The sequence below is a fragment of the Molothrus aeneus genome, chromosome 1, assembly GCF_037042795.1.
Source record: "Molothrus aeneus isolate 106 chromosome 1, BPBGC_Maene_1.0, whole genome shotgun sequence".
NCBI classification, from domain to species: Eukaryota; Metazoa; Chordata; class Aves; order Passeriformes; family Icteridae; genus Molothrus; species Molothrus aeneus.
In genome coordinates, this window is record NC_089646.1 from 20,684,166 (window position 1) to 20,753,277 (window position 69,112).

At 37.6% G+C, this 69,112-nt stretch overlaps 1 protein-coding gene across 3 annotated transcripts; it reads right to left on the reverse strand.

Moving 5' to 3' along the window:
* Window positions 1-485: 485 nt before the first annotated feature.
* Window positions 486-53,572, reverse strand: LOC136564136 (macrophage mannose receptor 1-like). Of its 3 annotated transcripts, none has more exons than XM_066562056.1 (30): window positions 53,509-53,572; window positions 49,395-49,796; window positions 47,749-47,922; window positions 43,801-43,962; window positions 40,647-40,760; window positions 38,112-38,258; window positions 33,529-33,711; window positions 30,315-30,472; window positions 27,308-27,421; window positions 25,596-25,711; window positions 23,960-24,108; window positions 22,375-22,574; window positions 21,689-21,813; window positions 20,514-20,601; window positions 19,455-19,599; window positions 18,248-18,289; window positions 17,968-18,131; window positions 16,978-17,045; window positions 15,906-16,006; window positions 15,260-15,402; window positions 14,441-14,555; window positions 12,389-12,558; window positions 10,273-10,375; window positions 9,178-9,407; window positions 7,948-8,113; window positions 7,449-7,601; window positions 6,486-6,602; window positions 4,841-5,008; window positions 2,292-2,345; window positions 486-1,904 (listed from the first exon to the last, which is right to left on the reverse strand). In XM_066562056.1, the coding sequence occupies exons 1-30, from the start codon at window positions 53,570-53,572 to the stop codon at window positions 1,654-1,656; spliced, it is 4,386 nt and encodes a 1,461-aa protein (XP_066418153.1). In that variant the 3' UTR covers window positions 486-1,653. The 3 variants fall into 3 exon arrangements, with proteins under 3 accessions (XP_066418153.1, XP_066418068.1, XP_066418231.1); XM_066561971.1 differs by having other exon boundaries at window positions 2,292-2,351; XM_066562134.1 differs by lacking the exon at window positions 53,509-53,572 and having other exon boundaries at window positions 49,682-49,700.
* Window positions 53,573-69,112: the final 15,540 nt, after the last annotated feature.

Here is a 69,112-nt window from a genome sequence, read left to right on the forward strand (position 1 = left end):
TTGTCTGCTTCACATAAATTTCTGCCTGGCACCACTCCTCCATAGAACTGAAACAACATGACCCTTAGTATCATTAATCAGTCAGAAGCCGCATCAGATGGCATAAAAAACCATTAGAGGTACTGATCCTTGAAAAAACATGCTTAAACAATTGCATATTAAAAATGGAAACAACAGTAGGAACAGTGCAAAGAAACAGCTGGGAGAAAGAGAGCAGAGCCAGAGAAAAGGAGTTCCTGGACAAATTTTCCCATCTTACCTACATATGTATGTAATTTAAGACTTTTACTAAATCCCTCAACTCACATTTTTGTTTTGTCTTTAAGCAGATTTAATCCTGGGACAGATTCAGGAAAATATGGTTAATATAATACTTGTTAACAACTTTTCCTGGAATGTCTCCCCTGAGGTATCATCTCTTTTTTCACTTTATCATGTTGCAGTGTCTTATATAGATGAGACTATAAAATACAAACCTATTTTAAAAATCAAAGATAGTTATTTTTTATTTCACGGAGCAAAATCTGAAACCACTAAATCAATTCTTGCAAACCTTTGCAAGCAAGTGAGGAATCACATATGATTTACATTTTACAGGATTTACAAAAATTAGGAATATAAACTCCTTGGGGAATAGAAGATGTCCATAAATAGTAGCCGATTTAACCATGTTTGAAAGCAAATAAAATCAGTAGTAATTATTATATTGGTAAAGCTAAATTGTTCTTTACTTGCAGCACACATCTCACAAACCTATGCTACTTACTGAGAAGCTGTAGAGAGCAGTACCAGCATGTGATCACCATAACAGCTCTGCAGAAACCTTCTGCTCCCAGAAGCCTCAGAACATACATAGGCAATCTTCCTCCCTCTCACCAGTAACTGCTGCCTGGTAAGAAGGAAGTTTTGCCTTCATCACCTTTACCTTCATCACCTTTTGCCTTCATCACCTCTCACCAAAAAAACCCACTTGTGGCCAGCCAAAACTGGCAGGTACTATGAACCACACTTTTCCACTCCAGAGGTCTGCCCCCAGATTTCACCTGGTAAAATCCTAGAATTCATAAACTGCAAGTACTTCATTCTTGATTTTCTGTATTGTACAAAGTTGTGGGACTGAAATATCACAAAGGTCTTTTTGCCCATGTGGTCCAAATGGGAAATGTGCCCAAATACAGACTTATTCTCTAGTGACCTCGCCTGTACTTCAGCCATGGGAATACTTGAAAGATGGTAAAATTAGAAGATGTTTACTGAATAGCTTCGAGTTCAATAGCATGGTTTGAAACAAATCTGGTGCAGAAATGTCAAATCTAATGTGTGTTCTTCAAGGGGCTCTTGGATTTTACTTTATTTTATCCATTTCTACTGTTCCATTTAATAATTAGTCAACATTACCACTTTTCTTAAGACCAACATTCACCAGGGTGATCATCAAATCCTGAGACCTGAAATCTTTCGCTTTATATAATGGCTACAAAATAAAAAAAACTGCAGCATATGACATTATACACAGAAACAGGCTAGTACAGTAATCGCACATGAGAAAATACCTTTGGCTTAATTCTAATTGCATAATTTTAAATAAAACAAGGCACATTTTATTACTTTACATTTTATATTACATATTACATTACATTTCCTTTTGTTACATTACAGTGTTGCATGTTCATTCTGCTCTATGTTGGTCACAAGATCCTTTGTGTCACTAATTCCAGGAACTGCATCACCATTAAAATACAAATTATTCTCAAAGCTGTCATTTGTTGGCAAGCAATTCTTCCTTCTTTTGTAGAAGAGATATCCTGCAAGGCCACTTCCAACCAGGATGATGATACCAACAATAACTATAACTGCTGTTTTGCTGTGGTTTAGGGTAGAAGCCTTCTCATCTTTTGTCATTACTGAAAACAAACAGGAAGAAATCAAGAGAATGCTACAGAAGTCTTTATCTGATTACTGGAAGCAAGTTCTTTAGAATGCATGATCTTCTGAGAAAAAGGGGTTAATTTGTTTTAATGTAATGAGAAGAAGAGGGAGCAACATAAAATAACTTGATTTTAAATCACTAATATTGCATGCCATATCACAAACTATTATTATGTTTTTAGTCTTCATTTGGAGATGCACCTAAATAGACTATATTGTGTACTTATTGGAAACAGTGTCATTCTAGGAAATAAGTACAGTACTTCGGTAAAGCAGAAAATTTGAGACATAGTACAAAATATTTTTGGTTTATGATCTTATGTGGGACTAGTTTTTTTCTACTTGAGAGACAATATTCTTACCCATTGTAGGTATTTCAGCTGGTGGCATTTCAGATGCTGGTGGCATTTCAGTTGCTGGAACTTGAAAATATAAAAAAAAATTATATTTTTGTATTATTATTTATTTCTACATTATTTATTTATATATCTTGGAATATACTGAAAATCATGCTCAGATAAATATATGGTAATACAAACCACTAAATACTGAAAACACTTGGGTTTAGTTCATACAAAATTATATATACCTAAGGCATAGCACAGCGCTCTAGTGTATTTTGGTCTCATATGTAGCTATTTATACAAACTAACAAAAAAATAATATCAAAAAGCTCCACAGAGACTGATCCAGACATCAGAATGAAACCAAAACAAAATCTATACAACATCTTGAGGACAGACATGGTCAAACACAGTCCTAAATATAAATAAAAATTATTCTAGTACCTGTTACATAAACACAGAAAATGTAATAAATTTGGTTTTCCAATAGACATTGATGGCTTACCTGCATAGACACTTGAAATCCCTCATGAATTTCACAGTGCCCTAGCATTTATCACATCTGAACTAAAAGGTTTGTAGCTCATTTAAATTTTAACATCAGGGCCATGAAATCTGGCTTGCTGGGTAAATGAACCATCATTTAAGATGAAGGTATTTATTTTGCCATGTGGATATAACATCAGTTTATTATTAAGTCTTGAATCAATGAATCATGTTTCATTCTGAAAAAGGTGAGCTCAGGAATTAAATAATTTTTCCAGTCCCCACTTACATCTTTTTGATAGTGCTGCCCAGTGGTGTGAGCACCACTGTGCAACACAAAGATGCTCCCTCTGAATATCAGGAAACACTTTTTCACTGTGAGGGTGACTGAGCACTGGCACAGGCTGCCCAGAGAGGTTGTGAATTTCCATCCTTGGATTGTCACTAGCCCTTATAAGAAGTTTCTCTCCAGCTGTCTCGTGAGCCCCCTTTAGGTGCTCTAAGGTCTCCCTAGAGTCTTGTCTTCCCCAGACTGAGCATCTCCTCACTGAAGAAATAAAGTTAGATACTTGTGGAACAGACCTGCTACAGAACTCTCAAATTACTGTGGTAAAAATTAGCTCAACAAATTAAACAGAAAACAGCATCTATTCTATGGGAAGACTTCCGTCATGTTTTTGTGTTTCAGTCTCTTCAGAAAACAGCAAACATAGCCAGCAATATCCAGTGCAACTTGGTAAAACCATGCTTCAAATGCTCCATTTATTGGTCTGTAGCTGTAACAGTTTGTTTAAATTCTGCACGTGGAGCATTGTCACAGTTCAGAAAAACTATGCCAAGAAAAGCTGCATGTCTATAACAATGTAGGACTAGATTGTGTCCTGATTTGGGGTGAGTGACTATATAATCCCTGCATTGACACTGGAATTAGGTTGAATCTGTGGCATTCCAGATTAGTAGATTAGACTGGCTAAAGCTAATCCTTGAAAAAAGTAACTAGATTTCATCTGCTTCAGCTCTTTGTCAATATCAAAACAGGTGAATGCCAGTAGCAGCAGAAATAATTGAACTGAATGGTCAAAAAGGAGCAGTGGCGATTTATTCTAACACTTGGTACCCATGTTTATGACTATTTGTCAATGACAATACAAAAAGATTGATAAATGGACTCGGAAAGGGTGGATATACTGAGATGTTGCAGTGCTTCCTGTAAAAGACACAGTCACCATTACAAGCATTTGAGTAAGTAAGAATAATTTTGCACGAGAACAAATTTACAGAAAGGATAGCAAAATTTCTCTCATTTCCAGTATTGTAGAGGAAGTCAGTATATTGCAGCTACACATCTCAACTTTCTTAGGAAGCATAAGTAAGAGATTTTGATTTTGCAGTATATGCTGAAAGAAATTATTATGATGACTTTTAGGAATATGTATACACTAGATGTCCCCACTGTCAAATTTGCACATTCAGTTTTTTCAGGGCACATTCAGTTTAGCATGTTCAAACTATGCTATTTGCTTTGCTTTTCATTCATTCATCTTTTCACAACAGGAGGACATAGAGACAAAAGATCCCAAGCTGTTAAATAAGTCACAATTTATAAATATTCAATTAATAGAAATAATTAATAAATATTCAATTAATAAAACTCAGAAAACACATGCAAATGAGACCAGCAGAGGGAAATAAACAATGGGCAGACCAGAGGGAATACCCTGAGGAATATGTTTGCATATAGATGAGGCAGATTTTTGTACACAAGGCATGGTCCTCACACTGTGATTTCTCAACAACTGTCAATAGAAAACACGCAAACTCGTCAAGTGTATACACCAGGTACAGCTAAAATATGAACACAGTCTTCTAAAAGCAATTCTTAAGGGACTTGACTACTGTCCAGAACTACTTTCTGAAGAGTCATTCTATCTTTTTGTTGTCATGGAAATGTGCATCCTTTGGCATATACAGAAACTCAGAACATCCAGCTGAAATGCATTGTGTGTAACAGCCATCTACTAGTACTAGCTTACAGAGAGCATATTCCATACATAAAACAAATTCATAAATGCAGCACTTACTTTTTGGCTTTTTACAAATATATCCTTTGTAGGAAGAGCAATAGAAATTATTCCAATACCCAGAGTCTGCATACATTTCAACACAGTGCTCATTTTCCTGAGAAGAAGGTTCTCCTACATTCCAGTTGACAAAATTCACTGCACTGCCATCTAGCCACAACCATAGTCCTAATAGAAAAAACATTGAATAGCGGAAAAAATATAGTCTTAATTTCCATACTTTCACATGCTCCATATTTATTGCCTTCCTGAGAAATTTACTTGTCACCACTTTTGGAGACAGACCACTAAACTATTTACTTCTGGCACAACATGTTGCCCCTAAGTTTTTATGTAAATGATATGATATCAATATTTGAAAAATGGCAGACAAATCTAGCTTATGGTGTTGCAAAGGCAAGTTCCAAGAAGAATCTCCCACAAGTGATAGCAATAGTGCAGTGTCAATTATTAATTCCATTTATAGAAATAAGTAATGTTAAAATATAACTTCAACAGAATACTTTATTTCAGTAATTTCTAGGAAGGTTTTGTGTTACTCTTTTCAAATCCCACACCAAAGTCTTTCTAGGCCCAATTTTATTTCATTTGTTTTCCAGTTTCTACTCCTTTCCACAAGCTTTACAGACGATCTTCCTTTTTATAGATCTCCTTCCCAAATCTTGTGATCACTGTTGCTCAGCTATGCTTTGGACTTTCTGCTTCTTCCTTCCTTTTTTTTTTTCTTTCTTTTAATAGTGCTATTTATTTAGAGTAAATGTACTCCTTGTGACTGTAAGCTGTACTCAAGCAAATTCTTACACTCAGCATGAAAATTGTATTTTGATTTTTATAAGATTCTATATATTTTGGGGTTTTTTTGGTTTTTTTTTTTTAAATAATTCCTGACACCCTTTCTGTGAGGACATGGCAACTGAATACAATCTGGATACACACATAAAGGTATGAAATTTAGCTATGCACTTATGCTGAAATTGCTATAATCACTATCTAGAGTGAATCACTATCTAGAATCACTATCTAGAAGGAGGAGCTGAAGAACTCTTGTGTTTATGATTACTGTGAGAAGTGTGCTGCTCTACACTGCTCTAGAGCCACTTTAAGAAACACTTCTTGTGTCAACTGATCGCATGAGTAAACCTCAGCTTTCCTCTGTGTGTCATGCATATAAATGACTACCCTTGAATTCTTGCCTTTACCAAAAATTTTTGCTATTCCTGGTTAAGATTCAAGCAATGTAATTGAAAAGTTGTCTTATCCCTAAGAAGTTTGTCATTTAAATGCTTGGGTAGACAGTTGCAAAAATAATCTTCCAAAACTCAAGAAAATCCCACTCAAGTCACCAGAACTATTTTGCAACCTTGCCACTGACAGTTATACTGGTATTTTTTTACCTGAACAGTATAAGACTGTACTTTAAAATCCATCATAATATTAGAAATATCTATCTAACTGAATATTAATTGCATTAATGTGAAAGCAATAATCATAAAATATAGGATTTAATTAAAGCAGCCTCTTGCCTATTCTATCTGGCTTTATCTTCTTTATTACAGAATTATAGCATGAAATTTTCAACACTCATGTCAAAAAGCTTGCAGTAATTAGTCACTAAAAAAAAAGACATTAAAAGTAGAGAAAGTACCATCCACATTTCTGTACATTCCTGTCCAAAATGTTGATGTTTTGCCTTCAAGTGGTTCAAGGTTGTAGGTCAGAAAGTTGGCTTCAGCTGAGTCTTCAACTGAGACCAAAGAGGCACCTGGAAGACGCAGGGAAAGAAAAATCTCTTAGAGATGCTTCACAAGGGAAAACATTCTCATTTCCCTGTCAACAAATTGCTTCAACAAAATGCTTCAACTTTCTGAGTATCAGAAAAGAGAGGGGGAATCTTCTCACCCAGTACCAGGTGTCTACATGTGCCGTGGGTTTCACTGGTAGGTTCTTATTGACTACATGAAAATATATATTTCCAGTGAAGATAAAGCTATAATATATTCTGCTGGAGAGTGAATGAGTGATCTCGGCATAATCTGATGGGAGACCAGGCACCTATGTCACATTGCCACCAATGCCATAAACAACAATGCTGCAGACATATGAAATCCATCAAAATCAATCTTCATCCGTTTCCAAAATAAGGAAGTTGAGAGAATGAAACTGCACAACAGCCCTAGTTTACTCATATATTATCCAGAGTAAACATTTTTCACTCCAGTGGTATAAAACTGCAATAATCAAGGGAGAAATTAGATCAAGAATACAAAAGATATAAATTCCATTAAGCTTTAGTGACTGCTGTGGATGAAGCTGTTTTATCTCCTGTCAAGGTAAAAGTACAAGATTTCTATTTTCATGATCTTCAGTCCAGGCCACACAGCTCCTCTCATGCCTGGTCCCACATGCATGAGGCAGTGCAGGCCATAGTTTTTCCATTACCTCTCCAATTAAGGCAATAATTGGATGCAACTGTCTTGTCCAACACTTGGACCATCCTTGAACTCACAAAAACACATAAAACATGTTCAGCTTTCCACAGTTAGGAAAACAAGTAGGTTTTGTTTCTTGATACTTTTGATACTTGTTTTAGGAAAAGTAGGATGCTCACCTAGTCGAAGGCATTCTAAAGATGCCTGGGCCCAGTTTCTTGAAGATGAAGATTCAATGTAGTAGCAATGACCTCGGAAAGGGATCCAAGATCTGTGTCCTTCTGACTCAGGACACTTTCCTGGAAGCTGAGGGGGCTCAGTGGGAGCTTGAACTGATTAAAAATAGTTAAAAAAAAAAAACATGTGACTACGTCCTTACATTCACTGCCTTTTGATTTTTGCAGGTTTTGACATTGCAAGTTTATTCAATAGGAAAATAAATAGCAGAGTAGTGTGAGTCTTAGCTTTGCAAAATTTGTCTAGAACTAGATATAAAATGATAACTAACACTTGATATAAAGTGATAGCTATTCACAGTCACAGTAGCTCTAACTTTAAAGTAGCCCAATTCAACCTAAGTAAATTCTAATGATTTCATCTATTTAGCTCTGAAAATAAACCCCAACATCTCTAATGAGATGTTTATTAAATTGCAACGATCAGATTTCAAGTTCTTACCATCAGATTTTTTGCAAACAGAGAAGTAACTTTCATTGCAGAATCCTGTCTTCCAGACTCCAGTAACATCAAGATAGACACAGCCTAGTTTTTGCTTTGGCTCCCCTTCAGCCCATTTCGTGTACTTCATTCTCCAGTTATCAATCCATTCATAATGCCCATTGGTCTAAGGAAAAGAAACATCAGCTGGAATGATTAAACTCTATCAATCTACTCTGTCTACGTAGTACTTTGTGCTAAAAGGACTGGGGCTTTTCCTAGAAACCAATAACAAATACAAATGGCTCAAACTTTGACATTTTTGTTGTGACAAACAGATATTTATTGAGAAATACAGCAGTGCAACAAGTACTTCTCAGCAAAATGAAATGCAAAGTGACATTGAGTTAATGTTGAACTTAACAATACCTTTAATTTGAGACTAATAACAATTTCATTTAAAATAAATTGTGGGAGTGAAATTCTGATGACTAATTTTTGTCCTACTTCTTTCCCCAGAAGTTTCAAGACATGTAGATTATTTTTACTTGAAATACATTTAAATCAGTAATCATTTCCCACCAAAGCTGGTTAACTCCTTTATCCTGCTGATTAATGTTAGAGGCATCTTCTGATTTTGGGAAGTGTTGTGCTATGTCCATATATTTGGGTTTTTTTTCATTTGCTCAGCCAAATTGAGTGTGTGGAACAAGTGTCTGTGCCAAGAAGAAAAAGATATCTTATTTAAATATGCAGAAAGTATTAAAATACCAAACTGAGAAAAGGGAGACAAATACAATTAAACTATGTAAACTAATTAATTATTTTGCTAAATATCCTCAAAAATGTTAAAATATTCATAGTAATAGCACCTTCTTATACTTCTCAAAATTAGGTATCGTTATTAAAATAGATGTTTTCTTCTGTAAATTCTAAAATATCAGGATTATATCACATATATATCACACTTATACCTGAAATATATAAAGAGATATTCCAAGATGCTAGACTAAAATGCCTTATTTGGAAGTGCACAGAGTGGAATATCATAGCAAAAGTGTGAAAAGCATGTGCAACATATACAATTTAATCAGATTAACAGAAGAGGATGGATTCCTCTGACAGCACAAAGTATTTAGGTCCAAGATGGAAGCAAATAAGCTACAGTAAAGAGAGATGATAAGACTTTTCAGTTCCTGACATGTTCCATGAGAAAAGCAGCATCATGTTCAATTAGTTTAATGTTCTTACCACATTGCTGTTAAGACCAATCCACACAGGCACCCCATACTTTAATATCTTCAGCCACAGGAATGAATGACTGTAGGTGTCTAAGACACTGGAAAGGTCAAATTGATTTTGTTTGCAGTTTTTCCGTGCATCCTCCCATGTCATTTTGGTGTGGATGAACAAGTAACTACTATTCCCATAACGGATAATGTTGGATGGGGATGAAGTTGTAGAAGGCAGAAATTCAGCATCTGTAAAATAAGGGATGAAAAAATACCCATACACTTGTTCAAAAGGGGAGTATGATTTCACTGTGGTTTCAAATGGAACTAAACAAAAGTCTTCCTTATTTCATATCCCTGGTTTACAATCAGCATTGGTAAGATGCACTATGCTTTAAGCCAGCAACAGTAGTAAAATTCAATTACAAAGCTGTAGAAAGGAAAAGAGCTGCTTAAAGCAACTTCTGATAAAGAGTAAAGGAACATTCTGTGTAATAATCAAGAATAGTATTACTGAAATTACTTAAGATTAGGTCATGATTTTTTTCATAAAATGAAATGGTTTGCAGAAGCTGTTTGGTTTCCCAAAGATTTTTTTTTCCAAGAAATAAAATGGTCACAACAGACCAGTCCTTAAAAATTATGCAGATACTTAAACAGAGGATAGATTTAAATATTTTTAATCTCTTTTTTAGAGGCAATTTTTCTCAAGTTCAGTGCAGATAGGTTACAGTCTCATTCCAGACAGTTTATGCTACATGTACAAACCAGTATTTTCCATAACATGTTTTGAAAGCCAATGTACTCAGAAAAATAAAAAACTATGGAACAAATGTCATATCAAGGGTCATGACACAAAGATGCAGATACAAATTCCAGCTCAGGAAAATAGCAACACAGCATTTTCTGGGAAGGGTCAGATGTGAGCAGTGACTAACTGGACTTCTGACACAAGTGACTATTTGACCCTTTTTTTCCTGCCGGAAGAACAATTCATGCATTTATCTTTATTGGAAGCAAAATCAGGTTTAAACCCACATACTTAAGCAATTTCCTGTGGAAAAAAAAAAAAAAAAGAAGAAAAGGGTTTGGTTTTAATTAGAAAGAGAATTACCTGCATTAATTTGGCATATATATCCTCTGCTGTTATCACAACTCTGATCAGCCCACTTCCCTGCTTCCTTAACAGATTTGTTTTTTATGGCAACACAATCAGCCTCAAGGCAAAGAGATACAACACCAGTTAAAAATAGCTAGAATAAGCAAATAAGAAACTTTTGACTCCCATTTGCATCTTCAGACACAAGTAATGCTGTAATTTTAGTCTCATATCTTTGTAACATTTAAGAGCACAAGCTTTAAGTTACACAAGTGATGTGGAAGTTCTATTCCTCTTACACTTCACAAGCTTCTTTGTTACTTTCTATTGCACTACACTGGGGTGAGTAAGAGGACCAGAGGAACTCTAGTATTCTCAATCCCCAGGCATACAGCATGGAGAGGAGCCACAGACAATTTAAAGAGAAATTAGATCAATCAGATCAATCATTGCAGAAAAGACTGGATAACTTTGCCCCAGAAATAAAACAGAACCCTTAAATTGCAATGCAACAATTTATTATTTCAGGCTGTAATAGTGCACACAGCAAAGTTAGAACAGCTCCTGCCCAAAGGCAGCCACTGCTCTGTCAGTTCCAGCCTTACTGTGACATTTCAACTTCTCTGACATGGACACAATAGCTAGAAATTAGATTAGCACATATTAAATAAACAGTGATTAGTGCAAAATCATGCAGGGTTACAAGTGGCTTTGTGCAATGAAACACCCATATTTATTTTATTGTTTACTTGGTTGGGTTTTTTTCTGTTTCATCTGAGAAGATGTTCAGATACTTACATCATTTCTGGGTGAAAACCATTTGGATTTAAATCTTTCCAGCTGAACAGTTGCATACTAATTTTTATTAACTATGATAATATTTTTTGGTAAGATCAAGTAGACTTAAAGCAAATATAAAATTTATGAAAAAGGGACTTTAAAAGTTGTCACATAAGACTTAATAAAATCCTATTACTTCACATAAAAAAGAGACAAACATATTTTTTTGAAAAGTAGCATTTTTGAAATATTTTCCTTTAGAACTCCAAATTCTACTTAATTTTCTTCCTCCTTTAGAGATAAGAAGTTCACAGGTGCTCCTTTCAAAGACACGGAAAAGGATATTACACATAAAAATCAAAATTCTACATTAAAAACGTCATTCAAGAGAAATAGAGTTAGCACTATAAAGTGCTGTACTTCCAGAGTACACACACATGATCAGAGAGAAAGGAACTCTATGACCTATCAGATCAGTTTGTTTGACAGAGAAATAGAGAAAGTGATTTTCTGGTGGTTCAGGGGTTTTTCCCTTGTAAAAATTGAATGGCTGTCTTTTTATAGACTTGTGTTCTTTCTGCAACTGTGACCAGCAGAATTTGCTTATTTGCTGTAAGACACCTGTGTCAGGGGAATGTTTGTGAATGCCTCCTTGCAAACTACATGCCAACTGGGAAGCCTGCCAAGTTCCAGCACAGCTGTCACCAGAGGACTGGGAGGATGTTCCCATTGTTGTGCTTTTGGGAAAAATGCCATGGGGCAGGAGAACCACTGCCCTCTTTACACAGCCCATGAGAGAACACAGGCTGAACACAAAAGCTGTGGAGTCCTCACAAACTGAAAACTGAAACAAGTCCGTGTATGAGCACTCCATGGATGCTGTCACCAGCTGATACAGAAACTGCACAAGGGCGCAAAAGCTTCACTCTACCTGGATTTAGATCCAACTTGTATACAAGTATGAAAGTAGTAAGTCAAGCAGTGACATACCTAAAATCACCACAAATGCATGAATTCAATCTTAGGGTATTGCTCTCTTTTCCCTAGTATAATAAGTGATAGGACAAGAGGAAATGGCCCAAAGTCAACTCAACAAGATTGGATATTATGAAAAATTTCATCATCAAAAGAGTTTTCAGGCATTGGAACAGGCTGCCCAGGGAAAAGTGTTTAAGTCACCATCCCTGGAGGTATTCAAAAGATATGTAGATGCAGCACTTAGGGACATGGTTTAGTGGTGGCCTTGGCAGTGCTGTATTAATGATTGAACTAAACAATCTTAGAAGCCTTTTCCAAACTAAATGATTCTATAAAATCAAATTTCAGTGAACAATTTGTGATTGCTATTTACCTGGCCGCTGTACGAATATATACCCATATGGCCTGATGGGAAGCCTTTGGCCCAGTTTGTAAAGTAAACCCCTGTTCCATCTGTCCAGAGGAACCTCATTTCATGATTTATATCATTTAATCCAATCCATGTCTCAGTGGCAAAATCTTTTAAATGGAAGGTAAGGAAAGCTAGAATAAAAAAAAATTAAAAGAAAAAGGCAAACAATTTTAATATAGGACAGTTGAAATATTTGGCCCCACAGAGATTGGTGATATTAAATACTCTTTCTGAAATACAGAACACTCCACTGCTGATAACACAAGCAGGTGAGATGAAAAGGAGATGAATGTTGAGTTTGATGAATGGGTAAGTAGATATACAACTGTGGCTTTGGGCAAAATACTTCATCTAAGCATATAAGCTGGTACTGGAATGAATCCCAAAAACATGATAGAAATTGTTTTTATAATGTCCCAAGAACACTTTTAAATCCTAGTTCAAGACATTAACAGCTGTGGGGATCCCACACGTTTTTGATAATCCCACAAGAGAGGTTGCTCTCCAGTGACACAACAGCACCACCGATCTCCTGCCATTTGTGTATCTGCATAAGCAGCGCTGCTCCAGAGCCAGAGCCTGCTCCTGAGCCTGCACTGCTTTGGCAGGGACCAAAATGCACAAGAAACATGCTCCAAATGAGACTGAACAGAACTATTAAACAAAAGCAAATAATTGTCACTGCTTTTCACAGGTGGGTGCTGATGTGTCTTAGCTAAGGGGGCAAGCTCACAAATAGAGCAGGCTAGGTCAGCTGATATTCATCTATCATGAACATTATTAATTGTATTAAATCTACTAATCCATGATACCTTGAATGTGGTGATAAAATGAATATACCATGGCTTTTGCCAACTGCTGCAGTCATGGTTATGAATATTTTTTTCCTCTGAAAAGAATAGATTCATTTCTGCTTGCTCAGTTAATCATTCACCTTCCTTCAGAATTTTAAATGTATGCAGCTTACTCCTCCAGGAATGAAATCTGTAGGTTTTTTTGTCAAACATTAGCATTGCCAAAAACTGTAACAGGAACTCAGGCCTTTATGCCTGCACTTCCTGCAATGATAAGAGTTTCGTGCTATTAGCTCCATTCCTCATTTCTCTTTTACCTGGAATTCAAGTCCTGTGCATGAATCAACCACTGCAGAAATTATGTAAAATAAGAATATAATTGTTTGAAAAATGGAAGTTTGATTCTTCAGCTCTTCACAAGTAGAAAACATAATTTGTGCTAAGTACTTATCAGCAGTTTAAATTAAAACTATTTAATTGCTCAGACTTCAATGCATTGTTTTACAATGGTTGAGTTTTCAATGTGCTCTCTTGAGTTCACAGACAGTATGTGTTTTGCAGCATTTTTTTTCATCACATTCACACTTAAGATAAAACAGTATGCCTAAGAAAAAGGTCTATCTGTCAAAGTCAGTCTAACATCTATCAAGGTCTTTCCCTGTTTTTAGTTTGGATGTGTGCCTTGTTTATTCAAGCATGGGGTAGCTTTCCCCCTCTCATCTCCCTGAGGCATGGATGCAGCTCTTGGGTTCATCACAATAAGCTCCTCCAGTGTAGAGAGTGGCACTTCTGTGTGGAGAGCTCTGGGTATGGGTGTGAGCACTCAAACCTGTTCCAAGTTGCCCACAGGCAGGCTCTCATCCTAAAAGTGTTCTACTTGATTTAATAGGAAAGCCATGCAGCAAGTTAATGCCACCTAGTGAAACCATATTGTTTGGACTGGAAATTGCAGGGTCCAGCTGGCATCATATGCAAGCAGGAAAAACCACTATTTTGGCTGCCAGAACAATATACACATATATATCTCTCTGAGCCAACTCTAAAATTCGGTAGATTCAAGTGAAGACCTCATTGTAGATTTCTAAAAATTATATGTTTTGGAACAAAAATCAAATATGCAATCATTATTCAAATCTGTTCATATTCAGACAAAAACCCCAGCTAGCCTGAAAGGATTAAATGTCATCTCATCTAGCTGCTACAAAACTGTGCACAGTACCTTGCACTTGCTCATTAGGGATCGAGGCCAGGTTTCCTCCTAAATTCATGCAAGCTGTTCGTGCAGCATGCCAAGTAACACGTTCCTCTTCTGTAGATCCAAATATTTTGTAACACTAAAATAGGAACAAATTCTCTATATATTATCTTCACTCCAATATCCCTCAATTGATAATCACTGTTTTAAACAGAGCAGGATGGAAAAAAAGGCAGTAAAATAATACATTTATCTGAAAAAATACATTCAACTTTCAATGAGCTTTTGTGTTGGACCTAGTTCTATATAAAATTACAAGTCCCACTAAAGTGTTTTGCTCAACAACTAGATTTGATCTGAAATCCATAGAAAACAAGTAAATCCTGACTTTTCTATAGACAGCTGACAGTGCTAAGTTATGCATGACTGATCTTAGTCTGCCTGATTATTAATTTTATTCTACAACACATACCATGTTAGTAAAGTTAAGGAAGACAAAATGTAGTCAGTAAAAAGGATTACGGTTTGGTTAAAAAACACCAAGATCAAGGTATCAATACTTTAGGAATTCTGACTAAATGTGTATCAAAACATTTGAAGAGCTGACTAGAGAATTTTCTTTCATCAACTGCAACTGAATTTGCTTCATTAGAAGCATCAGAAAAGCATTTTTCCTGCAAAACAATGGATAGGCAAACAAAGAAAAGCGTGCACGTGTCATAGCTCTCTGCATAAAAGTAACAACATTCTGTTTAAATAAGAAACAGTATGATTTAAAAATTCCCTTGTTTTCTATTTAATGCTTTTACAAACATCCAGCACAGACTGTATTTGTTATGGTACCTTGTTACGAAAAGAAAGCCAGGTTGGACGACATCCTCTTGGACTTGGAAATGTTGTTGGAGGAACAGTTGAATTAATGGAACTGTTGTGCCTTTCACATATGTAGGGATTTGGATAGCCACAGTTTATATCATTCCAAAATCCTGGGTGTAAGATAAATGGGGAACTGTATGACACCACATCTCAAGTTGGTTAATGGAAATCTGTTTCACACATTCTCACATACAGTGCTTTTAGTTGAAAGATAAGATCAAAGCTGTCTTCCAGTTTATTATTATTCAAAATGAGTGTCTAGGAAAAATATGCCACTTTTTAGCTGTAATTACATAACATTAAAAGCTTTGTAGAACCAGGTACTAGAAATTTCATAGTGACACATTAGGTCAATTTTAATAAAAAATATAAACCAGCAATCACAACCATACACCCCTGGCCACAGATCTCTAACATCCCCATGTTAGGCTTCAGGTAAGCACAAGAGTATGAAACTATTAAGTTCTGTAAGTAATACTATGGTCTACCTAAATAACTTTTTGTAAAAGAGGAAAAAAAAAAAAACCAGGAAGAAAGGATGCTTCGCAGAAGAAAAAAAGTTGTGACGCAAATGCACAAATAATGAAATTCATGAAAAACATACAAAACTCACCTAAATTCTTATACATAACAACACAGTTTTCATCATTATTTGCAAAGTTAGGTTCATGTGGTGCCCATGCCAAATAATTGACTGGAGTGCCATCCATCCAGCTTAAGAAAAACAATCCAACAAAATGCTTCTTTAACATAAAATAGAACTTCTTCCGTGTTAAAAAAGTAACTTTTTAATATGCTTAATATAACTGCTCACAGTAAAATGTACAAAGTTTTTTGACTAAATTGCCTCTTTACTAGTTGCATTAAACTTACTCTGCTCAAAGACATACAACATAAAATACAAACATTGTAAAAGCTGAACATCCATGTAGATTAGGCAATGAAAAACAAAATTGTAACCAGGAAAATTATTAGGACACGTCTTTCTAGTGGTCTGCAAGTGACAGAGGTGCCCAGGCTCATCCTTCAGACACATGCACAAGGTACTTAAAAGTATATTCATCTTAGGGTCCCTATAAAACCAGCAAGGCAGAAACACCTCATTTTCAGAGGCTCACCTAACATCCTAATTGTCCTATGTAGGTCCCTCATTGTTATTGTGAACTATAAGGAGACCTGAGAACTACTAGCCATCTATCCAGGCACTTCAAACACAGACTGAACTCAATCCAGGCTTAAATAAACATTACATGTCAAATCAATATGGTGCTGCATCCTGACATTCAGAAAGGCTTGCAGAAAACCTGCTTGACCTCACAGTGCCACTGCTATCATTGCTCTAGAAAAAGAAAATAAGTTTCATTTGTTCCTTTATTAGAGTCTGTTCTCAATGGTTAAGGATGGGGTAAAAGAACATTTTTACCTACAAAAGTTTTATATATTTACAGCTAGAACATCTACTTATATTTTCAGTATAGATCAAATAATAAAGGAAAGTAGAATTCCTGAATAAAAATTAAAAATACATTAGCTGCAGTGTAATTTTTTGTCTAGCTTTGAGTGAATTCTATTTAGGAAACATGCGGCATTTCTTCTGGATAATCTAGAGCTAAATTAAGATGTAATTAAACCACTTGAGAATACAATAATTTTTAAATTATGACTCAAAACTGGGTATGACCTACCTCGTACGTTGGTCAATACTCAGTTGTAAACCAATGAAATATGCATCCTCTTTGCCATTTTTCAATATCTAGAATGCAAAAATTAAAATTGTACAAATGCCCTCTATTGTCATATAAACCCACTGTGTTACTGATGAGTCATATAACACTAACTGACAGAGAATATGAACTGGATATATTCTCAAGCTTCAACATTTAAGTTAAAGCAGCTCACAGCTGACAGCCCACAGTCAAACTTCACCATTGGCCAAAAGGTGTGGTCACTGTATCAACACTTCTCACATTTTACTTGAAAGCCACTAAAATCAGCACCTATTGCACAGTCTCTGCAGTGGACATTATCTGACTAATTTCTTGCAATGACAAGCCCCTTCCTATATTTTGGATATAATTTGATACATGTCCTTGTGTCCTCTCACTATCACTCTTCAGCCAGCTCAGGAAATGTTCTATGTTGTTCAAATACAACTTTTAAGCACATTCCTGATTAAAAATTTGTTGACCTCAGCCAGCATAAAAAGCAAACAATTCCAATTATATAGGAAATAGGATTTCAAAGCTCTTTCCCATGGCATAATCTATGTCCCAGTTTCTTCTCTCTCCATAATTATATTCTCAGAAGAAGGAGGCAAAGGAGCAAACTTGAGGACCAAAAAGACACTAGGTAGACTATAGCTCAGCTAAACAGATAAGATTTAAATCCAGTGTTCTGAGCGTTGCATGTAAGTCAACTGCTGCTTTGATCCACACTACTTAAGATATCCTACACAATCATAACTCATCAGTGTAATCCATTTTGCTAAAATGAGGCCACAGATCCCTTAAAAGTTAGCATTAGTTTGTTCTTCATATTAATCTGGCTTAGTGCAACTGCAACTTCACTATCAAAACTTGTAGGGAGAGCACCATGGTGAAAAGGATCTGAGCCCATGCTCAGTTGTTTTGGATGGTTTATTCCATAGTATTAATGATATTAATGATTTTTCTTACATATCGCCAGAGGAACTTTCTTTCACTTTCACTCTCAATGACAGAAAGGTCTCCAAAGTTCTTTTTGCAGAACTCACGACCCTCTTCCATAGGGACAGTCTCCGTGCTGAAATAGTACTGTTTGTCTTCATGTATGACCCATCCATCCTCAGTAGTCCTGTATTCTGCAAGAGAATTGCCAAGCTAACTATTCTGCTCCTGAGATACAAGAGTCCTCCTTAATAAAATTTTAATGCTTTTGAACACAAACACACACAAAGTGTAAAGCAGTAACACCTACCGGGTGTAGGAGATTCTGTTGGTTCAGGCTTCACACTTGCCCCTGTGACAAAAAATATTTATTATGATTGTATACCTTCTATCTGAAGAAAAGATATTTACTGTGACTGACAGACATGTTTTAATATTGATATCGACTTTCACAGTTAGCAATGGATTTAACAGCAAAATGCAGAAGGAACTAAATAATCTAAATCTCTCATTTTTTATATAATATTCAATTTTAAATATGTAGTTTTGTTCCCTGAGGATAATCCTTACATGCAAAGTATTATAAATACCTTGAACTTTACCTGAATCAAGTAATTTTTTACTCATTGAAAGCAGTAAACCCTATGTCCCAAAGCATTAACTGTGTTAACACAATTGTCCTGGATCTCCATGTCTCTCTCTTCTCCTGGCCACAAATACTTAAATTCTGACTTAAACCAGAGGCAGCAGGAATGCAGGCTGGGTTATCATCTGATGGGGTGCCCTAACTACTACAGGGTGAGGTTCTTTCCACCTTTCTCTGGTTGAGAGTAACTTCTACCTTGATCTTACAAATTTCCCCAGATAAAATCTCACTGGAAACGATTCCCTATTTTTTTTGCTATGGCATCATGAAGATGGGATCTTGGATGTCATCATTAGTGTCCCAGGAAAGGAATTTATTATACAGAAAACCTCTGTCAGTTTAGGCTTAGCAATTAGTTTTTTACTAAAATCTCAGTAGTAATGACATTTATTAAGAAAATCAATGCCTAAGAAGTTATCTTACCAATAAAAGGCAGAGCTGATATTTATTGTCAATAATATAATGCAACATCTTTATTTTGCTCCTCTCTGTCCCACTATAAGAATGCAGTAAATCACTTAAATGTGCTGCACTTTCTAAAAAGCTCAAATGTAAATACATGCACTGCTAGTGAAACTCAAGTGCTCCCTAAATTATAGATATTGTCTTGATATCTTCAGTAAATAAAAAGCATCCAAACACATATTTCATGAGAATTCAGCAAGTAATCAACATGTGAATATAGATATAAAGTATCTTGAAATCAGGCTCCATCCTCAAACTACACATTCTTATCAAACAAAACAGCACCTAAAGCAAGTGAAGGAGGGAACTATTCTTAAAAGAGGCTTTGAAAATTTTTGTTTCTTACAAGATAAAAGTCAACCAAGAACATCTTCTTATTACACTAATACGCAGGAGTGAGCAATACCTTTTCTTATTTGGCAAATCCATCCATACATATAATCACAGTGCCTGTCATTCCAAAGCATGCTAGATTCACCATTGATCTCTGTACAAAGTTCAACTCCTTGATAATTATTTGGTTCTCCAAAGCCCCAGTTTTCATACCTCACCTATGACAGAAGAAGTTTTGTGAAGATTCTGTTATATGGAAATAAAGTAAGGGAGAGAGGGAGGAGACAGCATCAAAGTACAGACCTACAAATTGTTCCTATTGTCAGGTTAAAAACTGAGGGTGAAACGAGGATCCTCCTGTGCAAATGCTGACACTTCAAACTTTTTTCAGATGGCAAATGGATTGCAGTTTAGGTAACAGTTGTTTTCGTACACACTTGGAAGAATATAAACATTTTTTATGGGACCTAAATTCTTTAAAATACATTTAATAACAATGTTGGGGCATGCTGCATCTTGATATTAAACTAGTTAAATATACAATATGAGTAGAATAGGATGTTATTGAGATGCAATAAAAATGTTGGCATTTGCCTCAGAAGAAGTATTACTGTTATTCTAATTTTCCTATATAAAATCCAGTTTCAGGTTTCTGTAGTGACAATCCCCATCGATATACCTTGACCAACCTTGTATCAAGTACACCTACATCTCCAAAATCACTTTCATTTCTACGGTTTTATACCTTAGTTTAAAGTGCAGTAAATCAAACTGGCATTAAAAAAGTGTCTTCATCTCCATGGCATGTAAGCCATTGCAGATAATGAGCAAAGAAAATAACAACTAAAGAAAGACTATTTTACACAAAAAATCCTTGCATTCATAAGAATATCCTTTTAGTCTGCATGTATTTAGTTTCCTTGTTGATTCAATGTGTATCTTCCTATCAAAAATCAGTATGCTTTAGCCAAAAATATCAAGCCATGAAATTGCTATTCATTAGCTTTCCTAAAGAGTGCACAATACAGAGGGTCATGATTAAGCATAAAAATACACAGAAACACATACACTACACATAAATAAGAAGCACAGGGAATGCAAAATAACAGCTGCGGAAATTTAAATTACTCACTGGAGATCCATCACTCCAAGCAAAGCCATCATCAGGATTCAAGTAATATAAACCTATCCAGAAATTCTGGTGGTAATAGCCATTGTTTCTAAAAAAAAAAAAAGTACCAATACTAATAAGGGCACTACAATACTTTTAACAATCTATCATTTACTACAGTTTAGAGTTCTCTAAAGATAATGTAATGCTGTTAAAAAATAAAAACCAAGGTGGAAATAAATTAAAATGCAGCTGCTTCTAGCTGTTATCATTATGCGTTAACTCAGATTGAAATACAGATCAAGAAAATCACCAGATACAACTCCTGCACATAAAGTGGCTTAATGCCTTTGTATAATGGTTCACTGGCTACTGTTGCTCCATTTCTCAACTCCTCATTTTCTCTGTAAAGGCACTTAAAGCTTTCAAACAGAGAGTTACTTTCTGCAGTTGAATCACATTTTAAAAATATCACCTTCAACTAATCCTTGCCTGCAAGCAGGCACACTTTACTGATTAATCTGAATATATTCAGTTAATTTGTGGCAAAGATGCATCTAAGAATCTTCCTACTGTAAATACACAACTGGGATTTTAGTATGGTCATAGCTTTTTGCAGGGCCTTGATGCTTCAATCTTGCTTCTTGGTTAGCCAGGGATGTACAAGATCCTTGAGCCTGGTTTGTTCTGGTCGTATTGCAAGTGTTAGCTTTTCATCTTATTTAGAAATCTCACACCTGTTTTTTGCAGTTCAGGGACTTACTAACCTTATTTACCTTCCTTATGTAAAAAAAAAAAAATAACCTGAAGTTGCCTCTGCTTTTTTATTAGTTCATAAAAGTGACAAAAAATCAACATATTATCCAGATTTATTAAACTCTTACCATTTTTGTATACTTAGCTGAAAATGACTGGCATCTCTAGTAATTTTATGATATCAACAACTCCACAGTAAATAGCTTTACTTCAGATGATAAATGTTGCCTTAACTAGATATCTGGCCAATGCCATTTCAGCACCACCTTTTGAGGTTATTGCTGCTAGTCATGCAACTACTTCATCAGCCCTACGCTTTTGCTGTGCGTTTGACACAGACAGGGGCTGCAGACTGGCTCACACAGAAGCAAGCCCAACAACAGCTGTTTCAGGAAGCCCCGGCGGTGCTGAGGTGAGGCGCTGTCCCCGCGGACACTCACGCGATGGAGCGCCAGATCACGTACTGCTCCTCCTTGCCGTTAATGGAGGCCAGATCCCCCCCGATGGAGCGGCAAAACGCCTGCGATTCCAGCCACGTCTTCTTGTGCTCTGCTCTGGAAAAAGGCTACAGAGACCATTGTGCCATCAGAAAAAACAGACCACATAGAGCTCAAGATCAAGAAATATTAGCTACCCAAAAGCAGTTGATTTACAATTATATTCTGTGGGGGTTACAGAAACTTTGAGTACGGGGCTTAGGAGTGCTCTCTGTGAAACACAGCCTTGGAATGAGCTTTTTAAGTCAAGTTAGCACAGTGCATTGCTGATAGCAGTGTCTACTGCAAGACAACAACCAGACCACAAACTTACCAGAACTGTAATTTAAGAACAGAAGGTCAAACCTGTAGATTAGTCTTTAACAGAATAAAGAAAACTATGAGCATTTCAGTAGAAAGGAAGAAGACTTCTACATATAATCTGGAAAAAAGATTATGAAACAATAGGACGCACATGCCAATTTTTATTGGAAACACAGAATACTCTGAGTTGTAAGAGACCCACAGGGATCAAACCTGCAACCTTGGCATTATAAGCACTATGCTCTGGCAAACTGAGCTAATCACGTGTGTGTAAAGCAAACAGAAACTACCTTAATGACAACATTAGAAATAACCAACATACTTACTTTGAAACAGAAGCTGATACGATTGCTTGAGTCCCAGCCTTCTGGACACCGGGGAATAGGAGTGGTTGTGGGAATGGGTGGAAGTGTCACTCCTTCTGCCCACACTTTGCATATGAACTTTGCCTTTTCTTCACATTTTATTACATCCCATAATCCACCTGCTATTCCAGTCCTCATGGCAACACAGCCTGGCTTTCTTCCTGATTGTAAACAGGAATGCACAAAAATGCCATTTAGGGTGTTATAAGAAGTTAGAAAATTTTATATTCTATCTTGGCAGAAATAAAGTTGTTGTACAGAGTCAAAAATGTTTCTGTTAGAGCAGGTCCCTGGGAGGACCACAAAAATTATCAGAAGGCTGGAACATCTCTCCTACAAAGAGAGGCTTAGGGAGTGGGGCTGTTCAGCCTGGAGAATAGAAGACTCCAGGGAAATATTACCTTGACTACTCAGTATCTAAAGAGTGCTTATGAGGTGAAGACTTTTTACCAGAGATTATAGCAACAGAACAAGAAACAATAATTTTAAAATGAAAGAAGGTAGATTCAGACTGGGCATAAGGAATGCATTTTTTTTATTATGAATGTAGTGAATAGGTGGAACAGGTTCCCTGGAGAAGTTGTAGATGCCCCATTCATGAAAGATATCAAGGTCAGGTTGGACTTGAATTTGAGCAACCTGGTCTAGTGAAAGGTATCTATGGCAGTGGGTGGGGACTAGATACCACTCTGTGATTCTATGATTCTAATTCATGAAGGAAAAAAAAAAAAAAGACAAAAAAATCTGTAGTTCATCCACTCTGAAATACTGAATTATGCTTCACACCAAATCGCCTGCAGTGGCTGACTCTAGCCAGATCATAACCTTAGATCAAAGAAATTCTCCCCTAAAACTGAATGTGGTTAGAGCTAGTTTCTCAATTTTTTTCTATTTTGACTTAAAATTTTCAAGAACTAACTAGATATATATAAGCCTACATAGCCTTACCACTTCACCTGCCACATTCAAATCAGCAATTAGTTACTGAAAATAAACAGAATCAGAGGACCTCCTGAAAAGCACATGCAACATACTAGAACTTTGAACACTAATAACCACCCCCTTTCTGATGTGATCATCTCAGATTAAATTACCTCCCATTGTTATATTTTGGCCCTCTTTGGCCTTGCAATCCCATTTTCTCTAGGACTCAGAGATGCTTGATGCATGCTGATATCCCACACACTCAGAATGTGCAGTGAACGAGTGTGCTGAGATATGGCTGAACAAGCAGGACTTGCAAGGAGGGTCACTGGGCCTGCAGAGATTGCTCCTCCAGAGCGGTACAGGCACAGACTTCCCCAGAACAGTTGCAAATCAGAAACTTGATCTCAATGAAAAGTTTCTTCCAAAACCCGTACTAAAAGCTCATTTCAGCACTAGGCAGGAACTTTCCAGCCACGCTGGATTCTTGGGGAGAGCAGCCTGATGTATTTGAAAGCCATTGGCCATTATGTCATCAAGAGAGCACTAAGGAAAAATCTTCAAGCAGTGAGCGACTTATTTCAGGCCTTGGAGCAATTAAAGAGCACAGAGTCATACCTACCAGGCATTTCTGAATTCCAGTGTGTAAATAAGACAGATTCACCATTAGACCACTTGAATGTTCCCTTTTCTTCTACATCTGAAAGTCCAATCCAAAAGTATCTTTCTGTTTTCAGCCCAACCAGGCTGGTCAGATAAGCTTGTTCATATCTGTGAAAAAGAAATCAGCCAATAAATTAATACTGTTAAATTTATTTTTTAAAAGTTGGAAAAGGCTTATTTTCTCAGAATTAAAGCTGCACTTTCTTGAAAGTGTAGTTTGAATGGATTTTTTTTAGCAAAGAATTTAGCAAAACCATTAAATAATAGATATTTAGGTCGTGGAGTCACCATCCCTCGAAGAGTTTAAAAAAAGACTGGATGTGGCACTTGGTGCCATGATCTAGTTGAGGTATTAGAACATGGGTTGGACTCGATGATCTTAAAGGTCTCTTCCAACCTAGAATTTCTGTGTGTGATTCTGTGTGTGATATTTTGAAAGCTTCAATATCAGAGTATTTTGCTTTTTCTCAGATGCCCAGTGATTAAGATGGCCTAATCTTGGACTGACAGGAAATTGATGGTAAAGAAGAAACCTGACATGCCTTATGCTTTATATCACTTATTTTGTGAGTTTCTAGTACTCTTGTATTTTATTACTTCTTGCTTCAGAAAAATCCAAAACTGAAAAAGGAATCTCAGCATTACTGTAGTTACAAAAAGTTACAAAGAGGCTAAAGTAGTATGATACTAAATTATAGAACTAAGGAACACTGTAAATTAGATCCAATGATTGGCAAGAAAAGTTATATTTAGCAAAGAAACCTATGTAGAGGTAAAGCCTGTCATAGTTCACTATGGTGTTTAAACAAACAGCTATTAAGAAATCAGAGCAAATAAAAAAGTCTCCTCCTAACAAGGTGTAGTCCGAAGGCCACATTAATGTTAAAACATTTTTATGGCAGCTGCAGCGCTGTGTTTATAGAGCTACTATTCATGACAGCTGGAGCTTTCACAGTAGAATATACCAATTTGATTATATAGAAACAAATAAGAGATTTTATAAGGCATCAAGTCATCTGCAAGAAAAATATTTTGTTTCCTAAACTTTTTATTTTTCCTCTATTTCACATAGAGTAATGTGCACCGCTTCTCCAGAAATTTTGCACTCACTGAACCCTGGCTGCATTGTGACAGATTTTCAGGTACCAAGTTCTTTACATCATTTGATTTCTCACTTAATTTTTTTAAAGTACCTCAATTCAAAGACCAGATAATTGAAAATTATATCCTCTTGCTCATTTGTACTACCTTTTGAAAGGAATTCAGAGCCATATCTCTTCATTTAATACTCAAAATTGGATTCTGTATGCCTTACTCAAGTAAGTCACCACAATTAAGAAGATATAATTCTACTTTTTATTTGACAAAACCATCTATATCAATACTAATTTCGCAGCCATGAACTACTTTCAGTATAAACCAGATTCCTGGATTTGAATTTACATGTAAAAACTGTGAGAAGTTCTGTATTGACAGATAGCTGTCCTCTGAAGCTAGATGCTTTCCCAATCAGAGTCTTTATTCTGATATGCAGGTGATGGTAGAAGTTGAATCCTCATCCTCTGACCCCCTCAGACAAGCAGACATTTACATACCTGTCGTCAACTGTTGCTAAAAAAGCCTGATGACTTCCACAGGTTTGATTTGCTTGAAAAAATGTTACAAATGTATTTCCAATGAAGTAACAATAAAAACCATGTCTTTTCCAGCCCTGTCAAAATAAATATGAAGTGATCACAAAGGGAAAGGGAAAAGGAAAGGGAATCAACAAAACAGAAAACTGATTTATACCACCATTACCTAACCACTAGTCAAAGGGACAATGTAACTGAAAAAGTCAGAGTGGAAGCAGGCAGGATCAAAGCTTTTTAGAATTTTGTTTCACAAAACAATTTTTCAAATCTAATTAATTTTCAATCAATGTATTCCACTCACAAAGGGATGAGAGGTTTTGCTGTGCACCTTTTGTGCTCAGAACAGGATTATAACCAGCACATAGGCAACATGAAATCATGAGGACAGTCTTGAAAAGCAAACTCCAGCTTGAATTTTCAGAAAGGGAATGATGCCTCAAACAAGTTTGTTAATTCTTAGCTAACATTAAAATTCACTCCCAAAGTTTTGTCATTCAAATATCATTTACTCAGGAACATGCTCTCACAGAAGGTTAATATAGTAGATGAAATGTATTTCAATATCTGTATAGAGGCTTTGCCCCAGAGGTCCCGGGTGTCCTTGATGGGCTGCAGCTGTGACCAATGAACATAACTGGGATAAAAGGGGGAGGGTTAGCCAGTCAGGGAGAGTCTGGGAGGAGCCCTGAATTGAGAGAGAACAGCATGCAGAAGAAGGGGTCAGTGAAGATTTGCAGCTGTGAGAATACACCAAAGAGGTATGGACTTTGGAAATCTGATAACAACAACAATATGAGACTCTAGAAAAATAATAGAACAATAGGTTGCTGTGATCAGTCACAGTTCACAAAAATTTTCTTCTGATGGTTTTTAATTTCTCACTTTTGAGAGACTTTTTTTCCTACAAGCATGCACTTCATTTGGTAGGCAATATTAGCATCTGTAATAGGAGGAACACTTTATTTCCTCCAACACTTGTAAGGATTCCAGGTACTCTTTACAAATACTGGGAATAATCATCAAAGACTTTTTCTGCAGTTGTGTAAAGCAAACTCGGAAGAAAAGGCAATTTCTTCAAGGAAAACAAATACTCAATAAGATTTCCTGTGACATAATAAATTTCAGTAGTTTTTTTGTAATTACTGGGTGTTATGTCATTAGAAAGCAAGCAAGTAAAAAATAGATCTGCTGACAATTCAGAAGAAGCACAATAGATTTTTTTTCTTCAGTGGTAATAAGTTATTCAAAGTAGTGAGCACTGCCAGAGACCACAGCAAAGCCCTGAGAACAGTATTTAGACAGGGACACCCTTCCTGCTATGAACAATTTTGTAGAAAACTGTAGCCAGAGCTGAAGTGCAGCTGATGGCACAGGCAAACTCTTTAGGGAAGCTTGAATGCCAATCAAGGATAAATGGTCTGCTGCAGGGAAAAGAGGTTTGAGATTTGGTTTAAGTTCTGCAAAAAGAAAGTGAGTATTAAGAGCCAAATGACAGTAATAGATTAGATTTAGTCATGTTTAATCATTCTGCCATAGAAATGAGAAGGTAAACTCTTCTGATTATGATGAAACAGAAGCTATTTTTCATGTTTTTTCTGCAACCTAGGTGACAGTTTCTCTTTTTTATCATTCTTAGCAGCCTATTCAGATCAGACAGATTTTTCTTCACTTACTCTCTGGCAGCCCATGTCAATAGTTTCCTCTTCTGTAGGAGCATCTGACATAGGTTTCCTTTTACAGATGTAGCCAATTTTCTTTTCACAAGAATGGTCTGCCCAAAATCCATCCTGAACATACAAACAGAACCTCAGTCAACCAGGCTTTAATCTCCAAAAAAAACCTGGTTTATGCTTCTAAGTATTTAATAATTTTTTTGCTAGTTTTCAATGGAGAAAATCCTTCACCTAAGTTCAATACTTAATTGCAAAATCTTGTTCCTATCTCACTTCTTCTGGCGATGATTTACCATTGACTTACACTTTCTTTGATTATATGCCTTTCTGAAAAGCAATCCCTTGAGAATGACTGCAATATACCATCTTTACAAACACTGCTGATTTAATAATCATGTTGGAGGAAAGGGAGATATCAGCTACCCCCAGAGAAATTCAGCTCTAACAGCAAAAAAACAACACCAGAAGACTGCATTCCTTAGTTAATACTTACACAAAACTTTGAAGTTAAAAGTTCTTTGTCAAAGTTAGAATTAACATTCTTATTCCTCATACTGCAAGTTCTCAGAAGAAACAATGACATTCAGTGGGAGTTGTACTGAATGTAAGGAACGTGACACCATATTCCCAAAATATTTTATGTACATTTTGGCTGAACAGATGAACTAAGATATTAGGAGACAAAGGGAAACTTGTGCATCATTCACCTGTACCTTGAAGACTACACCTTTACAACTGTAATTTCATAGCAGTTGATGGCAATTTCTTTTTTTTTCTTTTTTCATTTGTTTTATTCTTTCAAACCCCCCTCCCCGCCAAAAATGTAAAATAATCATCATGTTAATACACAGACACTTGTGCCACAATATTCCAAGTTCTCAAGACACTCAAGAAACCCTGCTTCCAGCAAAAACTCTCCCAAAGCTCAACACATCTGCTTACAACAACACAGTCTTGGGTGTTCACCTGGAGCTTATGTCTGTCCTGTGCTTACTGCAGGGAAAGTCCATTGGTGGCTGTCACATCATTCCCTACCATGTTTTCTCATAAGGTTAGCAGACCCTTCAAATTATCCCCTAAATCCCTGACCTTCTCAGTCTGGGAGAAATTAGCTTTGCAAAACCTTCAGACTTCCTCAACACAGGAAAACCTGCTCTGAAGCTGTGGGTCTCTGTAGGCACAGAGTTTGTGGTAATTGGGAGTGGGGCTGCAGTGGAGCCCCATCCCCAGTGGGCACAGCTGTGAGGAGCAGGTGAGCAGCACTGACAGCAGTGGCACATGGAGTGCCCAGGGGCACTGAGCCCCATCCCCAGTGGGTACAGCTGTGAGAAGCAGGTGAGCAGCACTGACAGCAATGGCACATGGAGTGCCCAGGGGCACTGAGCCCCATCCCCAGTGGGCACAGCTGTGAGGAGCAGGTGAGCAGCACTGACAGCAATGGCACATGGAGTGCCCAGGGGCACTGAGCCCCATCCCCAGTGGGCACAGCTGTGGGGAGCAGGTGAGCAGCACTGACAGCAATGGCACATGGAGTGCCCAGGGGCACTGACCAACCAGCAAAGGGAAGAGAGGGCACACAGGTGCACTGCATCAACATGAGGGGTATAAAAGGGCTAAAGAACAAGAAGAGCAGATGCTTGAAGCCTTCTAATGTGGTAGGATGTTACTCTGTATGGGCAGATGCCTGGAGCCTCCAGATGAGGTGTGACGTTACTCTGTGGGTTGAAGCCTTCTGCTATTGTGTGTGATACTCTGTGTATTGTGGCCATCTCAACTGTGACACATGCTGCAACCTATGCTGTGACAGGTGTCTAGTTGTAGGAAGATCAGTTGCTGCCTTTCCATAACTATGTTTTCAGTGGGAAATTCATGCAGTAATTTCTAACTACTTCTTACCTTGTCTTATGAGCAGCCTTTTGTGACTATATCTCTGTTCTCTTACTTTCTCATTAACTAAACCCAAACACTTCCTTGAAAAAGGTGGTGTTACAGACAGGGCAAGGCTTTGTTCCATAAAAATAAGTCATAGATTCACATGGCTTCCACCAGGGACTGATCAACCCAAAAATATCAGCAATGGAAACATAAATATACTTAGGTAGGTAAATATCAGCAAACTGAGAAGGTCAATTTAGTTATGCATTGTTAATTTTGCAAAATAAGAAAATACCTTTGGTATGTGTACATGCTTTTTTCCCTCCTGATAAAATAGGCAAACTCTAAAGGAGGTGGTAAGTTTAATATTTTTAACTCATAAAAAGGAAAAATACAACAACAACACAGACTGACTTTTATGCCCAGTATTATCTCTGTTCCTGTAATACTCCTAGGTCACTGATCATTGCTAGATTCCAGCAGACAGCCCTTTCAAAGCAGCCTTTAAATTGTAGGTATAGAGTCACTTCAGGAAAGGCTTTCACTATTGCTACTGCTAAATACCTTACTACTTTTCTCACAGCTGTTCATGTGCAGTGTAGCTACAGCATAGCAAATAAACCATCTAGATCCAAGATTTATAACTTTGCTTAGAAAAATAAAATTAAGATTTTTATTTTCTTCTGAAGAGATTACTTCTCTCTAGCAACAATAAAAATTTGCTAGTGCAATTTTATAAGGCAAATCCCATATTCACTCAGAACGTAAAAACCCAAACATATCCCAAGGGTCTTTTTAGCTTCCTGAAGAAACACATTTACATGTTCGTCTGCTTCCTGGTGTAATTATGAGATTCTTTTAAAAGAAAGTCCACATTCACAAACTGAAATCCAGAGCTATGGATCTTAAGGGGCAGTTGCCGCTACTTTTCTGCTTCTCAGGGAAGACAGTGAAATTTTTGGGAAAACTCAGAGACCCTTTCTCAAAAAATTAATTTCTGACTCCAAAGTAGGCTTCCTCAAGCAGTAATATCCCCATTTTTAAAATTGAGTTTTTTCTATGCAAAAGCAAATAAAAAACAAAACTTAAAGGAAATCTTGAGACAATTTAGTCAATAGGTATGTGACTTTACCTTTCCTTTCATAACAACACAGTCCTCTTGCCTGTTGTTTGCATGGGTGGGTTCTCCACGAAGCCACTTAGTGTAGGTGACAGGTGTTCCATCACTCCATTCAAAATACATCTGAACCTTGAGGTCATTCAACCCAATCCACAGCTCATCAGATGGCTCTGAAACATACAATTAACAATCCTGTCACATAATGTGAAATTTCTTCTTTGTGGAAAAGAAAAAAATTTGTTCTCAGGAAGTTGAAAAGGCAGCCAGGAAATTAGGGCTCTCAGCCTCATAGAGGTCAGACTGATTCTCACATACCCACTCCAGTCATCAGGAAAGGCCAGTCACCAAAGTGGCAATAAAATAAGGGTGTTCAACTTCACAGAAAACAACCAAAATATTCCCTTTTCTGAATTATTTTGCAACACAACAAGGTTCATGTTTTTTTCTGATTCAAAACTCTTTTAACAAGGTATGAATAAACATCTAAATAAGATATCAGGTCCCCTTTTCCTCCTACTTTTAGTATAGTGAAGAAAGAAATGTCCTATTTTCTAATGCTAAGACACCCAGTGATGCCTTTTAGAGCTGGAAACCAGAGTACTTGCAAGTTTTTCCATTATATGTGTTCCTATATTTTATTTCATATCAGAGTAAAGCGAAATTAATGTGGTTGTTGGATTTTTTTTCACTTTACAGTTAAATGAGTTAGCTGTTGGCTTTTGGCTTGAAGGAAACTGCAGGATTAGTCAAGGAATTTACTTCACACTATCTGTTTCTGAGAGGTTTCCCATTCTGGCCAACTGAGATACTGCAAATATCACCCTCCCAGTCAGTCACTTGAATGACAGAGAGAGTCAGTTCTCTGTCCTTTCTCCTTCCCTCCTTTGACTCTCTTGCCCTTATTACACCTAAGTGTGATCAGCCCTCATAGCTCATCCATAATTTCTTACCATTTCTCACCATTTCTCCACCCCTAAGACTTCAAATTCTCAGGCTCCATTTTCAAACACACATCTTTACCCTTTCTTGCAGGCTGCATTTTATGTTCAGAAGTCTCCCAAAATTACAGTTCAGTACCCTTGTTGAAACACTTCTGCTATCACATTGAAAGCTGATCCAATTCTACTGCCCATCATGCTCTCATTCCCTCCTTTCTCACTGCCATCCATGATCTTTAATTTATTTTTGTTCAGTTACCTCTTAAATCTTTCTGTCTGTGTTTACTGAGCATTTAGCACAGCAGAGGCATTGTCCATGCTCAGAGTTCCTACAGTGGTGGGCTCACACCATGGTAATATGAGCAATAAACAACATTCTTCAACAAAACAACTACATCAAAGCCATCTAAATAAGCCATATAAATCTATAGAGTCTCTTCCTACATAACATCTTTTTCCTCACTAGAAGAACTGCTTCTTTTTTGCAATCATGTCTACAGCTGTATGACTAAATACCAAGAGAGGATTTTTTACAGCAATTTGTAAAGCTGCTTCCCATTCTCAGTCATGCTCTGGGCCACATTTGTGCCATGTCACATGCTGGACTTCCGTGTAAACATCCAGAATGCACTTCTTTATTCTTCATGTTCCTCTCTAAAGTTCTCCTTTGTGGGTGATGCCAACAAAAGCTCAGCTACCATGACAATATTCATCTCCTTTGTTTTATCATGGGACTGTGAATTGTTTGGCACAAACATAGATTTTTGTTCTTTCTGTACAGCAGTTCTCTGATGCAGACAAGATTTTTCTAGGCATTGCAATACATGGTGTTCTCCTCTCTCTCAGTGGTGAACAAGGGTAATCTGACTCAGTCATAAATTGTCGTAAAAGGCTTCTTTAGTTGTTCCAATTTCACTCCTCTGAAAAGAACGCTTTCAAAATAGTCTGTTGCTGCTAGTGTGTCATTTGTGAGAAGCCTGGTTTCCTTCATGATTATTTGCCTTTCAAAAACACCCAGTTTTACAGAAACAGAATAGCAGTCAGTTCAGGAAAGGTCTTTGGAGGAGGTATCAAACTATGAAACAACCTACTTTGTATATGTAAGGTGAAAATACAACTAGTTTCCTTTAGAATCTAACTTCTATCAAATGTCCTGATGTCTCATCAAGAGGTCCCATCTTTCCTAAGAATATCTTTTAAAAGAGTAAAAGTTTTGTGAGAGACCAAGTTACTCTTTCAGGAATGTGAAGTTAAGCACAAGTTGCATTGGAGGTAGCTAGGATACAAAAGTAAAGCATATCAGCTGTTTTGGGATTTCCACTCCAGGACTGTTGCTATGCTACGGCTCAAAGCACATGGCTGCACTTTAAGTGAAGGATAAACTAACTCATCTTTACCTGGCACTGAAAGCACACATAGGATCAGTCACTGCCCAGAAGCACACGTAGGTGGGAACCTGCTTCTTCCATCAAAAAGCAGTTAAGTGCTCCCTCGTGCAAGAGCAGGTTCATGCAAAGCAATAGCAACCATGAAATTGCCTCAGAGTCAGCATGGCTGCATTCTCCTAATGAACACATCTTGCACCTGCAGACTAACTTGCCTTGCAACAGCTCAAATATGTGCTCACAAACCAAGCACATAAACACTGTATTTGATATGGGACACATTTGATTTGTATTGAGATATGGATCTGAATCCACATACTGGGACAGATGGATTTGTGTTTCAGGAGAAACACAACCAGCATGACTTGAAAGATTAGGGATGTGGCAGTGTTAATAAGGACACAGATCTTCCCAAACTGTCTTGGACCAGCAGACCTCACTTCCCCCCATTTATTTTTGAACATTGATTGTAAAATCCTTTTATCTTATGAAAAAGTTTTAAATTGCTTTAACCTATATAGAAGGAGAAACGAAGGAGAAGCAGACCCTTAGAAATAGGAGTTTGAAGATAATGCAATTTGCATCACTGACCACAGCTTTTAGTGGCAGTAAAGCCTGTTTGGGTTTTGTGCTCCTATTCTGTGTTCTTGTTTTCTCTGATTTTTTTTAATTTTAAACTAAAGTCCGTTTGCGCTCTGTGGTCAGGACAATTATAGAATATTATTATATCTTATTCTTTGTTTTTTCTTCCTCTGATTTTTTAAATTTAAAATTCAACTCCTTCTTCACCCTGTGATCAGGACAACTAGTATTTCTAAACAGTCTCCTCATTTTATTAACATGTTCAAAACACTTTCTTTGCTTAGTATATATAGATACATGTTATTGTGAAAAAATACTCACGGTACCCAAGTTGAGAAATAACAAAGCTGTATTCTTCAACATTATGGATGCTTGCCAGATCTCCATCCTCTTTCCTGCAAGATGTTAAGGCATCTTTCCATATTTTGGGGTCCCTATGGATTATGTAACAGTGACCAGCATATGACATCCATTGTTGAGGACACCTAATGGGCACATTAGTCTCTGAAAAGAGAAATTCCCATGAAGAGTTTCAGAATTCTGTTCTCAATTAAAGACTAAACATTAGATCAGAAAATATTTAACAAAAAAATTTAATCATATATTTTCTTCACAAAGAACAGCAAAGATGAAAAATATATACAGTGATAAAAATCTGCATGAATAATTGAAACTTCCACACTGTTCTTAAAGAACACTACTCAAGTGCTTGAAGCTTGAGAAAAGCCAATTAAAACATGTCTTTTATATGCATGGGTATATGCATACTAAAATGTAAGGTCTGCAGAACAGTGCTTTATCATTTTTCTACACTGATGTCAGCACCCCTCTTTAACCACCATGCTATATGTTAAGAACCTGACTACCTGACTTTACAATACATATTTATGGGAGTAATTATTTTTAAAAAAAACTTAGGCACTTTATGGATTAGCCCATCTGCTAGACTACTGAAAGAAATAACTGATTATACATAATCCTAAGAGAATCCAAATAAGACTACTGCATTTAGGAATCCTTTTCAGAAGCTTAACTGAGAAAATTATGTTGTCAAAGTAAACAATATATGCTTAAAACTTGCTTTCAGAAGCTCAGTAGAGGAGCACCAGGGTATTGCCAACAAACACATTACTGTTCAGCAAACAATTCAACCTCAGAAGGAGTGCCACCTGAACATGTAACAAACAGAGTATTGCTGTTGTAGAAACAAATTATGATTCTTGCAGCTCTTTATTTATAATCAGCAGATGGGTTTAGCAAACACCAATATATAGAGTAGAACAAGGACAGTAGGTTTTCAGAAATTCTGCTGGCAAAAAAACCTTGTATATATCAGAAGAAGGAACAATGTGTTTAACAGTGTGCTGTATCCTGTAGAAATGTTTAAATAGGCACCCAAACTAATGACCAATCAAGCCCTTGTTGCAGGCACATATCCTGTTTCGATTTGATGATACTGATTATTAGTAGATACTTAGTGTCATAACACACAAACTCATGTTTCTATTATAAACAGTACCTGCTCTTTCAGACCTGCAACTAAAAAGTGCCAGCATGTTCTCACAAAGTTCGAGTAAAACTACTTTTTTCCCCAGGACAAGGGGAAATGCTTGGTCAGAGACTTCTCAAGTCTGCTAAAGGAGAGGAAAAAGTGAAATAGAGGGTGGGGGAACCCCAGGAAAACAAACTGAATGTACGTGGGGAAGCTGGGAGAAACGAGCGACACGGAGGTGAGAAATGCTGTTGTAGGAATTAGTCTGATGCTTCAGAGAGCTGCCTAATCCATCTTATACCTGCTCTCAGCTCTGAGCATGTGCATTGTGCAGTGCTTTGCCATAAATCAGAGAACACTCAACATACCCTTCTGCAAACTACAAACACTGCATAGAACAGAAATCAGCAGTTCAGACATAGCCACAGAGAGAGTCACAAAGGTATTTATGTCTCAATGAGTCCATGGGCATCTCTTTTTCAATTGGATGCAGACTGTGACAATATTACCCACTTAACACTAAAGCAGCTATGGCAGGACAGCAAAACTTTTGCTTGTACACCCAGTAACAAGACAGAACTTGCTGCAGGCAACAAAAAAGAAAAAAAAATGTTGATGGTCTAGCTTCTTTGTTGTAAGTCTTATTGAATTACATTGCTGGGGATTTCTTAGTACAAGAAACTTCAGTTCTTCATTTCAGCTACTCAGCAAAAATTAACTCTGTACTTCCCCATTCTGCTTTTAAAGAGACTACTAGACAACTCAAAGCCATCCAGTTCACTTTTCCATCCTAATGGAAACAAGTACTACTCCCTGGGCATCATTTCACTTAAACAAAAGAAGCAATACAAATTATCATGAATAAAAGGTAAAAGATAATATTACATTAACATTCGAACAATATTATTCTAAATGTCAAGCTGATAAATGTATTGGCCTGCAGCTGTAGGATAGTTATTCCTCAAATATAGAGCAGGTACAGTTGTGAAGCTGACTTTCTTGTAAGCTTGAGTTTCTGAAGTCTGAGAACTCTCACAGTGTTTCACTTGTGTGGCTAAAAAGGTGAAAGCACTAGCTGAAGTCAGTCTTATGATTCTGAAATTCAAATTTCTCTCTTAAACCCATCCTATGTGGTCTGATAAGACAGAGATGCACAGCATCTCAGCAATAACAGTAAGAGCATTTAGTTCTTCTAAACAAATATTTAAAGAAACAGTTGTAAACAGTGCTTTAGGATCACCACACTTTGTTGGTTTGGGATGAAATCTACGTTGGCAGTCACTTTGTGGAGTGATTGATAAATAGACAGCCTTTCCTTTCAGCATTTTGAATTTGAAATTAATACATTTCTATTAATATACTTTGCTGGGTTACAGAACAAACGCTCTCTAGCCCAAAGATACTTTGATGTACAACGTGATGTGGCCCCCTGCTGGAAAAATATTTTGTTACGAGAAGCAAAAAACAAAAACAAAACAATCCTGCAGGTGTTTGTTTTATGAAAATCCACCTGTAATGAAAATAAATATTCTGTAAAGATTTTTCCCGACTTTGTTTTGAACACAAGCGTGATTTCATTCTGCTGTAAAACGTTCCTCTGTCTCACATGCTGCGCTGTTAGACATAATTATAACTTCCAGGGTTAAAATTTCAAAGGCTTTTCTTTGTATTTAATGTCAGGTGAACAACTAAGTGCATGTATGAATTTGCAATTAATTTATTGCTTAACTCAGGAAAACATAATCTGCCATGAGTTTTCCTTTACACCTTTAGAAGATGAGGGCATCTAACACCTTGCATGATTCCATACTTACTCCTTTTATTACTTCCCCCCATGGGACATTTTGGAAAATATTTTATTAATTGAACTACTGCCAATCTCTGGTTTATCTGTCACAGTGTTTACTCAGCAATTTCTGTTTAATTGAAAACTTTTTTCTCTTCCTTCAAATTCCTGGTAAATTGGAGGGTGGAGGTGGGGGTTAGGAACGAAAGCGGAATGCAAAAGAGAGTAATGACCATTAGACACACATCTTTCTCCAAAAAAAACCCCTGAATTTAAATAGAAATAATATAACAGCCAGTCTTAAAGTGACATTATATTTATAGGCATCAGTTTTTCAGAACTGATGTATGAAACCTGAAAAGCTGAGCAGTAGCCAGCCAAACAACCTAAAATAACTTCTATAAATGAAACTATTTGGGTATCACCTGTATACAAATACTAATGAAACTTTACATCTTAAATTAGGAAACAATTTTAACATGCATTGAAGTCTTTCTCAGCTAAAGCAATGAATGTACTTGATTTCAATACCAAATCATCGATTTAATTAATTAATTAATTATTATGTATTTCAATATCTAATTAGCAAGACACCAGCTAATTCTTGTGTTTTTTTCTCTCTGCAACAAAGCAAAAAAAAAATGAGGCAGAATTCTCTGTCCTAAGTGTTTTTAACGGGACTGATTCTATATTGGCAAAAGCAAAAAAAATATTAAAAAACATTAACTGTTCTTTAAGCCAAACATCAAACATTGATTTTCCAAACCATCTGCTTTGCAAGTAGTGATGCATATTAATCAATTAACTGGAAATCTAATTCCAGTTTAACCTTCTGCTTCCAAAGCCTATACAAAATAATATCAGTGGATTTAAGACATACAGGTATGACCTGAAAAAGAAAGGAACTTGGAAAGAACAGAAAGGAGTGATGAAACAAAGGAGTAAGTTACAAGGTGTTTCTAGTACACTGAGAGATAACAAGGAAAGAGGTAAAAATAAATCCTATCACTCTTCTGTCTTTCTTAAGTACGTGAGGCAAGATTCAGAGTTACATTTCTTCTGAAAAAGTGTATATAAATATATATTTTAAATAATTTCTTAAAGGATTGTATATGCTTTTATATGTATACAAATGAATATTTTTATATTTCTATATAAAGATCTCTATAAGACATGTAGGTACATTAAAAATATCTAATTCAAAAGAATTTAAAAACATTGTTCTATTCCACTACTGACTTGCACCAACTCATAAGTAGTAAAAATTACAGGAAGTGGATTAGTTTCATTGTGTACATGGGTTTTGAGACAAATGCATCATTTTAAAAACATTAAATTCATTTTTTATTATTTTATAGTCAGAATCAGACAGTTCTGCTTGGTTTTGGAAAAGAGTTCTAAATTGCAAAATTGTGGAGTTCTCAAGATGACTGAAGATTATTACACAGGAAATAGGGAGACCAGAGCAAAAAGAAAGTACACACTGTTTACTTTTAGAGGGAATTTTGGTCAAACCACAGTCTACAGAGTCCTTTGCTTGGTTTTACCACATGCAATAACATCTATTCCAGTTACAGATAGAAAACATTGGTCACAAAGAATTTGTTGAGGGTTTACCAAACCTACCTCTAGGAATAATGAAAGATTCTAAAGTAGCATTTCCTCGTTTACAAATATAGCCAAGTTTCTTATCACATTCCCAGTTCTCCCACTTAGCACCTTTGCCAGGATTCAATGCACCACAGATTTTTCCAGGTTCTGGAGAAGGATGGCCTTAAAAAAAGAAAAAAAACAAAACAAAAAAATACCACACAATTCTCATCAACAACAGAGTATAAGCACAACATGGTTATCCTCCCAACTCTCACATTCCCTTCTGGTCCATAATTCAACCATAAATTGCATTAACACATAGACAACTGTGGTACATGACAGTCCTTTAACCTGAAGGGGGAAGTTCATTCCCTTAAGAGAAAATTTTTCCACAGCAGTCATAAGTTGCAAATTCATAATTTAACAGCCCCTTAGATGTTCAAAGTCCCGGTAGAAGGTGTTACAGTGTATGTGTTTATTTTCTTTGGGATTTTTCCTTTTCTAAATAGAGAATGTCTAAGTTCCAGAAGACAGTCTTCAGGTAAAAAAAAAACTGTTCCATAAGCTAGTCAAATTCTGTACTCAGTATAAGAAAAATAATAAGTAATAATTTTGCAGATGTGAACTTCATTTGTCTAAACAACATGACAATATCAGGATATTGATATATTTTTGTTATAGTTGGTTAGCATTAATACTAACAAAAACACCTAGAAGAAAAGTAGAAGCTGTAGAACAGAATAAATTTCAGCAATAAACCAGGTGAACTTTTCAAGATCTGACATACTGTTATTAAAATTAGCATGTTTTTTCTTTAATTTCTGACCATCCACCACTCTGCTGCATAACAAGCATTGGTGCTACACAGAATAAACACAACAGAACAATATTTTTAGAGTTCAAGATTGTTCACTGAAATTTTCTTATATCATTATGATTTCATTACTTTAGATTAAATACAGTCTTATATTTGCAGTCATGCTCTATCTTCTTCCCATAGGAGAAATAAATATGCTTACTTCAAAAATACAATTTTAATTGTTTTATTGCACAAAGAAGTACAGCTATTGGCAGCTAGTTCCACAAAATCTCTAAGCAAAATTAGCTTTGTTTAAACACTGATAACAGTTCGATTTTTTTTCTATTACTTTAGGGCTAGTGTGGTGGAAAAATAGGAAGTTTCCACAAATTCTTTTAAAATGTGTTAGTAAAAAAGCAGCTAGTTCTTCAGCATTCAGTGTAATGGGGATGAGACAGAGAGGCAGAGCCAACATAAAGTCATGAAGGAGGTAGCACAAATATAAGATATGTTATATGGACATAAGAGTAGAGTATTACCTTTGAATGAAATTAAGGACTGTAAGGATTCAAGGATAAATGGAGTCCATTTCTGTTACATAAAACCCCCTCTTAACTATTTAATTCTTTACAGTGCAACTGAGAGTTTTTTGCAGTTTTAACAACCATGAACAGCTCCTCTTGCTGCTTTGGCTCCATCTCACAACTGTTTCCCCCAGTCCTCCTTACATGCAGATTCTCATCGGTGCACTCAGACTACAGACCTGTAAATACCTCCACAGCAACTTGCAGTTCATCTGTTTGCCTGTGTGCTCACCCCACTGGAGAGCTATTTATAAAGTAGTTCAATTCTCTCTTCAGAGCTTGCCTACTCACAAAGTTTGTCCACCTAAAACGTGCTTTTGGCCTTACCTACCCAAGGAAAGCCCTGGGTAATACACTAGAGCATGCACTTTTAGTTAATAATGATTAAATGCTCAGTGAAGATAAAGAGCATTTACACTGCAGAACTTCAGACACCTACTTTAAATTAGTCTCCAAAAGCTCCCTGAACAGCCAGTGCAAAGGAACAAGGCAAGGGTCCTGCAAAAAACCACTATTACGTAGTGGTACTATTCATAGTGGCACTCTGAATAGTCAACCAGAGATGCAGCCCTTCACCATGTGCACAGATGGCACAGAAACTTTCTAATGATGGCACCAGAGTTCAACACTGCAGCCACAGCTGTGGAGTAGCTGGGCTTCTGTCAAAGTAGATTAACCTCAAATGTTCAGCTTGATATGTGTTACTTTTGAGGGTAGGTTAATCCCAAATGAAAACAAAAAGCTGTTCTTGAAGCAAATAAAAAAAAAAATTGAACAAAAACAAATTGGAGAGGAATTTGAAGAAAAGGGGAAAACAAACAAACAAACAGAAAACCCCACCACTGATCCCTCTAATCTCACAAATGAAGACTTCTACAGCACTTGATTTCTTCCACATTCAAAAATAAAATAAATTAGGAAGATAAGCAAATGAAGTGTCAACAAATTACCTAAAACTTTCCTATGGATTTTGAGCCTACCATTTCCATTATGAACAATAAATTAAGCCTGGGCCATATCCCTAGCATAAGGACCATTACTCACAGTGTTCAAATCACAATCACAATCTTTCAGCATCAAAACAAGTTCAATAATTGCAGGAGAATAGAATGCTAGAAAGCATACTTGTTACACAATGACCAAATTTTTGCCTTTTGAACTGAGTAGCAAAGCATACAACCTTACCTGGAACCCAGTTTAAGTACCGAAAAGGAGCCCCACCAACCCATTGCCATCCACTGTTGAAATTCAAACTGTTGAGGCCAAACCAGAGAGCTGAACTCAGTGTGCGAGTCAGACCTGGGTAACAGAGACAGAGAGAGACATTGCAAGTCCACAGCAAGAGAAAACACTCTGAATTCTTGTTAAGCCTTCTCTTTTTCCAAGTACAAGTTTTAACAATTTTTAACATTCTAGTTAAGGTGGTTATGCTAAACCTGATAAAAAAGTCATCCTACACTGGTCAGTTTAGTTTTAGAGTTTTGACATATTTAGGTTTGGAGAATTTTATTACAACAGAAAACAAAATGACTCTACTACCATTGATAAAAAACATGAAACTTGGTTTTTTTTGGAACTATAAAATATTAAATGGATAAAGTTGCAGAAAAGATCACAAAACCAAAAATCAGTTTTCTAAAATGAAAGACATAGTTTCCCAGTGTGTATTTTCTCTTCCATAAAATTAACAAGTATGAGTTTCACAGTGTAAAAACCTGTTCTTATTTATCAAAATACATTAAGATGCAATCATTGCAAACACCACCTTTTCAACAGCACTTTTTCAGACTAATCTGGTTTCAGTTCTTTAGCCAATGTTAAGTCAGTTAGCCAATGTTAAGCTTTCAAAAAAAAAAAAAAACCAGCTCAAATTTATTCCTCTAGCTCTGAAAAGCACTTAGAAATATCATGGTTATGTATGGCCCTGCTGAGCATTATACATAGTCTGCTATAATCAATTGTCTATCTCTGTCCTCAGTATAAGGCTTGGAAGAGCAGCTGGATGCAGGCTGATTTTTTAAATTTAAGTGTGTTTCTGCATATTTCACAGAAAATCATTGTGCAATATGTATCATTTGTTTCTGCTTCTACTGATGGCATCCTTCCAAGATGTTGCAGTTTGTAGCTGCCTATGACACCACAATGATGGGCAGCACTTGAAGCATGGCAAACTTAAAAGGAGAGGTAGTTGACTGGAAAGAATTGGAATTTCAGACCTGGTTTTGCATCAACACATTAACATGCTCTATTACTTCTTATGGAAAAACAGTTTGTAGTTAGGAGAAACTGAGAACTGAGCATGACAGGAAATCCTAGTACTGCCAGGACAGTTATATAATGAAAAACGGATCTTCACATACATTTAGCAGCCATATCTATCAGTTTGCTATTAAAACATATCAACTAATAACTACCTTCTGTGCCAGCACCAGTTTGCTCCCTTGAGCACTAATTTCAAGAGCAATTTTCTCACAGTCATTTAAAAAACAGCCCATGTTTTGACCAAATTTTTAAATTGAAAATGGAAGTTTAGACAGAACAAATTGTTCATAGCTTAAAAAAATACATTTCTCATTCCTCTAAAGTGGAGAAATATGAATTTGATTGAAGGACTTCTAGATGGATAAGGAATTGGCTGGATGGCTCCTCTAAAGAGCTACAGTCAATGGCTTAGAATCCAAATGGAAACCAGTATCAGGTGGAGTCCCTCTAGGGTCTGGATTGGGACCAATATTATCAATATCTACGTCACTCACATAGCAGTGGGACTGGGTGCCCCCTCAGCAAGTTTGCAGATGACACCCAGCTGAGAGGTGTGTTTGGCTCATGGAGGGAAGCAATGGCAACCAGAGGCCTCTGACAGGCTGGAGGAGTGGGCCTGTGGCAGCCACATGAAATTCAACAAGGCCAAGCACCAGGTCCTGTCCCTGGGTCATGGAAATTCACAATATCAACATGGACTAGGGGATGAATGGATTGTGAGCAGAGAAGGACTTCATGGATGAAGAGCTGGACATGACCTGGCCATGTGCACTCACAGCCCAGAAAGCCAAACTTGTCCTGGGCTGGCTCCAAAGCAGCATGGGCAGCAGGGCAAGGGAAAGGATTCTGACCCTCACCCTTCTCTGGGGGATCCACTCGGAGTGCTGTGTTCAGCTGTGGGGTCCCCAGTACAAGAAAGGCATGGAGCAAGTCCAGAGGAGGCAGGAAGATTCATCAGAGGGCTGAAACATCCCTCCTGTGAAGAATGGCTGAGAGAGCTGGGGTTGATTAGCCTGCAGAGGAGAAGGCTCTGGGGAGACCTTGTCACGGCTTTTCAATAAATTCAAAGGACTTTTAGTAAATTTGGAGGAAGACTTTTTACTAGGGCTTGTAGTGACAGGTGAAGGGTTAATAGTTTAAAAATGAAAGAGGGCAGATTTAGATTGGATATAATGAAGGCATTTTTTACAATGTTGATGGAACAGGTTGTTCTGAGAAATTGTTGATCCTCATCATTGAAAATGTTCAAGGTAAGGTTAGATGGGACTTTGAGCAACGCAGTCAAATCCATGTCCCATACCATGGCAGAGAGGTTGGACTAGATGATCTTTAAATGTTCACCTTTCTACCCAAACCATTCTCTAATCCTCTTATTCTACAAATTTAGAGAGTGCAACATATAGGTTATGGTATAGAATATTTTATCTTTCAACTGATGTACCATATTCAAAATATTTTCTAATCTATTTAATAAATGAATCAGTGAACTATTTCATGTTTGTACACAGGCTGAGAAGGTAATAAAGAGGACTTTCTCAATGTAGAATGTAAATATATTCAAAAAATTTAAGAATTTTCTCATAGGAGAAGTGTGGAAACTCCTTCCAAAAACCATTGAAAGAGATTGAAACAAAAAAAGAATAAGTCCTTTTGTTTATTAGTTGTTTCTCTTTTCATATTTTAGGATATACTGAAGATGTAATAGCTTTACTGAAATAGGCAAAGCTGCTGACTAATACACACTACAAGAAGAATGCAAAAAGGATGTAATCTTGATATCTATATATTCAGTTTACAAACTGCTTTGCATTTTTCTGCTTTCCAACATTCATTCTTTATTGCCTACGTTACTTAATTGTAGTATTTTTATGTCACTATTAGTTTATGGCAATATTTAATCATGATAAAATAAATATTATCTGTCCTATATTTCCAGAGGAATCATTCAATATAACGATTTCAATTTACTAATTACCAGAATTGAAAAAATATAATCTTCAAGATGGAACATGCCATATTAGTGTCACTGTTGCAATAATACACTTTTTTAAGGAAATTATGGATAATATTAACCTACCTGTAAGGTATGTTTGTTCATGTAACTCTGTGATGCTTAATAGCTCTGCCTTCTGCTGCTGACAGCTTTTTCTTGCCTGATGCCACTTCAGAGCTGTCTCAGAGTTTATCTGGTACTGGACATTTGTTAAAGGGTCTGTGTTCCACAAATCATTACTAGTAACTACAGGGAGAAACAAAAATGCTGTAACTCATCATAAAGACAGAACCAGATAAAACATATCAAAAAAATTGCATAGCAAAAGACAAAAAATGCCCGAACACTGCTATAGACAAATGGTTTGAAAGGAATCCTGAGGTTCTCTAATGTAATAGTAGATCCAGGGTATGAAACAAGGTCACTGTTTTCTCTGGTACAAAAGAATCTGCTGTTTAAGTGGATAAAAACATGCTAAAAGAGTTGATTTGTGAATGTGGAGAAAAAGACTAAAAACTTTCAGGCTGATGCTAGCTAAGGTGTATATAAATCTGACCTTATTTTCTGAGATAAACACTAAATTTTTTACTAGTTTGGGTCACTATGTAAAGTGGCTATGGATTTTCTTACTGTGATTGTGGTAATCAGACCCAAGTGCTGAATGCAAAGCTGACATCATCAGTATCCATCTCACATTCCCCTGCAATTCCTCATTCCTTAAGCATGTGTCTGACATGGCATGAATTTCTCCTCTGCCTCATAGCCTGACTGAACTCCTTGAATACCTGAATTGGCACTTTCAGGCAATGCCAGTGAAAGCATCACCCAAAAGGACCCAACAGTAGAAGCTGCCCCAGAAGGTACCACACTCTTTACACTGCTGCAGTCTCTCCTGCCTCATCTCAATTGTTTCTCCATAAACAAGCAACAGAAAACAGTGTGTTCTTGATCTGCCAAAAATGGAACCTATGTGAGGTCCCAGCACTGAGCTAAATATCACATAAAGGGAATAAAGTTGCACGACTAAAGCAGAACACAGCAGAGATCAGTGCATGTCTGCCAACAAGGAAAAAAACCTGAATTCCTGAAGCCTTTATCAGCTTCTCAAGCTGCAATCTGAAAAACTGAGAGAAAGAGGTCTTATCTAAATTCATTATGCTCAGAATACTTCAGTCTGCAAATAGAGGGAAACGGGACAATAAACAAAACTCAAAACAAAGCATGATACATGTTAAATACCAGGAGGTTACTTAACCAGTTCCACTTTTTCCTGTATTAAATATGATTGCCTATAGGTAATATAAAGTGATTCTTTTCACATTATCTTTATTTTTAAAATAAATAAAATATAACCTACTGTAATAATGACATTTCAGTAAAAATGATAACTTTCATGTGATTATCATTATCTGCAAATCAACTTCTGTCCAAAATATTTTATAACTATCAGAATCAAAACTTTTTTGCTATTCTAAAAGACCATAAATCCCTGTGCACAAGCCTGGGATAAAATTAATATTGGAAAAATAGTAAAATCTATAATTCAGTAAAGAAAACTGGCTCTGATTTGATAGTAAGGGGTTTATAAATCTTGTGTTATTATTACAGAGAAGTGGTAAACAAGTCTTGGGCATTCATCCAACCTTCCATCTCAGTTCCCCTGTCTCATAATTTATAGCTGACTTCCATATGGTGCTCTCTTGTCGAATTTTGGCCTTTCATAAAAATCAAACTCATTTCTAAGTCTTGGAAAATTTGCTTTTAAGATGCCTGAGTTTTAAGAGTTCAAATTCAGGATTGCAGAGCAGGATTTTGGAAAATCTGCTATTGTTTAAAGCCTATATGCTATTGTTTAAAGCTTAGTTCCCCAGAGAAACAAAAAGATGAAATGCTTTCCTGGAATAATATATTTTAGCACCTAAGCTAAATTAATGTTAAATCACACCTCTCCTCAGGACATAAGTAGAAAATTAATAAGAATCTGAACTCTATCCCTACACAGATTAATTCAGCATGCATTTATTTTCTGCAGGTTTTGTTTCTGTCCTAGTCACCTGCATTTTTATGCATTGCTTAATGCATAAAAACCCCTTCAGAAGGGTTTTTTCCTTCATCTGTCAAGAGAGGCCTCAATGGACTTTTTCCCACTGGAATGGGTCTATAGGTACATGTTGAGTCACTCTCCTGATGGTCTTACACTGTGCAACTTGTTTTCTTCCAAGACCTTCTTTCAAGAGCAGTATACAGTTGAAAATGACATGGTGTAACCTATAAAGAAGCAGCATTTCCTAGGCTGCTAAAAATTGTTTGCTCTGTTCCTGCTCAGTTCTTTTACTTGGGGTTAAACTTCTGCTGTTACTGTCTCAGCATCTCTTTCTAAATCACCAAATAAAGGGTCATAATCACAATTATGTCACCTCCACTGATAAAATTTCTCCACCTCTATTGATTTTAGTAACTCTCACAGGTGCAGCCTCATGCCCTCTTCATTTTGGAGAACATCTGAGGTGGTTTTGGTCACAATGAGAAGTGACTGGGTCAGCCACAGACATTTCACTGAAGGCCCTGGCCCCAGTATGAGCAGCTGCAAGAGTTTGCATCACATCTTTTCATGTTTGCACCCTTGGTCTGTTTAAGAAGACAGTTTAGGAAACAGCACTTTATTCTTAGTAAATAAACTTTAACACACACACAAATTTAAACATCCTATTTTCAAAGGTGTTGCTGAAGTTTATTAACTTATCACACTCTCACATCTCACTCATTTCTCTTTCATAGGGATGACTAAAACTTCTACTGCTATGGGCTGTCTCTCACTAAAATATATGACCCAAACCTGAATATTTTATAGCTAGTACTGAAGAATCAGGAAGGAAACATGCAGGCAGTCAGCATAAAACAGCTTTTTCCAAAAACAATCACTGCCATCTGAATGGATTTCCTTGAATTATGCCAAAGAATTAAACAAAATTTTAATGATGCCTCCTATTTGTTGGACTCAAATAATATTAAGCAGGGAGTATTCTTAAGTCAGCTTTGCATGTGCTTTATTAATGGGATTGCTATTCCCAGCATGTTTTTATTGTCCTGAAAATGATACTGGCATAGAAGAAAAAAAAAAAAAAAGTGCAGTTTTTATTTTCTGAAATACTGAATGCAACATTCATGGAAATCAGGAAAGGACACCAGTATTTTGTCATCAAACCAGTTAAGATCAACCCAAACAGTTTTCTTCACATCAAAGGAAAGGCATATTTTTCTCCTTATCTCTGCTTGCAGTCAGCTGGAGCTTTACAGCAAAACACAATAATAAAGAAGAAAGGAGGGGAAAGTGCTACCCTTCTCAGCATGACAGAAGAAGCAGCTTGCAGACAAAATGTTTACTACATATTTTACAGAGGTCCAGAGAAAATTCATTAAAATTTAAAAGAATTCAAATACATGCAGGCATAAATTACTCCCATTTACTTAAAGTAAGATCAACATTTCTACATAAAGTTCTGCATTTTGATAATACTGCAATTTAAACACCAAGTATATGCAAACTAAGGAATTTAGAATAAAAATACTTCAAATTGAGTTAAAAGACAGAACTAAAATACAGTACACAGATTTGGGAAACACTGGGATGTACTAAAGAGTTCAGGAAAGTTCCTTCATGTCTAAAAGGCAACTCGTTCTGCAAAGTAATTTTAATTTTCAATTAAACTGTATTCCAGCTTTCAGTTCCACTTCATAGATTTCTACTTTTTGACCTTTTATATATACTACTTATTCTAATGTAAGCATCTAATTTACTTTCTATTTAAGTAAATGGTGTACAGAGAGATTCCAGAATACGATTAAAATACTCTCACCCAAAAATAATTGGGCAATGTTTTTTATGCTGGGTCCTATGTTTGGATATTTATGTTGCTTTTAAAAGGAAAGCAGGCAAAACAGAGACATTTCAAACTATAAAGCACACGTTATGGACATATTTCCAGGCAGCTGAGTAAGAGCACAGCAGAACTGTGAATGTAAAAATCTTACATTTCATTGGGCAAAATCCATACTTCCTGTCAACATCATAGTCTGAGGTGGTTCCACACCAAAACCAGCCATCTGATCTGCCAGCATCTGTGCAGTCAGCATACCATTTACCACCAAACTTAAAAGGAAACACGCAAGGGGCTCCATTGTCATTTCCTTTCACTGTGTAGGTATCTAAGGAGACACAACAATTCAAAAATGCATAAAAATTAATAAGCATGAGATATATAGGAGTTTGTCTTTATGATCCTATTAAAAATATTATAGCAAGGAGAGCTTGCTAGCTTAGTATGCAGCTGTACTAGAACTGGAACATTGCTCATTTTACTCCAGGGCAAAGCTGATACCCTTGTTCATAGTGAGACAAATTTTTATTGCTAAGGGAGACAACAGACCACAACTGAGCTAAGACAAGTACAGTCCCATGCTAAATTTCCCATGCATAACAATCAAAAGTACAAAACACACACACTCATGCCATTTTTTAAAGTGCAAAAGACTGTTGAATGTTCTGTCAGTAACCCAGCCAACTGCTGATCATTTTGGACATGGAAGAGCATGTCCATGTAAACTTGAAAGATATATGCCATAGAGTGACTCCAATATATTATGCCCAAATAAATTTTATATTTGCATGTAAAAACACTTTTTGTTTTATCAGAAACCTGACTCAATGGAACTTATGAGAGTAACTAAAGCAGCTTTCTCTGTGTGCACATAATGTACATTCATTGATGGAAGGACATACAGGGGAACTGGACCTGACAAGGATTTTTGGAGAGGTGATATATCAGGGTCACTGTCTCACAGAGCTGCTAGAAAACAGAGGAGGAAGGAAAAGCAGGACATTATTACATCTCCCCCCTGCCTTCTTTCACATAATTTGCTTTGCTAGGGTTCTTCTATTCTGGCTTCTGGCCAAGGACTAGTACTGTAATCAGTCATAGTGTAAACCACAGAAACTGCATCCATACCTCCTTCTGTGACCATTTCTGTTTATCAAAAAATACTAAATGGGAAGTCAAATATATTTCCAGATACTTATCATGAATATATATATGGAGATGAATATATATATAGAGAGATGCATTATACATAACTTTTTCAAATTTAACTATTTAAAATATCTCATTTCTTTGTCTAACATTTTAGCACCAACTCTGAGACTCCCTTTAAACACCTAGGAAGAAATCTGCAATACACTGGAAATTAACATATCAAGAGTGAAATAATATCTTACTGCCAGTTAATATTTACATCCTAAGGAAAAAAAATATATCAACAGACTAAACACTTACACTATGTCTTTCTGTACACATGTAATAAATAGTAAAAGTTATCATCAACTCCTGTGTAATAGTTATACACATGTTTTGAATAACCATAGAATTTTTTGTTCTCTCCACAGGAATCACTACCATGCATGGTTAATCATCTATCAGCACTTTGACTAATTTATAAAAAACCAAACTGAAGTACTCAAAAAACGAAAGGCACACCCACTCAAGTATTGGTTATTTCACCTGAATTCACACTCACTGATCATTAATAAGATTAAGAAAATTCTTCTACACATATAAAATGTTTTAATTATCTGCACATAAAAACGAGTTTTGAAATACAGAAATTAATTTACAGAACTTTACCTTCATAGCCTCGAGAACACAGATCGTCTGTGGTTCCGTAGACTTTCCACCTACTCCATAAACCAGATCCCTTGTACAGCATAATATTCCTTTCCTTCTTGTTTCCATAGTTGAAAAACAAATCTTCCCCTTGGATTGCAAAGAGAGTCTCATTTCTGCATTCCCATCGCTGAAGTTCACTAGCCTTGTCACAAGGGTACAGAGTGATGGGAACCCAGTCTTTCTTCGAAGGCACTCCCAAGCACAATTTGAATGCTATGCTCATAAGCTGGTGATCTGAGACCCACCTGAATTTTTGTGCCTCATTTTCTTGAACACAAGGGGCAGTAGTCACTGAATTAGAACTTTGAGCCAGTACACAGCGCTTGTGATCTTCATTATATATTAAGAAGATGTTAGTATCTGTAAAAAAAACAAACACTGGAATGATTTGGTTTGAAATAATCTTACCTGCTATCTAAATGAAATATGAATCTGGACACTCCTCTTGATGTGCAAATCTCATTATCTGTTCAGCAAAAGAAGGTGTGGACTACACTTTCACCTGTTGAAGTGGCTGTATGGTGCAACTAGCTCAGATGTGAGGACATTTCAACTGGTTTGTGGCAGTGAAAGCATCTACACACAAAAGCACAAGGCAGCAGAGGTGTAGACCTAGTGTCTCCTGTAGGTTTAAAGCTTGGGTTAAAGTGAAACGAGAAAACACACTCATGGTGTTAATCCAAGCTGCACCCATGGGAATTACTGAAATGAGGGAGCATGGACACTGTAGAGAGCAGATCCTGACACTGAACTCTCCAGCAGCACTGGCTCCCAGGCGTGGGGAGATGACAACAGTCCCTAAGTTCTTCAGGCACCATTTCCTCACAGTGGGGAGCTCTGGTCTCAAAAGCCCTGCTAAAATCTTTAAGTTATTAACTGAGGAGAAGGATACGTTTTTAAGCTTTATACTCAAGCTTCTTATAGAACAAATTTATTTTTCAATTCAGTCATCAGTGACTTCTTTCTTGCATCTCTCCATTATGACTGAAATACCAACAGCAGTGGGATTTGCCATCACCAGTTATGCCTCTTCATGACTTATGAAAATATACAAAGCTCTTCATAGCTTCCCAGGTTATTTCTCCCTCAGTAAACAGTGCTTCACAGCATGCATTTTCACGTATTCAAGGTTGGTTTCAAACCTGTAGCCACTTGAAAAGTTTTAGCATCTTTTGCACATGCATGTGCTATGAGTGTAACATTTCTGAGCCAGTCTTGCTGAAAGACTGAAAATTTCTCCTCTCTGATTCACCTGAGATACCTTTTGGCACAGTAACTTTATCATGCTCTTTCATGGAAGGTAACAGGATGTACAACATTTTAAAGCTGTATTTTACCTGGCTATGAGATAGGAAGGAGAAATATTAATTTATATGGGATGGAAACTGATTAAAACACTATTTATTTTAGTGTATGATTACCAAACTTATCAAATTCTATAATGGAGAAATAGTTAAGGGGAAAACAGGTTAACCACAAAAGTCTTCCTTTCTCTGCTGAGGCTCTAATGTGGAAATGATCATTCTGCAGAAGAACAATCTGGGAACAAATAACCTCTCTCTCAGAGAAAGAGCTGACCTAAACGTATCTCATCTATAGTTCAGCTTCCTTCTCTTGTCCTTTGGCTTCCAACTCACTGGGAAGTAATGTAAAACTGATGAGCACTGGAGGCAGAAATTGTTGTCTTTTGCCAATCTGTTTTACTCATAGACAATACAAGGAAATGTGTAATTATCACTCCTGGTGACAACTTCTTTTTATTCTGCTTTTCTGCTAGCACTTAGCACAATGTTATTGTAAACTGATATATGCAGTGCTTGCAACTCTCCTTTCCCTGAAATCCTGTTCAAAGTTTCTGGATAAAAGAGATGTCAAATAATTTCACATGTGTAGATAACGCTACCTGATTTTTCAAACTGCTAAAATTGTATCTGTGGCCTAAAATAACAGTCCTTATTTTCTGGTTCTTGTGATGTTAAAGAGAAGATGCTATTTCACATGAAAAAGTATCCCTAAGTCAAAAGCCTGGATCACTGTATCCAAGCATGAGTTTTGGCTTCAAAAATGAAGTTAAAAAGCTGAACAAAGCAGACTGGCCAGTGGGGATGGAGAGGGGCACAAAACTGAGGCTCTCTACTATTCCAACGGTGCCTTTACAAGGGATTAGAAGATTAGAAGATTAGAACCCAACCCACCTGCTTATACAAGGGCATATTCCCAATGCAGGCAGTAGTGCATATGCAAGCAGCTAAAAGGCCAGCTCAGCCAAGGAGGCATCGAAAATAAGCTGACACCAAAACAGGAGAATAGAACAAGAGGGAGCAGGATGCTGGAGCAACTGTGACTGAGGCTGTAATTGCAGGATTTCCTTTCCCCCAGTGTTGCTCCTCTCTAATCCATGGCCATCGAGCAGACTTGTAACTTAGTGCTGTATTGCTCAAGTTTGCAGCTTTATTTCTGTTTATTCTGCCATCCTGCTCACCAAGGGGGATTCCCATATAATAGTATCTGGGTGAATAATTAGATTGTCTAGAAGAAACAAACCAGGTATTTGTGCAGCACTTCCTCTGCCCTGCCAAGTCCTCTCTGTAAACACTTGACACAACTCTTGCCAACATGATGAGCTGTATCTGGGAAATGGGCTGAGCAGAATCACACATAGCACCATTGGCTGTGTTTTACTGTTCTGCAGCAACATTTGTTATAGAGCTCTGTGACAGGTGCCGTTCTTCACCACAGATGAACAGTGGGTGGAACACTTTAGGGTCCACCACAGTGTGCTCATGAGTACCACAATGTTAGTACTTTGAATTAAACCTATTTCTAACAGTGAGTCGTATTTTGAAACTTACTCCTGGAAGGAAGGTCTTTAAAATGCATAAGAACCTGCCAGGCTTAGGAAACAACTTCACCACTACCAGTGCACAAGCAGCCATCCAAGGAGATCTAGCATCTTTTCCCTCAAATGTCCCAAGTAGATCCCAAAGAATTTTTCTCACAGACTTTAATTTTTCTTTACTCACCCCACTGTGACTATTTGCCTATCTATCTCTGGCCCCAAGTTGTAGTTAAGAATTGTGCCAAGTACTGCAGAATCTCATCAGACAGTATCATTTCCATGGTAGAGATTTCCAGAACGCCAAACTGATTTCACACTCTGCAGCATTTCCAAGCCATCACAGATTATGTGAGCGTAAATAAGGCATTAATTTGAGCAGCCAGTGAAGTGCTACCAGTGTAAAACACTAATGGAGAGCACCAGAAAAACAGACCCAAAGACAGAAGAAAAGAGGAAAGAGCAAGGAGGCAGATGCAGGTAGGGTGACTGTCTTCCCTACACAGGCTCTTGCCTGCCAGATGGCCAAAACTGATTGCTGGTGGTTACACAAAGAAAGGTTACAAGGCAGTGCTACAAAGATTTACATTGCTAGATCTCAACCCAGAGAGCAAAGGATGCTGAAAGGTTTTCAGAAAGTGCAAGTGCAAAACTTTCACTGAAACGTAGCTGTGAGCTGGAAATCATGGCAAATCTCAGAGTAAGTGGGTACAAACTCCAGGTATCACCTTCCAACACAACTTCCCCCTGTTCTCACACCTCTATCCATCCTAGCATCTCAGCTATCCTAACGTTCCCCCATGAAAGCCATCTGTCAAAAACGGGGCCTGTCCAAGAGGGCTGGAGGACAGGCAGATCCGCCAGTACCAGGCACCTCTGCAAACCTCTGCCACGAGCAGGTCTGTGAGGGAAAGCTGGTGATGCTGTCAAATCAATCAGGGGCTCATTGGAGCGGTGGGGGAAACTGAGGCAGCGCCGGTGACAGCCCTGTTCGGCGTCCCCAGCGCCACGGGCACCCAAAAGGCCGCCCTGCCGGGCACCTCTGGGTGCGGGCGAGGAAGGGGTGCCGAGGGGAGGCCGCCTCCATCAGCCGCAGAGAGGCTTTAAATGGTCGTGAGCTTCACCTGCACCCGCGGCTCCTCCGCACGCCCCCCGCCAGCCCCAGAGCAGGTTCGGCTCTGTGTGATCCCTGGTTTTTGGGCTGGCCTCGCCCGCACAGCCCCTGCGGGCACTTACCGAGCAGCGGAGCAGCCCGGGGGAGCAGTCCGAGGAGCAGCAGCAGGAGCGGGGACGGAGCCATGGCCGAGCCCCGGGCTGGGAGCAGAGGGCGTCCCGCGGGCAGCTCCGCCGCGCCTGTGGAGGGCCGCTGGATCAGGGGAAAACTCTGGGCTCCAAATGATAAGGAAATATCCTGTCACATGGGGCGTTTTGAAATAACAGGAATTCGCTGTTCAAACTTTGCTTTCCTAAGCTGATTTTTTTCCCTTAGCGGAGGAAAGAGCCTTCTTCCAAGCATGTGCAGGTGATAAAGCGGCGATAGCTGAGAGAGGCGCTGCTTCTATCGTTGCTGCCGTTGTGTGCGGCGTTTGTTGTTTTTTGTTTTGTTTGTTTTTTTTTTCTTTTATCCCCTTTGCGACTCTGACAGCGTTGCATCTGGGTCAGTGGTTTGTCTTCCAGGAAAATTAGCCAGCCCCGCTCGGAGGGAGGAGGATATCCCTCTCCTTTTCTTCTGGGGTAAGGAAAGCAGAAAGATAAGGGGAAGAAACTCAAGTCTCAAAGAAAAAGCCCCTGCTCGAAAGCCCGGGTTGCTGCTCAGAGCGCGGGCTGCAGAAGGAGCAGAGACCTACTTCTGGCATCCCGGGATCTGGGCTGCGCCCCCGTGCCCATCACGCCTCCCCCGGGCGCCAGCGGGAGCGGGGCGCGGCTGCCGAGGAGGGGACGAGGGGGTTTAAGGACCCGAAGAGGCATTCTCTGAAGCCCAATAAATGAACTTCAGCAGATTTGTTTGTTTGTTTATTCTACCGACAGTGATGGCACTATCTGCTCTGAACAGAACTCAAATCTTGCTCGTGAATCAGTGCGGGAAAGGCAAAACCTTGCCTCCTAGCTGGGTTTCACAAGCTGAAGCACCTGCCTGGAATTAAATGATCTTTCTGAAAAGGTGCCTTTAGGGCATAGCCAGCCTTGGTGATTTTACAGCTCCTTGCTGTGCTGGATGCAGAGCAGCATGCTACTTCTTTGAGATCACCATCAATGTACAGTCTGAAGAGTCCCAAACGGATTGAAAACACCATTCCTACTGTTGTTTTACATAGAGAGGCTTTTGTAACATATGGGACTTACTGGATATTTTGATGGGGCATACATGAGGCTCAGGGAGCACCTTGCTGCTCTCTACAGCTTCCTGAAAGAAGGGCTTGGTGAGGCAGGGGTTGGTCTCTCTCCCAGGTGACAAGGGACAGGACAAGAGGAAATGACCTAAAATTGCACCAGGGGAGGTTTAGATTGGATATTAGGAAGAATTTATTTGCTGAAATAGTGGTCAAGCACTGCAACAGGCTGCCCAGGGAAATGGTGGAATAACCATCCCTGGAAGTGTTTAAAAATGTGGAGATATGGTGCTTAGAGGCATGATTTAATGGTGGGCTTGGAAGAGCTGGATTAATGGTTGAACTCAATGATCTTAGAGGTCTTTTCCAACCTTAAAAATTCTATGATTCTGTGAGCCTGTAAGGCATCAGACCTACAATGTGTATGAAGCCTGTTGTGCAGCAGGCTCTACCCCTGTGTTGTCATGCACTTGGAAATCTCTGATAAGTATTAAATAATCATCCAAATCCTTCTTGATGGAAGTTCTGGGTGGGAAAGTACAGCACATCCAGGAAACACCAATATGAGATTGGTTTGGAAAGAGGCAGAACAGAGTAAGAAGGTACTTTGACACTATTATAAGAGAAAAAGAAACCATGGAGATGAAAAACAAGCTCATTTGAAGTCAAAGAAACTCCTGTTAACATTGGAAAGGATTCCAGCCAGGCACTTCAGCTGTGCTGGGTCCTCTTGGGGGCTACATCAGGGGTGTAAAGAGGAAGTGCTTCATAATTTCTCTCAACATCTGTAGAACCACAAAAAGGTCAGGAACAGCCTGGCCCAGAGACAGGAGGTGGGAAGTATTTCAGCCATAATCAGCAATGTTCTGTATTGTTGTGTTGATGTATTGTCATGTGGGAAACTTAATCTCTTGCTGTAGTGTATGGGAGATATTTATTTTTCCCTAATTATTTGCAAAACCCAAAAGCCCAGGAAAACATCTGGTGTTAAAAGGAACAAGTCAGAAGACTCAGAAAAGTGCTGCTGCCCTAATAGAGCACTGCTATTTCTAAGACAATCACTGAAAGTTTGGGTATTTGTGGCATTCTTTTGGCTCGAGATAAACAGAGAAGGGAGATGCTGCGTGAAGTTCAGTCCCAAAATAAAAAAATAAAACTGCCACCAAAGTCTTTACATGGTTATGTAAGACTGATTATATGATGATTACGTGCAACAAAGGCTGCATGTAACTTAAATGAATAAATGTGTTGCACAAATAGGCAGAAAAAGGGAATTAAGTAGATGAGAAGTGATACCTCTTTGGCTGTCCGTGGCATTATGAGGAATGAGCTATTCCTCTAAGTGACATAAGAAACTGTTTTAGGCTATTCTTGGAGTTTCTCAAAACTGAACTGGACATGATAATGAGCAACCTGATCCAAGTCAGCCCTTCTTTAGAGAGGAGGTCATTTTAGATGGCTTCCCAAGGTCTCTCCAACCAAAACGAGACTTCAGAAGACCTACTTCCAAGTATTGCAGCCTCCCTTCCTGATCTCAAAACTGCCTCTTTCTCATTGTTCCTTACACTCACTGGATATATATACTGGAGATATTACCAGTTCAAAGCATTTTGACACAGACATGTGTGATACACACCTATATGTCTATGTGTGTATACATATGTCTACACATAGCCCCTGTTTAGGGCAGCACAGGTCTTGATGAGCTTATCCATGTAGCCTCTGTGTCTCGTCTGCAGCACACTCATCAGTAATTACATCTGGATCTGGCTCCCTCTTTCATTATGAATTAGATATTCTGATCCAATATAGTCAAAGGAAAAGATTTTCTCTCTTCTGAGACAAAAGTATTCAGCCAAGTCTCAGGCTGTGGTGATTTGAAGGCAAAAAGCTACCAAAAGCTCAATCTGCTAAATAACTAATGGTGGGGTACATGTCCTAGATAGACATATGTTTTCATCTTTCCTGTGGGTAGGAAGCCAGCTGACATTCACACAGAACAGAAAGGCTTGAATTCCTCAGAGGCAGGTCAGACCCTCTTTTCTTGTGGCACATCCAGTTCCAGTCCCAGGTCATTATTCCTGGTAAAATACATTGAAATCCTGAAGCCACAGTGGCCCTTGACTTTTATAGCAGACGGAAAATGGAAAGTTCGGTGCTAAAATAAATCATATCCAGACTTGAAGCATAATATTCCCATATTGTATTTGTGGAAGGAAATCAAGTGGATTACTATCCATGCTTTTACATTTGCATCCAAGATGTTTTTCGATGTTTCCTGTGGGAACATGTATCTCTCAGATAGTATTCAATAGTTATCTACACATTAAAAATATTTGCATGGGTGCTGCAGTGGGTTACCTGCAATGGAAACCTAAAACCATTTTTGTATTTCGTTAGTCGTCTTAGAGTATTTAAACATCATTTTAACACTTCTGAATAATATGGGAGAGAGAGCTTTCTAGAAGATTGTCCTATTGTAAGAAGATAATTAAAATTATATACTATACTGGTTTTGACTGGGATGGAGTTAATTTTCTTTGTAGCAGCTCAGATGGTGAGATGTTTTGGGTTTATGACCAAAACAGGGCTGATAACACAGGGATGTTTTAGTTTTTACTGAACAGTTTTGCACAGCCTGAAGGCATTTTCTGCTTCTCATGCTACCCCATCAGTGAGCAGGCTAGGGTGGGCAGAAGCTGGGAGAGAACACAGCCAGGACAGTTGGTCCTAGTGGACCAAAGAGATATTCCATGCTCTATGATGTCATGCTCAGCCATAAAATCTGGGGAGAAGGAAGGGGTGTTATGGTTTGGAACGGGAGGAAATTTAGGGAAGTGATGTAAAGTTTTTTGTGTAATTTATAGTTTGTTGAATTATTGAGAAGTTGGATATGTTTTTGTGAAATATACATGTTAAAGATTAAAAACTTCAGGGATTTCCTTTGGTTTTTTTTTTTTTTGGTTGGTGAGGATGTAGTATGTTTCAGTTTTGACTTTTTTGTTTTGGTTAGGTTGGGTTGGGTGGTTTTGTTGTGGATTGGGTTGCTTTTTTTCTTTTTAGGTTGTTCATCGGTTCCTTTTATTGGTTTTGTTTTGTTGTGGGTTGGGTCCTAATAGTTGTTGGGTAAGAAGATGGGGAGGTTGTGGAGTCTTGGTCGGAGTAGGGTAGGTTGTGGTTGTGAAGATTTTGTCATCAGGCACTTTTTTCAGTGTGGTTGAGACTAGATATTTTGTAGTTTATGTAGAAAACAAAAGATTAATTATGAGGCTGATTTTGATATAGTCTAGTTATAGCTTTTTGTTATAAATTTTTGGTGGGTTAGGTAGGCTTTAGGTGTGATGTTAATATTTCTAGTGTTTTAATTTTTTTTGAGTGAAAGGAATAAGATGTAAGTATGTAAAGGACTAATATGAAGATATTGATGTTAGTGAGGAAGAAGTGAAGTCTTAGATGGGAGGGAATGAGAAGATATCTAGATTTTGGGGTTGAAATTTTTTGTAAGTTATGGAGAAAAGACTTTTTTTCTTATAATGTATGATATGGGGAGATTAAAGTGTTCAAATTAATATTGAATAAAGGCTTTTATGTTAAGTAGATTCTGAAGTAGTTGTGATTTTATGAGAAGTTTGAACAGAGAAAGAGAGAAGAGTAGTTTTGTGTTTTTAGGAGAAGAGGATGATTTTTGTTTTTAGGGATGAATATGATTTTAGAAAGAGATAATGATAATTTTTTACTTTTAAATAACCTATCTTTATAATAAAATTTTATAAGTTGACATAGTTTATTGATAAGTTGTGGGAAGGCTTGTGGAAATGGGAAGGACTTTACAATAATAGGGTTCCTTGGGTGGCTGTTATTAGTGACAAATAGAGAGTTACGAGAGAACTGTTTTCATTCCTCTTGTGGAGAAATCTCCATAACCTTAACAAGAGGAGCTTCTCTCCCTAAGTGAGCTGAAAAAAGATTATTTTAGAAGTAGTAAACTGACTGGAAATTTTAGGTTTGGTTTCTTTACATTGTCAATAGGAAAGAAAAGGTTGTAGGGGGAGGAGAAATGTTCTGAGGGGTTTGTTTCGACTATTTTCCTTTCTTTTAGTTACTTTTAATAACATTTTCTTTATACCCTTTTAAAGTTTTGAGCCTACTTTACCTTTCTCCTAATCCTGTCTCACAACAAGGATTTGACAACAAGGAGTGTGTTAGTGATTAACCAACACCAAACCTGCCACAAGGGGGGACATTCAGAGTTATGGTGTCTGTCATCCCAAGGCCCTGATTTCCTTGGGAAGTAGATGGACACTCATCTGCCACTGGAATGTAGTGGAAAAAAAATCCTTTTTTTGTTGTTTTGTTCATGTAGCCTTTTACTTTCCCTATTAAAATATCTTTATCTCAGCCTACGAGTTTTCTCACTTTCACCCTCCTGTTCTCTCCCCCATCCTGCTGCAGGAGAGTGAGTGAGCAGCTGTGTGGGGTTGAGCTGCCAGCTGGGGTAAAACTACCACAGACACAGATTAAAACATTATTTATTAAGATGTTTTCAATAACTTTACTATTCTATACATTCTAATTAGTATTTAGGAGTGAGAGATTTTGTTTTTCATTTAAACCAGAATCTTTCAGGTTCAAAAGGAGTTAAGAGCTAAGAGGAAAATCCCAGAAAATGAACAGAAATCTTAAATTTTCTCAAAGAATTTTCAATGACAGTCAAACTAAATGTATCTATCAAGCTGAGGCAAATTGTTTAGCTCTTACAGTGTTGTGTATAAACTAACAGAGCCAGGACACAGATCTGTGAATGCTGGGTGTGGATCAACAGCCACCACAGTTTATTTTGATTGCAGCTAAAGCTGAATCAGACACATTTCCTCCATACAGGAGCTAGTAGAAGGAAGAGTTATGACACTTTGAGAACTTTTCCATCTAATTTCTTGCTTTGCAAGGCTTAAGCTCATCTTGTTGACTTCTGCAAGTCAACACAGCTAATGGGAGCAATGAACAAAACAACACATAAGTAGGATCCAGTCCAGCACTGGTTTTACAATACCATTATCTTAAGAACAAATTGTGACCACTGGTGAGAAAAAAAAAGGAAAAATAATGTAGTAATACACTGTCAAGAAATCAAATTCATCTATAATCACTTTAAATCCCACCAAAAGAAAAAATAAAAGAAAAAAAAAAGAAAATGCACAAATATATCTAGGTCTTACATGTCCTAAAGCTGCAGTACAGTCACCCTAACCTCCCTTTGCTGTCAGTGGATGGAGCAAAGAAGGAGCAATAAATAGAGGACCAATTTAGATGTCATACTCTTATGCTTGGTCTTACCTAACTTGAGCCTGAGCCTGTATTCCTGAACAGGATAGATACATCCTTCTGCTGAGTAATACAAAAGAATAAATACTAAATCAGAATGACTTTTTAATTTTTTTTCAAGACAACACCTCAAGCCTTTATTGTGAAACCCTACATGTCTTCATTTTTTTTAATTACAATAAATCCATACTACAAATTCCCTGCAGCCAGAAGGCAGGAAAGGAATTCTACTGTAGGAAGCATTTTTTGATCATCACAGCCTATTCCACTTTCTTTCTAATTCTGTAGTAATAAGTCACTCCTAACTATCACTGTGGGAATTTTTCTTTAATTAAGTGTTCTACATGTTAGAACAGTGGGACCCATGGCTCTGTTACCTATACAAGAGACAAATACTGGACTGCCATGTCTTTTTTGTCTAGGCACAATAAGCCTTCTGATAAGACTACTTCTCTAAACAAAATGAAAACATATCTTTAATCCTGGTCATAACTTTGTGAGTGCACCAGTGGGCTAAAAGATTTCTCCAAGCATAATAATCACAGAGAATCATCAAGTTTGGAAGAGACCTTAAAGATCATCAAGTCCAGCCATCAAAGTAACAACACTACAATCTCCCCTAAACCAAATCTCCAAATCCAGACATCTCTAGAATTCTTCCAGAGACAGTGGAAGAGTCCATCACATCCTTGGCCAATTATACCAATGTCTAACCACTCTTCCAGGGGAAAAACTAATTCTAATATCTAAAATTTGGCACTCAGTGGGAGTAGAGTAGGACACACTTGAAATTAAAATAATGCCATAACCTACTTATAACAGTTACTGCCTTGAGATGTATGTTCATTTCCGGTTGTTTACCATGGTTAAAAGGAGATGTAGGAGAATTGTTGCAATAAATACATGAAACAGTGTTTTCTAAAGCATGAAGAGGAATAGGTATTTTAGAAATGGATGGCAAAAGATGACACATGATAGAAAAAAGTATCAGATGATAGGAAAAGATCCAGAGCTGATTTGTACGTTCTTTTTGCCATATCACAAATAAAATATGCCAAAGAGAACCCAGTTTAATTCAGAAACAACAATCTTCATATCCACTGTCATTATCAACTCAAAATAGAGTCATGACATGAGCACAGAGGTCCTTCAGAAACCTTCATTAGAGAAACAAAGCAGTAGGAGAAAGTATTTAAGAAGAAACATCCAAGTGGGAGGTTAAGGGATCAACAGTTAGAGTCCACTCTTTCTTTGCAGAGAGGAGAGTTACTTAGGGCTTTGTTTGCTTGGGCTTTTTAACTTCAAATAATCAAATTTTGGATTCAATTATGGGCCACACTCCTTAACCACGAGTTTGTCTCACTAGAATAGGAATACTCTGGCATCCCTGCAAGTATTAAGAGGATACCAAGAAATCTTTAAATCATTCTTTTGGCAAATCTTCTGTTGAGCTGTTGTTGAGCAATGTTTTAATACCCTGTACTATAAATAATAGTCTACAACCATGATCAGTATGCCAGTAAGTCTATGCCAGCCTGAATACTCATTCAGGATGGTTATAGTAGCAAAATACCACACACCTGACATAAAAGAAAGGAAACAGGTTTCAGTGCAATTTCCCAAAGAACTACGAAATTAAACAATAATATGAATTTTAAAAAGCATGTATTTTTAAAACAGATTATACTATCCCTAATGTCAGTCAGATAATTTTTACAAATTGCTGCCAGCCCCAAATTTATGAAATGTTACCCATGGAATGGGATTTACCCATAGTCAGAATATCAGATTATTTAGTGGAAATTTACCTAATTTCAGTAAAGGTACTGAGAACTGCAGTTTTGTATATGATTTAATGTTCAAACCTGTCTGATTCAAGAGGTCTTTATGTTTATGCTGTCTGCATTTTATCATTTTATCAATTTTTTTCTCAGAAAGTTAGCAAAGACTGAAATATTATGAATTATTACGCAAACTAAACAGTCACTGAGCACACATTATTGAAGCTTCAGCATAGTAGGAGGGGAAATAAAATTTTATTTCACAGACCAAGTTTATATTTCATTCTAATTTCAACAACAGGATTATTATTTTGGCAATATCTCCTGCAGAACAGAATAGAATTTCCGTGCCTCAGTGACTTCCCCTTGGGCCAAATCCAGCACCATGAGGTGGCCCCTGTCCCACTACAGCTCACCTTCTGCTTTACTCATAAATGTGCTGGGTTTGTCTCTCCTATGGCCAAGATTGACAATCATGTTTTTTATTTGACATTGTTCAGTCACCAAATAATGTCACTTTGTTTAGTCCAAAATTGTTTGTGCATTCAGATGCCGCTCATTAAATCTGTTTGGAGAGTGATTGTCATGGTGGCTTCAGAAGCATAGGGTGATCCTTGGAGCTCAGCAGGCTGCATCGGGTGTGTGCAGAGCCAGGGCTGCTTCCCACAGAGAATTTCAGACCTGAGCACGAGTCCTGTCACTGCAGCATCACCCAGGAACGACACCAGCCCCATGAGCACCCACAGCTGAGCATAAAGCCCAGTCCAGGTACCCAGCCTCATAATCCCATGCTTAACTCATCCTTCAAATGACACAGTTACTACTTCCTTCCCCTTAATAGAGAAGCTTATGGGTTGAAACGTATATTGAATACTCAATACAATGAAACTTATGAGCCAAAAAGTAGATCAGAATCTCAAAACTGTTCTCCCCCAGCCTACTTCCAGTGAAATAAAGGCCATGTAAAAACCTGTAGACTGTAGCCTAAAGAGCTGTGTGTGAAGGAGGGTGACCTGTGAGACAGGGCTAGAGGGAGGGAGGCTGGTACCACCTGGTGTGTGGGAGAAGCTCTGGTAGAGGGAGCAGAGCTGCTGGAGGTGAGGAGGAGCTCAGCACTGCTGAGTGCTGCTGTGAGAAGGCACATGCTGGAAGACCAAGCTGGGACTGGTGTAAAGCATATTTTGGGGCTTAATCCTTCCCTGGATCTCAGGAGCCTGCTGGAGTTGCAATAATGAACCTTTTCAACTTTTCCTCCATCTACTCCTCTGTAACTGAACTTCAGGGCAGTGTGGCTCCCAGAGATCAAGAGTTTAGCACTTCTTGGTGTCGTGTCTCCTGCACAAGGCTTAGTGGGACAAGATAAAGAGAAAAGAGAAATTTAAGTTGCTCTCTTCCTCTTATGAAGTTTTGGTAACGTAGAAGGGGTGAATCTAAGTCTGTAGATAATAAATTTCTGTGAAATTCACCAGTCTTGCCTTGATTTTTTTTTTTAGTTCCAAAGTCAAGAAAAAATATTACAGTTAATAAAATATGTTAAATACATATAATCACTACAGCACCTGCCACCTGAAAAGTTCTGGGTGAGCCAGTACTGAAATGACTCAGGCCAGAAGCACCTGAGCAAGGGACTCAGATTACATGTTCATGGTACATGGCAGTCACCACATGCCTCATTTCTCCAGTTTAAGTCATGCTGATGTAGTGTCCTGTGAAGGTCTATCAATACTTGCAGGATGATGGTGACTCCTGGGTGAGATGGTTCCATCATGATAAAACTTGTTTGCAGATGGACCAATTAAATACAATCATGAAAGCTTCCTTCAGAAGAGCAGGGAGCCAGGTGGGTCTGAAAACCACATCAAAGAGCAAAACAGAAGGCAGCAGCACCTGGGTCCTACTGGGAAAATGTCCCGTCCAATAAAACTACTCAGGATACAATCTTTCATAGTATTTTCTGTGATTATTACATTCTTTTTTGCACCAGCAGTGGAGACCAGCCCTCACACATGGGGATATTGACAGCACTACAGGGCTGAGGAGCCTCATACAATCTCCCCATCTCTCCTACAAAATAGTCCTGTAGCTCCTCTTTGACCAAATAGCAGCAGTTCTGTTACCAGGAGAGCTTCATCTCCAGTTTTCATACAGATACAGGTTGTCAGTCGGTGGGCTAGACTCCAATTTCTGTTGGAATTTTTATAGAAAGAATCCCAAACCAGACAGATTTTGGATTTGGTATCTGCCTTTCCTGGTGCCTTGGCTAATAGCAAGAGATCAGCAACAGTTGTGGCAAATTTATTTTGATGCCTCATTTCAGTGGGAATTAGGTATAACAACTTTGAAAATATGAAACCTAGATGTTAGTTTAATCCCGAATGTGAAGTTGCAAGACTGATTAAATGGCAGTTAAATAAGAAAAAATAATCAAATTAAAATAATTAATAGGTTAAGAATAGTTTCCTGATGGGGTATTTGGCTTTTTTGAGACTTATTTTGTCAATATCTTTTCTACAATTTTCCATCTCCATTATTTCATATAAGAAACTTTTAAATATTTCAAATTAATTCTGTTATTTCAAGCACTGTGAGAGCTCCTAAATAAAACAAACCAAATTTTCGCTGATTAGTAGCCAGCTATGCCATCTGCATTTAAACCCAAGCTAGGTTTCCTCCACCAGAAATTAGGTATCTGCAGCATTCAGTCCAGTACAAGAGAATCTCAGAGTCTGCTTCTGAAGGTACAGCAGCAACTGTGCCATTTGTTGTTTCCCCCAGTGCAGTGTGTAGCTGCTCAGGCAGCCCCACTGTGGCAGCCTGCCAAGCAGCCCAGACAGCCATGAGACAGCAGCTTCATCCTCTCTGTGTTTCATTCTGACATTGTCACCTTATCTAAGCTTTCTGTAGAGTAATGGGTTTGAAATCATGAACAACTCAAAATATCTGTATTTTCTGAGAAGAGCTTCCTTCTGCAGTATCAAAACATGGCATTTGCTTTTTCTTCCTAAAATAAAAATACTCACTTCAGCTCTGTTCTGCATGCAGGATTTTAATGGACTATTCTTCTTAGGAGTCCTGGCAGCTCTTCCTGCCTGTTATCTATGACCAGAAGTGAGCTGATCCATCAGTTTTCACAGGAAACCAAATCAGCAAATGTCACACAGGCAACAAAGCAGGATACAGTAAACCATGCTCCACATATACATCCTGAGCTTCCTTTACACTTTTAAAGCTGAAATCCAAGTAGCAAACAGAAAACATAGGTATAGGGGGGGAAGAAAGTTGAAGAGCTTCATAAATCATAAAATCTGATTCTCCCTACAAACCACTCAGTGCAAATGTAAACAACTAAAGGTGAACATTAAGTGTTTAAGATATCACATACCATGGGAGTCAAAACATGGTCCAAAAAGGCTTGCCCTAAACATTCTTAAATTTTGTTTGTTTTAATAATTCTTTTGGGTGAGATGTTTAACTAATGCGCCCAAAGAAGAAAACTTCTGTAAATCTCTTGAAATTACAGAACATGCCAATCAGAACCTTGATTTCACTCAGAGGCCCGATTTACTTTTGACATAGACTTAAAATACTGCTTGGTTTACAGAAATTGAGGCTTTCTATGGATTAATCCTCTCTGAACAAAGCATGTGTGTCCTCCTACAAACCAAGCTTTATTATTAAAGATTCATTTATTTGCACAGTCTTCCTTCTTTGTCTCTCCTAATTACATCATTCACCTCAAGTTCTCTCCTGCTTTTTTTCAACCTCTCCACCTTTCTCAGTTCCTAAATGCCCTGCCTCACCTGTCATGCTCAAAGTGAAGCCACATTTGACAGTAAATCAGTAAGAATAGGGACTAAAACCATTTCATGATGGTCTCTTGCTTGTCATTGCTATTCCAAAGTAGAACTTTACCCAAAACCATTGACTACTACATTCCATATTTTGCCAGAGTTACCTTCAACAGCTGCCTCTTCTGCTCCTTTCTGCAGGATAAACAAATGTTACAAAGAAAATAAAAGACTTAAAACCTGTAACAAGCTATGGATTGCCTGTCGAGTTAGCTGAGAAATTCAGACAAAGTATTTCTGGGTAATTATGAGAGACTGAATCTGTAGTCAAGATCCATTTAACAGCACAACACCCCTTAGTTTTGCACTGGGAGTCACAATCACTGAAAGATTGAAAAATCAGTGAGGGAAAGATTACTATCCATAAAAGCATATGCCAAAAGGTGACATCTGTATCAATACCTGAATAGAGCATTCTCCTACCAAAGAAGACAAAGATGCTTTCTTTCCAACTTTCTCAAATGAAATAAAATCTCTTTAGTCTTGTGGTGCAGATACTGATCTTATGCAAAACTGATTATTATTTTTAAGAGAAATTAACCCAAGACTATTGTACCTCAGGGACTGAGTCCTTTATTTTCCAAAGGACTTTGTAACACTAGTGGAAGAAAAAAATTGAGACAATTTTTGATATTTTAGTAAACTCTGAGTATGAGGAAGGCTTAAATATTCTGTGAATATGTAAATGCTACAGCTGTCCTGAAGGATCCCAGAGTTTAAGAAGGAATAATGAAGGGGAGACTTTTTTCTGACTCTGGTGATAGGAAAGATTTTTAAGCCTACAGGATTTACTGTTGTGGAACGTGCAGTAAGGTTGCTGATAAAACTGACTGTGATGAGCCAGGAGATCATATTCCTTAATGCAGCAGTAGAACATTATAAAAATGAATTGAACACGTAGGAGATCAACACTGGTTTTACTTGACTGCTGCCTACATGTGAAGCTGTATTGCAATGCAATAACAGTTCTTAACAACAGTTAAGAACACGTCCAGGGAAGTTGTGGATGCACCATCCCTGGAAGTGTTCAAGGCCAGGCTGAATGTGGTTCTGAGAAAGTGGAAGGTGTCTCTCTCCATGACAGGAGGTTTGGAACTAGATAATCTTTAAGGTCCCTTTCCACCCAGACCATTCTATGATTTTGTGAATCTTGAAAGGAACACACAGTTCCTCTGTGTGTTTTCATAGAAAATTACTCATAAAATTTTATGATGGACTTGCCACACATACTACAGTATTTGAGTTTCTGAATCCTGCAATGAATAGAATTAGCAAGTAGGATGGAACTGCCAGCATGTATCATTAAACAACTTAGAACCAAACCTCAATCTGCAAGAACAGAGGTGCTCCTTTCCTGGGTTGAAATCTGGCCAATTCCCTTGATGAAACTGCACCACTGATGAAGAGAAAATAAAGTAAGAAGGCAGTGATCCCAAGAAAATGGCAAGGTGCTGTGAAAAGGATACCCGATAGGGCAAAGGGATATTGCAGAAACGTGAAACATACAAAGCCCAGTTCCAGCAATTGTATGACTGAAGCAGTGACGAGGGACACTACTTCAGAGGTTAAAGATCAGGACTGTCTGCATTTCAGAAAACAAGGTAAAAGGCTCCATAAGACATCTGCATTATGTGGAAGGACAATCTGCAGACTAGAAATATCCAAAGAGAGAGAGGTTTCATGTATGTGTATATATTAAATTAATTAGATTTATGATTAACCATTAGTATTTCTGGGCATGCTTGCTGTAAGGATCAAGAATGGAAAGCATATGAAAGGAGATAACCATTAGGAAATACATATACTACATGATACTGATTGAATATATATATAGAGGAGAGCTGAGATTTGGACTTTCTGCATCGCTGCTGCACTACAGGAGTCCACTGAATGCTGCTCAACTCTATTGTTCACAGATACACAAAATTGTTTCATGCTACCTACTGTCTGTCTTGAATAAAGAAAGCCTTGGAACAAATCTGGTGTCAAATTGAGCCCCATGGATGGACAAATTCAAGGAGTCTAGTTTTTGGAAGAGGTAATCAGGAACTGGTCTGAACAACTAGGACACATAGCTGCCCCCTGAAGTGATCAGTGGGACTCTGAAACCTTGGAAGGAAGAGCTAACATTTACAGAAGGTCTTGATTATCCAGAAGATAAGAAGTGCTCAAGAGTAGAAAGCATGTCTGTTTTGAGAGAACAAGCTTACTAAAATAAACTACTAAATTAAAATCACCTACTTCATACTCAAGTGAGCAGCAAGAGTTTAAAAATTACTAATGCAATATCCCAGTGGATATAGTGGAGTATCATTAGCCAGACAATCAGATAATATAAATCATGACTCCACAGAAGCTGCAAGAAACTGGCTAAAATGTTAGATTGTGGACTTGAATAAAACAAAAAATTCTTCACTAATTGTTTTGCCTCACCCCACCAGGAAGAAAGGGAGTTCTCTGAAAAAACACACCCCTAACAAGTTTTTTAGACAATAGCCATGATTTCTCTGAAAAAGAACCCAACCAACTTATCTGGAAGTTTCAATAGCACATTTCAGTGAGATGCTTGGTCCTGATCCTGTGTTCAAACTCAGGTTCAGAGAAACATGACTTCTCTGCTATTCTCTGGAGACTTCCCTTTTTTTATGAAAATCATTGTATTACCTATTAATCCTCAGGCCATATGATTTTTGCTGAAGGATTTGCCTAACCATTCTTCAGCATCAACTATGACAGTGTTTCACAAGGCAAAGAAAAAAACTAATTTGGGGAAATTTTCACAAGTCTAAAAGCCATTAAAACCAAGGCAACTAAATGTTCACACTTCTTTAAAAAGCACAGTAATTTGGGGCAGTCTGACAGACTGCAAAATAAAACACATCTGCATAATCCACAAATACCTGAGGATGCATGAGTCAACAGGGGTGAGCCACCACAATGGGCCAGAAATAGATTCCAGTGTGATTTCAGTAGCAATCAGAGTGTTATTAGTAAATCAAGCTTCAGAACTGTGAGTGGTCCAGGTATGTGTGTATTGAAGGCTTCCATTCCTTGATATGTATGGTTCCCGTAGCCAGAAAGTGATAAACAGAGACACTGACCAGCCAGTTTGTGCTACTGAGCAGTGTCCCAATGACAGCAGGCTCTGCCAAGCACCCTCCACCTGCTAAGGCAGTGGGTGTCACCAGCATGGGAACATGGGGCGTAGGCACCAAGCTGCACTGTTTGTTAGCAATCAAAGATGCATGCAGAAGGACTCAAACCCATGCTGAACAGGGTTAAGCCAAGTCAAAGCAAAATATTAGGTGACACAATCACCACATTCCATATATATTATATCAGAAGATTGCATGCTAAAATTGCATTTGTCTTTTTTAGCCCTATGGGATTATCTGCATTAGTGTGTGTTGCCCATGTACAGTCCCAGGGTTGATGTGAATTTTAAAAAGTACAAATCAGCCTTAATTAGTGGGAGTTCTCCCACAGGTTCTCTCATAATGGCTTAATTCTCGTTTCTCATTTAAAACACAGATCACAATCAGTATCAACAAAAACAGAC

Bases quoted from the DNA above. Each gene is read 5' to 3' on its own strand.
- LOC136564136 (XM_066561971.1), bottom strand. From the start codon at position 53,572: ATGGCTCCGTCCCCGCTCCTGCTGCTGCTCCTCGGACTGCTCCCCCGG. The intron at 18,290-19,454 runs GTATTGCTCACT...TTTTTGTCACAG, and splicing joins GATTTGCCAAATAAGAAAAG to GGGCAAGTGTGAAGCCTGAA. The intron at 10,376-12,388 runs GTAAATAGCAAT...CTTTGCCTTGAG, and splicing joins TATATTCGTACAGCGGCCAG to GCTGATTGTGTTGCCATAAA.